This window comes from Salmo salar, chromosome 03 (assembly GCF_965601325.2).
Source record: "Salmo salar chromosome 03, fSalSal1, whole genome shotgun sequence".
NCBI lineage: Eukaryota > Metazoa > Chordata > Actinopteri > Salmoniformes > Salmonidae > Salmo > Salmo salar.
The window spans coordinates 17,972,501-18,041,133 of NC_138293.1; the positions used below are offsets into that span (position 1 = coordinate 17,972,501).

The window sequence follows — 68,633 nt, forward strand, 5'->3', positions numbered from 1 at the left end:
AATGTCCCTCCTGGACGCAATGAACGCTGGATACCTGGACATATCTGCAGAAGATTGCCAGGGACAGACCAGGCATGCCAAAAGATTCTTTCCTACGGGCCTCCTGGGTGGTGCAGTGGTCTAAGGCACTGCATCACAGTGCTAGCTGTGCCACCAGAGATTCTGGGTTCGAGCCCAGGCTCTGTCACAGCTGGCCCGTGACCGGGAAGACCATGGGGTGGCACACAATTGGCCCAGCGTCGTTCGGGTTAGGGAGGGTTTGGCCGGCAGGGATATCCTTGTCTCATCGTGCACTAGCGACTCCTGTGGCGGACCGGGTGCAGTGCACACTGACCAGGTCGCCAGGTGTACGGTGTTTCCTCCGACACATTGGTGCGGCTGGCTTCCGGGTTGGATGGGCATTCTATCAAGAAGCAGTGCGGCTTGGTTGGGTTGGGTTGGGTTGGGTTTCAGAGGACGCATGGCTCTCGACCTTCGCCTCTCCCGAGTCCGTATGGGAGTTGCAGTGATGAGACAAGACTGTAACTACCAATTGGATACCACGAAATTGGGGAGAAAAAAGGGGTAAAAAATAATAAATAAATATAGATTCTTTCCTAGGTGTATTGCCCAAGATCACATAAGATGTGATGTGGATGAGAACCTGTGGTCAAACGCAGAAAACAGGGTTGATTAGCATTGCTACTGTATCGGTAGATGGTGTATATACAAATTCTTGTATTTTGGAATCACTCAATGCCAAAAAATGACATAAAACATATTGAAGCATCATGTCTGATTCATTCCTGTAACATATACTGCAGTGAATTCTAAACAGTAGAGAGGTGTCATTCTTGTTTTGTAAAGACATTTTACAGAAGAAAACATTGTGTAATGCAGCCTGTTGTTAGTGTTTTTTAAGTCGTTGTTTTATGAGTGACAAAGTGTGCTTGGGTGACAACATTTGCTAGTGTTATGGAAGAATGAGTTGATTTGAGACATGTATGAAGTGTTTTGGTAGTTTTATTGGATGTGAAATTAACTGCTGAGCCAAGCTGAAAATTGGTTAGAATAACTGTGTGAAGAGTTTTGAAAAAGTGACCTAAGAATTGAGAAATGGGTCCTAGCGATTGTAAAAAAAAAGGTAATGAATGAAGCCTATCAGTGAGTAAGAGCTCAGATCCTGTACAGCACCAGGGTCCTGCCCTGTTCAATCAATCCCCTGTCATCTTCATCACCTCCAGCCTCGGTTACCTGCCCAGGGGGGCCTCTCCATGGGGATTCCACCGATGCACCTCCCCCTGCGGAACTCTTGCTATGGCGCTCATCCTTTGGAGATCACCTGATCACTGAACACAAATGCTGACCTGGCTGTTTATAGTCAGCCCATAAGCCATTTATTTAGTTTACTCACTTTTCCTATTTCCAACCTGGCCATGCAGTTTGACCTGGACGAAACCAGGGTTAGTAGCAACACCGACATACCTATTTATAGTGACAGTGTGGGAAACTGCTACTACTCTCTTACCCCTATCACTTACATTCTCTTTTTCCTCTTACAGTATTATTCTAGCACTCCTGCATTGGGACCGAACTTCACTTTCACTTCAAACCATCCCTATGCAGCTTCGCCCCACAGATCCCCAGAAGCAGCTCTCCACAGGGTAGTGTTTGAATCTCTGCCAGCCTTATATGTAATGAAGCTTGAGCATCGAACCTTCAGTTTGCCCTATGGGATGAAATTCAGCTGAGGTATTAGTTTGTGAGGGGCTGTTGAGAGAGTCACGTTGCATTACTGCGGGCAGAAGACATTCTATAGCCTTGGGAGCATTTGTGTTAATTTCATGTCTGCGGTAAAACTTGGCTGAGCGCTGAACCGTACATGAACCCGAGCGCATTATGTCGTCACTGGTGTCTTGTGACTGCTATCGCCAGAACATGTCACTTGATATATACAGTACATTTGACATTGATGTGTGGTCACATTTCACTTGTCACCTTTCCTAACCTGTATTGTCACCGGTGATATTTGATATTGCTGTCAGTGGTGGAAAAAGTACTCAATTGTCATACTTGAGTAAAAGTAAAGATACCTTAAGAGAAAACGACTCAAGTAAAAGTGAAAGTCACCCAGTAAAACATTACTTGAGTAAAAGTCTAGAAGTATTTGGTTTTAAATATACTTTTAAGTATCAAAAGTAAATGGAATTGATAAAATGTACTCCAGTATCAAAAGTAAAAGTATAAATCATTCAAAATTCCTTATATTAAGCAAACCACAGGGCACATTTTTTAAATACATTTTTTATTGATGGATAGCCAGGGGCACACTCGAACACTCAGACATAATTTACCAATGAAGCGCTGGTGTTTAGTGAGTCCGCCAGATCAGAGGCAGTAGGGATGACCAGGGATGTTCTCTTGATAAGGGTGTGAAATGGACCATTTTCCTGTCAAAATGTAACCAGTACTTTTGGGTGTCAGGGAAAATGTATGGAGGAAAAAGTACATTATTTTCTTTATGAATGTAGTGAAGTAAAAGTAAAAGTTGTCAAAAATATAAATAATAAAGTAAAGTACAGATACCCCAAAAAACTACTCAAGTAGTACTTGAAAGTATTTTTACTTAAGTATTTTACACCACTGATTGTTGTTATACTATGTAGTAACACTGTTGTTTCATAGTTGTTGAGTTGTTTTATTGTATTACATAAGGGCAATAAAGTAAGGTCTTCCTGCTTCTGGGCAGCATGTATCATTGTACTGTGCTCAAAATCAAAATGGTTCACATTCTCTCTGGTCTCTGAGTGGAATAACCAGTGGGAACAAGAACAGACAAACACTCAGTAATTTAACCCACAAAGGGACCAGGAACAATGATTGTAATGGCTATATTAGCGGTAATTGAAGATCAGTTAACGGATGTGCAGATTTTTCCTTCTTTCTCTACTCATTCACAGGATTTCTCTCTCATGGCCTGACCTACATTCTCTAGACCAACCCTCTTCTTCGTTTCAGAGAGAATAAGCCCCCGTGAATTTCTCTGCCAGAATAAGACATGATAGCGCTATAATGGAGATTTCAATAGGAATAGTTTTCCATTTATTTTATGGAGAACTGAAGTCTATGGGGGGTGCTTCAGGGCAATAGAAAATATGTTTGTCACAACAATTGCTTATAACGATTGCTGTTTATTCCACCAATACTGAGGATAGACACCAGTAATACAACATCTCGGTTATAGCACCCATAACACCCCTACCTTTGACAAAATTAGGCTATAGCTCACAATGTAGCGATGATCTATCGTGTCTGTCTCAGTCTTCAGTGGTAGAGAACAACCCTTCTCTTTCTTTCTTTCTTTCTTTCTTTCTTTCTTTCTTTCTTTCTTTCTTTCTTTCTTTCTTTCTTTCTTTCTTTCTTTCTTTCTTTCTTTCTTTCTTTCTTTCTTTCTTTCTTTCTTTCTTTCTTTTTTTGTGTCTAGATGGAATTTGTATTTGTGGTCTTGGCGACTGGACCTTTTTTGGAACACCATTATTTTGGTCTTACTGAGATTTACTGTCAGGGCCCAGGTCTGTCAGAATCTGTGCAGAAGATCTAGGTGTTGCTGTAGGCCCTCCTTGGTTGGTGACAGAAGCACCAGATCTTCAGCAAACAGTAGACATTTGGTGAGGCCGGGTGCTGCAGACTTTTCTAGTGCCCTCGCCAATTCATTGATATACACTGCTCAAAAAAATAAAGGGAACACTTAAACAACACATTGTAACTCCAAGTCAATCACACTTCTGTGAAATCAAACTGTCCATTTAGGAAGCAACACTGATTGACAATAAATTTCACATGCTGTTGTGCAAATGGAATAGACAACAGGTGGAAATTATAGGCAATTAGCAAGACACCCCCAATAAAGGAGTGGTTCTGCAGGTGGGGACCACAGACCACTTCTCAGTTCCTATGCTTCCTGGCTGATGTTTTGGTCACTTTTGAATGCTGGCGGTGCTTTCACTCTAGTGGTAGCATGAGACGGAGTCTACAACCCACACAAGTGGCTCAGGTAGTGCAGCTCATCCAGGATGGCACATCAATGCGAGCTGTGGCAAGAAGGTTTGCTGTGTCTGTCAGCGTAGTGTCCAGAGCATGGATGCGCTACCAGGAGACAGGCCAGTACATCAGGAGACGTGGAGGAGGCCGTAGGAGGGTAACAATCCAGCAGCAGGACCGCTACCTCCGCCTTTGTGCAAGGAGGAGCAGAAGAAGCACTGCCAGAGCCCTGCAAAATGACCTCCAGCAGGCCACAAATGTGCATGTGTCTGCTCAAACGGTCAGAAACAGACTCCATGAGGGTGGTATGAGGGCCCGACGTCCACAGGTGGGGGTTGTGCTTACAGCCCAACACCGTGCAGGACGTTTGGCATTTGCCAGAGAACACCAAGATTGGCAAATTCGCCACTGGCGCCCTGTGCTCTTCACAGATGAAAGCAGGTTCACACTGAGCACGTGACAGACGTGACAGAGTCTGGAGACGCCGTGGAGAACGTTCTGCTGCCTGCAACATCCTCCAGCATGACCGGTTTGGCGGTGGGTCAGTCATGGTGTGGGGTGGCATTTCTTTGGGGGGCCGCACAGCCCTCCATGTGCTCGCCAGAGGTAGCCTGACTGCCATTAGGTACCGAGATGAGATCCTCAGACCCCTTGTGACACCATATGCTGGTGGGGTTGGCCCTGGGTTCCTCCTAATGCAAGACAATGCTAGACCTCATGTGGCTGGAGTGTGTCAGCAGTTCCTGCAAGAGGAAGGCATTGATGCTATGGACTGGCCCGCCCGTTCCCCAGACCTGAATCCAATTGAGCACATCTGGGACATCATGTCTCGCTCCATCCACCAACGCCACGTTGCACCACAGACTGTCTAGGAGTTGGCGGATGCTTTAGTCCAGGTCTGGGAGGAGATCCCTCAGGAGACCATCTGCCACCTCATCAGGAGCATGCCCAGGCGTTGTAGGGAGGTCATATAGGCACGTGGAGGCCACACACACTACTGAGCCTTATTTTGACTTGTTTTAAGGACTTTACATCAAAGTTGGATCAGCCTATAGTGTGGTTTTCCACTTTAATTTTGAGTGTGACTCCAAATCCAGACCTCCATGGGTTGATAAATTGGATTTCCATTGATTATTTTTGTGTGATTTTGTTGTCAGCGCATTCAAGTATGTAAAGAAAAAAGTATTTAATAAGATTATTTCTTTCATTCAGATCTAGGATGTGTTGTTTAAGTGTTCCCTTTATTTTTTCGAGCAGTATATATGTTGAAGAGGGTGGGGCTTAAGCTGCATCCCTATATCACCCCACGGCCCTGTTGGAAGAAATGTGTGTGCCTATTTTGCCTATTTTAACCGCACAAATGTGTGTTTGTGTACATGGATTTTATAATGTTGTATGTTTTTCCCCCAACACCACTTTCTGTCAGTTTGTATAGCAGACCCTCATTTCAAATTGAGTCAAAGGCTTTTTTTAAATCAACAAAGCATGAGAAGACTTTGCCTTTGCTTTGGTTTGTTTGTTTGTCAATGAGGGTGTGCAGGGTGAATATGTGGTCTGTCGTACGATCATTTGGTTAAAAGCCAATTTGACCCTTGCTCAGTACATTGTTTTCACTGAGAAAATGTATGAGTCTGCTGTTAATGATAATGCAGAGGATTTTCCCAAGGTTGCTGTTGACACATATCTCACGGTTGTCGTCTGGAATGGAGGACCAAAACGCAGCGGGTTGTATACTCATCTTCTTTTAATAGGAGAAAGAAGGAAAACCAAACAAACACGTACACAAAAATCACAAAAATGATGACCGACGAAATACAGTCTTGTCAGGCATAGCTAAACAAGCACAACCTCCCACAAATCACAAACACACCCTAATATATAGGACTCTCAATCAAAGGCAACTAGACAACCCCTGCCTTCAATTGAGAGTCCACACCCCAATTAACTAAACATAGAAACAGACTAACTAGAAAGAACATAGAAATAGACTAACATAGAGCAGTGACCAAAAAACCCGGAAATAATAAATCAAACACCCTACTACATAAACCATCACCCCGAAACACATAAACAAAATACCCTCTGCCACGTCCTGACCAAACTACAATAGCAAATAATCTTGATACTGGTCAGGACGTGACACACTGTAGTTATTGGGGTCAAATTTGTCTCCACTTTTGTGGATTGGGGTGATCAGTCCTTGGTTCCAAATATTGGGGAAGATGCCAGAACTAAGGATGATGTTAAAGAGTTTTAGTATAGTCAATTGGAATTTGTTGTCTGTATATTTGATAATTTCATTGAGGATACCATCAACACCACAGTCCTTTTTGGGTTGGAGGGTTTATATTTTGTCCTGTAGTTCATTCAAGGTAATTGGAGAATCCAGTGGGTTCTGGTAGTCTTTAATAATTGATTCTAAGATTTGTATTTGATCATGTATATGTTTTTGCTTTTTGTTCTTTGTTATAGAATCAAAAAAATTGGAGAAGTGGTTTACCCATACATCTCCATTTTGGATAGATAATTCTTCGTGTTAATGTTTGTTTAGTGCTTTCCAATTTCCCCAGAAGTGGTTAGAGTCTATGGATTCTTCAATTACACTGAGCTGATTTCTGACGTGTTGTTCCTTCTTTTTACGTAGTGTATTTCTGTATTGTTTTGGTGATTCACCATAGTGAAGGCGTAGTCTCTATGTTTTTGGTTGGACAGGTTTCTCAATTTCTTTCTTAGGTTTTTGCATTCATCAATCATCCATTTGTCATTATTGTTCATTTTCTTCGGTTTTCTGTTTGAAATGTTTCGATTTGATAGGGAAGCTGAGAGGTCAAATATACTGTTAAGATTTTCTACTGCCAAGTTTACACCTTCACTATTACAGTGGAACGTTTTATCCAGGAAGTTGTCTGAAAGGGATTGAATTTGTTGTTGCCTAATTGTTTTTTTGGTAGGTTTCCACACTACATTCCTTCCATCTATAGCATTTCTTAATATTACTCAGTTCCTTTGGCTTTGATGACCCCTGATTGAGTATTGCTCTGTTCAAGTAGAATGTGATTTTGCTATGGTCTGATAGGGGTGTCATTGGGTTGACTGTGAACGCTCTGAGAGACTCTGGGTTGAGGTCAGTGATAAAGTAGTCTACAGTACTACTGCCAAGAGATGAGCTATAGGTGTACTTACCATAGGAGTCCCCTCGAAGCCTACCATTGACTACGTACATACACAGCGTGCGACAGAGCTGCAGGAGTTGTGACCCGTTTTTGTTGGTTATGTTGTCATAGTTGTGCCTAGGAGGGCATATGGGGGAGGGAATGCTGTCACCTCCAGGCAGGTGTTTGTCCCCCTGTGTGCTGAGGTTGTCAGGTTCTTGTCCGGTTTTGGCATTTAGGGGCCACAGACTAGTACATGTCCCTGGGTCTGGAAATGATTGATTTCCCCTCCAGGATGGAGAAGCTGTCTTCATTAAAGTATGGGGATTCTAGTGGGGGGATATAGGTAGCACACAGGAGGACATTTTTCTATGTTAAGATCATTTCCTTTTGAATTTCTAGACAAATGTAAAATGTTCCTGTTTTGAAAATTAGCATACCCCCTGTCTCTTCCCTGTTTCACACCTGTTCGTTTGGTGGATGGGACTACCAGCTCTCTGTAACCTAGAGGGCAACCAGTGGGTCCGTCTCCTTTATACCATGTTTCTTGTAGGATGACAATGTCTGTATTTCCAATTTCTTTGATGAAATCTGGGTTCCTGCTCTTTAGGCCAAAGGAAGATGTATATTCCAGGATGAGATAGTAAAAGCTTTGTGTTCCATAGTGTCTACTGTTGTTTTTGTGTGCTTTAGGCCCGGACCATCACAGTAGGTGTGAGCAGAGCATGTTGAGCATCTGATACATACCTCCTAGGTCGCAGGATGGGGCTTGGGCGGGTGTAATAGTGGGGGTTGGGCCTGTTGCTCTGCTCTGCTCTCTCTCTCTCTCTCTCTCTCTCTCTCTCTCTCTCTCTCTCTCTCTCTCTCACTCTCCAGCAAGTCAGAGATGAGCTTGATTGATGTCTGATAGACTGTGCCACTTCATTACTGACTCAGTCTGAGGCTAAACAACAGAGGACTGGACTCTGAGGCCCTTATCTCTTATAGACCTCACTAAACAACAGAGGACTGGACTCTGAGACTGAAGTGGCTCCACATAAAGTGTCAGACAAGTTCAGGCAATGACGTAGTGTGTGTGTGGTGTGTGTGTGTGTGTGTGTGTGTGTGTGTGTGTGTGTGTGTGTGTGTGTGTGTGTGTGTGTGTGTGTGTGTGTGTGTGTGTGTGTGTGTGTGTGTGCGCGCGCACATTTGTGTTGTGTATGTGTGTGTATGTATGTGTATGTATGTATGTGTGTCTGTTTCTGTGTCTGTGTACATGCATGCAGAGTGGAATGTATTTGGGGGTCAGCAGACACCTGCCTTCTGTAGATTTGTATTGTAGATTGGAGGTTGAGAGGTGGCAGACATGGTGCCACACGTCTGCCCAGAGGGGAGCCATCTTGAAAGTGGAAGGATCATATTCTCAGTCATGTCTGTGTTGATGACCTCACACTGAGAGGGGAATAACAAGCCTGGTCTTACAAGAAACTAGAATGACTATGTATGCGGAGGATTCCACACTCTACATGTCAGCACCCAAAGCCAGTGAGCCCACTGAAATTCTAAGTAAGGAGTTACAGTCAGTATCAGAATAGGTGATTAATAACAAACTGGTCTTAAATACATCTAAAATGAAAAGCATTGTATTTGGTTCTAAACATTCTCTAAGACCTAAACCTCAACTGGAGTTGTGCATAAAGTGCAAGTTGAGGAAGTTAAACTCCTAGCTGTAACATTGGATTGTAAATTATCATGGTCAAGTCATATTGACAAAGTTGTTGTGAAGATGGGGTGGGGTATTTCTATGATAAAAAAAGAATGTTCTGTGTTTTTGACACAAAAATAAACTGTACTAGTTGTTCAGGCTCTGGTCTTGTCTCATCTTGATTACTGTCCGCTAATATGGTCAAGTGCAGCAAAGAAAGTTCAAAACAGAGCAGCACACCTTGCCCTTAACTGCAGATACAGAACTAACATCAACCACATGCATGCCAGTCTTTCCTGGTTGAGGGTTGATGAGAGATTAACTGCTTCTCTTCTAGTTTTTATGATAAATATTACTGTGATAAAAAATTCCAGATTTTCTGCATTATCAAATAACATTCACCCATACATACCCCACCAGACATGCCACCAGGGGTCTCTTCACAGTCCCCAAATCCAAAACGAATTCATGTCATGTCTTGGAAATTCTAACCAAAAGGAAGAGATACTTTAGATTCTTCAAACAACAACTTTATTATAAGATTTGCAAATCTGGAGCCGTTACAATCACTCAATAGTGCGGAGTTAAAAGCCCAACGAATATAGTTGATACATGGGATTTAAAGAGCCTTTCAAGAAACTCAAGGACACTGTACAGCAAGAGAGTAAAAGCTAAAAAAGGATAAAACAGTATAATACAAATAAATAAAAGCTACATAGCTAAGCGATAGCTGAGTAAGGTCTGAGCTAAGCTAAGGGGAGAGACAGACTGAACGGATGATGCAGTGGTGCGTCAATGTTGAAGCATCATTTAAAATTAGCAGTAAAAATCTACCAAGGACATGCATTACTTAAATACGGCTGTAAAAACCTTTTCACAAAGATAACTTTCTTTATCCTAACATATTGAATGACATTTGGACCATTTTGGGGTTCCTGGACTCATAAACCTAATCCTGTACCAAAAAGTGATTTTATTGGAGATTCTCCATTGGTTTTTAGTCAAGGATAGGCTTAATCCAGTCCTTTAAGTTCAGAGCAACATGTGTGCTAACATAAAGCTGTTGAAAGTTACTGAGTAATTAAGGACCATAGAGTTGAACCTAAAGGCCTTCCAGTACAGTGTCTTCAACTCTCTGACAGGAAAGATGATTTGAATGGTTCCGTGTTGCACCCAGGTCACACCCATAGAATGACCCCTATTGCAGAGCTCTGAGGATTTCACTCAGCTGTTCAGCAGCTCATAAGTGCAATGGCAAGGTCATAACTGCGTCTCCTACACTGTAGTAAACAGATTCCACTACAGTGTGTCATGTATGAGAGAGAAATATCACACTTGTGCACCGGCTTTAATAGAAAGATGGTTCTCACCATTTCCCTGTACATTTCTATTCCTACTAATCACATAGCAATGAAAAAAATGATACATTATTCACAAGCGTTATGGAACAAGTAATATGTTACTGACAGTGAAGGCTGAGATATTTTGTCAGGCTATGTTTTTTATGTTTGTGGCCGACCTCCATCAAATTACCTTGAAGAGGACACTAGATATATTGGAAAATGATTTTGTCAGCGGAGCATAGTATTTCAATATTAGTGCCAACTCTCTACCTGGGAAGAGAGGTCTCATTGAGAAATGAGTGGCTAGATTTTCCTGACCACATGTGTTTGGCTCAGAGGCTGTGGGTGGCTAAATATAGGGATAAATAAATATGTAAATAAATAAATAAATATTAAGAGAAATAAATAAATAATTGGGTGCATTAGCAGTTCCAACATGTCGGCTAATTGGAAAATTTGCCTTAGTGCTCCATTTGGGAATACCCCAGAAAGGGAAGAGAGATGGATTTAAATAAAGAGAGAGAGAGAGAGAGAGAGTGAGCGAGAGAGAGAGACAAAGAGACAGAGAGAGTAGCCCTGAGAAGAGAGATTAATTGAAATAAATAAATAAAAAGCTAGAGAGAGAGAGGTAGATAGAAAGATAAAGTGAAGCCCTGCAGTGTCGTATCAACCATTCATTCAACATTCAAAGGAATGCCCCAGACACATAAAAGCAGTGAATGAAACAACCTAATTAGAGTAGGTTGTCATATCGACGCCCCAGGCCTTGATCTAGCCATCACTATTATGCTTTTATGACTTGTCTACGCACAATATCCTTCTGTTTATATACCTCCCTAGGCTCCAACATTATACAGTACTTTGCAGCGGCTTGTCAAAAATTCAGAAACAAAACAACATATCCCCTCAGGAGAGATATTGGACATGGGTTTTCATTTTGTTTTCCACCTCAGGGCCAGAGAGCACATTAGAGCTCTTGGGTTGTTTTCTCTTTTCCCTCCCTTCCCTCCCCGCCTCTGATTTTGAAAACCTCATAGAGTTGGGGAAAAATAAGCCACAGATGGATCAGGCTAATACAGGGATGACTGTCTGGTTCTATTTTTTGGTGACATCAGCTCAAACACAAATAGCAACACAGAGAGACTGACAGCTCCCCCATCTTGAACTACAAACAACACGATAGTCTTGGCTTTTTAATACTGTGTGTTGACGGGCATCCAGCTTTAATCACAAGGATGTAATGCAACATGATCTACTGTCAGATTGTTTTGCTTTTGGATGTGTGTGTGTGTGTGGGACTGTCTAGTCCACAATGCTGCACACTCATGCCCATCTTTTGACAAAAAGCATTGATTGGTAACGCTTGCTCTCTTCTATCTGGAGAACAGGGGCTAGAGCTCCCGCTCTCGCCTCTCCGGAATTACCATGGCAACGCGGGTGAGACAGCAAAGTTGCGGTACTTCTCTCTGCACAGATTCAGAGGCTGCTGGTGACAGTTAAATAGGACACCAGTGTGTGTGTGTGTGTGTGTGTGTGTGTGTGTGTGTGTGTGTGTGTGTGTGTGTGTGTGTGTGTGTGTGTGTGTGTGTGTGTGTGTGTGTGTGTGTGTGTGTGTGCTCTGCTAGGGAGAGAAAAAAGAAAGCACACAATGCGGTGAAGAAGAGTCCTGTCCAATGGAGCTCCATGTACTGTAGATTGGGATTTTATGTTGTACATTATTACATTCATGGTTTTTCTTGTTCCTCCAAGATGTCGACAGGACTCAATTGTTCCACATGGCTGATTCAGATACTGGAGCCAAAGAATCATGTACTGGTCTTGAAATCGATCTGAAATATGAATGCATGATTTATACACAATACCCTCCCACTGGGCACACACTGGTTGAATCAACATTGTTCCAGTGTCATTTCATTGAAATGATGTTGAACCAATGTGGAATAGACATTGAATTGACATCTGTGCCCAGTGGGTTGTGTCTATTGCAATGTTGCTGCAATCATGGAATCCCTACAACAGATTTGAAATAATAAAGGATTCATCTATGTTGTATGATGTTGATGTGTTGAGAGGACATACCGTTTGCTCTTTGCAATTGTCCTGTTGCTACGCCATTTAATGTGCCTGAGGAAAAACATGGCAGAAATACAGACAATTTGAAAAATGTTTTTATCAAACTGAAGGCCGTTCACATTCACAGTGGAAAATAATTTCTCATTTTCCAATCTCGGATGGCATAATGGTTTCAGGGTTCTAACACACAAGGGCAGTTATCACTGTCCTTTGTCCCATGAGAGGGCCTACTATTGCTCTGTCACAGAGTTCCATGAGAGGGCCTACTATTGCTCTGTCACAGAGTTCCATGAGAGGGCCTACTATTGCTCTGTCACAGAGTTCCATGAGAGGGCCTACTATTGCTCTGTCACAGAGTTCCATGAGAGGGCCTACTATTGCTCTGTCACAGAGTTCCATGAGAGGGCCTACTATTGCTCTGTCACAGAGTTCCATGAGAGGACCTACTATTGCTCGGTCACATAGTTCCATCACAAGGCATACTATCGTTCCACCACAGAACCCACTCTTTGTCCCCAAGTGCCGTTTCAGAGCCCACTACCTGTCTTGAGAGGTGGACATTGATTTCTGCTTCTCTTCTAAAGCTGTAGTGGCCAGTCTCTAGCTCTGTTGATTTCTGCATCTCTTATAAAGCTGTTGTGGCCAGTCTCTAACTCTGTTGATTTCTGCATCTCTTTTTAACATGCTGACCAGACCGGACACGTCGCGTGCGCGAGCGTCGCAAAATAAATTTAGAAATCCATGTTATTCAATTATTGCACCCACACTGCTCGCGCGCGTCAACGAGCGTCTGCGACGCCAAGGGCTGAAATAGAACTCCTTTCTATTTCTGACGCAGATCGTGCTGAAATTCCTGCCTCTCCCATCTCCTCATTGGTTTATAGAATCAGGTACTCACGTGGGTGATTGAAAGACGAAATGTTTTGCTGGTTGTCGTGGTAAAAGTGTAGATGCCAATCACCATATAAGTTCAAAGATGAAAAAGCCTGGAAGGAGGAGAGATGACTAGAAACAATTCGGTTGGCCGTTTTATGTGTGGATTAATTGTCGGAGTAGAGGACCTTGTGCATTTCAGGTAAAATAACAACTCAATGTTTATATCCCAGGACAAATTAGCTAGCAACAGCAAGCTAGCTAAATAGGACAAATTAGCTAGCAAGTGCAAGCTAACTAGCTAAATTGCCATACATGTTTAATGCTTTTTGACCTGTCCCCAAATTAATGTCATTGGTTCAGAGTTTGTTTTGATATTTTAACCTGCCTGTCGTGATCGCTTTTGGTGAAGGGGACAAAATAAATGTATGCACGATAGCGCACGATGGCGCACGCACGCAGCCGTTTTGGGTTCCTTGTAATAAAGCTGTAGTGGCCAGGTAACTCTGTTGATTTCTGCATCTCTTCTAAAGCTGTAGTGGCCAGTCTCTAACTCTGTTGACGTCTGCATCTCTTCTAAAGCTGTAGTGGCCAGTCTCTAACTCTGTTGACGTCTGCATCTCTTCTAAAGCTGTAGTGGCCAGTCTCTAACTCTGTTGACGTCTGCATCTCTTCTAAAGCTGTAGTGGCCAGTCTCTAACTCTGTTGACGTCTGCATCTCTTCTAAAGCTGTAGTGGCCAGTCTCTAACTCTGTTGACGTCTGCATCTCTTCTAAAGCTGTAGTGGCCAGTCTCTAACTCTGTTGATTTCTGTATCTCTTCTAAAGCTGTAGTGGCCAGTCTCTAACTCGGTTGACGTCTGCATCTCTTCTAAAGCTGTAGTGGCCAGTCTCTAACTCAGTGTCAACTCTTGGACTCCTTAGTTCCCACCCAAAGCTTCTCAAATGCATGCACCTCTGTTTCACACTGTCTCTCCTTTTCTCATAGTTGTCTATCACCAGGCTCTCTCACTCTCTCTCTCCCTCTCTCTCCATCTCCCTCCCTCCCTCTCTCTCTCTCTCTCTCTCTCTCCCTTCTTCTCTCTCTCTTTCTTCTCTCCCTCAGCACATTCCATTTGGTCTTCAGGGATGCTGTTTAAGCTGGAGAGGAGCAGGATATCTCTCTTTCAATTTAGGTCAACTCCTTGCCCTACTTAAGACCTCCTGATGATTATTACTCTCTCTTTCTCTCTCTCTGTGCCGTGATAACTAGGCCCATTTCCACCATCACATGCCCGCACACGCATTTGTTTCATATATACAGCAATGCTATTAATTAGTAATTATAAAGTGTGGAAAATAGGATGTTAAGGGGTGAACAGTCAATATTGACTGTGGGGTCATGGAAATGCAGAGGCTTGAACAAGTCATGGCAGTGAAGAGGATCACCATTGTTTATGGATGAAGCAGTGTGAAACGGGGTCAAGAACAACGCATATAATTTTCACTGTCCAATCACAAAAGCTGCACTTTCACTTAATTTGAATATGATTGTGATGCGTTCTGCAGCCATTTTGATAAGTAAATGTAGCTATACTATTTCATCTTTCCATCTGAGGACAAAAACCTGACAAAAAAATACAATACTTTCATCTGTGCAAATACACTGGTTGCTATAGCTAACAAAAATAGTTGCTATGCAGGATGGCTAATGTCTTCACACATAGCTAGCTAGTCAACTGAAGCCACAAACTCTACAGTTGGAAGGGCAGCAATAAAAGAGTCTATTTTCATTGCTTTTCTATTCACATTTAATTAGATATAGCTATCCATGATAATAATATTGTTGCATGATTTTGCCTGGATCAGAAAAGTTTGTCTCGTCCGTGCACAGCATTCTCCGTGCATGGGCAAGATCGCATTTCAAAAGTGAGAAATTGTTTCCGAGGTCAGAAAGGCAGACAGCAAGGTTTACCAACCCTCACTGTTGGAAATCAAATGCTAGGCTAGAAGCAAGAGGACATCATTTGTTAATAAATGTCTTACTTATAACATTGGTCGCATGGCAGAGATAGATTGTTGGTCGCATATTGCGTTTGTCCGTTAGCCTAGGGCTTTGGAATACAAGTGTGAATCCTTAGCCCAGGGCTAAAGCTTAGCGCCAAGTTAACAAATGCTTGTGTGAACACAGGATAAGCTAGCCCAGGACCAGTCTTAGCCTGGGGCTAAGATAGCCTGGGGCTAAGAACAATGCAGTGTGAAAAGGCCTTATATGTCAACATACTGTATGTGCTTCTGTGCCACAGTGACCTGAAAGTTTGAAATGCCTGTGTGACAGAGATAAATTACATTATGATGTGCCTCTGCAACACAGAGAAATCATATCACAATGTGCCTTTGTGACAGAAAAATGACATCACCTTGTAATTCTGTAACACAGAAAAATTACATCACACTGTGCCTTGCAATACAGAGAAATTACATCACTATGTACCATGACGCAGTGATGTCATAATTAGGTCCCGCTGTTACACAGAGAAATGACATCACAAAGAATTATATCTCCATATGATTCTGTGACACAGAAAAATTACATCACAAAATGTTACTGTGATGCAGATATACCATTACACCACAATGCATACCTGTGAGACAAAGTATATTATATCTCTATGCATCTCTGTGACACAGAGTGAGACAGAAAAATACATCACCATCAACAAACCTTTCTCTAGTTTGATATCAAACATTTATTTCAATATTTAGACATTGTCAACCTCATAGAATGGTGAAATACAGAGTGACTTCTGACTGAGACTTCGGTTTCGTTAGCAACAAAGCTATCCACCAATCACCACGTCTATTCTGAATGCACACAGGCCAATGTTACAGATGTATAATAAAGTCAACTGACCTAGCAACCATGGAAATATAATGACTAGATTATATTTCTATAAATTCTATTTCTATGCTCTCAACTCTATACAAATACATCCTCTGCCTAAACGTCAAACATCTTCTTCTGCCAAACCTGATTTCTTTCTGTAGATATGTTGTCCTACCTACTCTACACTGTAACAGCATTGTCTGCATGGCAAAGTTACAAAGATTGTATTTACAGTGATAGAAAGAATGAAGAGTTAATCAATTGGTTGATTGATTGATAAATTGAGTAGGTATAAATCAAGGTACCAGCCATAACTTTCAAAAGGTGTCATATACAGAAAATAAGCCTTTAGATACAGTACATATCAAATTACCATGCAGATATGACCACAGTTTAAAGCCATCATGGAAGGTACAAGTATACAGGAAAATATACTTTTCCCCTTCAGTTGTCGCTGCTAATAAAGCCTTTGAGACGTAAAAAATATGTGTAATATTTATATAATATCAATTCAGTTAAAATAAAAAAAAATGAAAACCTTGATTATTGATAGAAATGTTCAACAATATTTCAATTTTATACATCCAGTCTTACTTTTGTATTATTGTGTACAAACCAGGGGTTGGAACCAGTTCAGGGAACAGAACCGAAAACTGGAAATGAACAACATTTTTCAAGGAACAGAATCAGAACCGGGAATGAAAGTGATTTATACTGTTCCGGAACATAACTCTTATTTTAAAAGGATGGGAACCGTTTAATAACGTTATTTTATGCAACAGGCATTTTTTCTGTCCCACAAAAAAATGCTTCAAAGTGCCTATGCAAAGCCCTCACCCTTTCACTCAGAAACGTATTCCAGTGTCTGCCTGACTGCCAGCTGAAAGTCTTAATAAAAAAATAAAAAATGTACTTTGTGGTATCCAATTGGTAGTTACAGTCTTGTCTCATCGCTGCAACTCCGGTACGGACTCGAGAGAGAGGCGAAGGTCGAGAGCTGTGCGACCTCCGAAACACAACCCAACCAAGCCGCACTGCTTCTTGACACAATGCCCACTTAACCCGGAAGCCAGCCGCACCAATGTGTCGGAGGAAACACCATACACCTGGTGACTGTGTCAGCGTGCACTGCGCCTGGCCGGCCACAGGAGTCGCTAGTGCGCGATGAGACAAGGACTTCCCTGCCGGCCAAACCCTCCCCTAACCCGGATGATGCTGGGCCAATTGTGCACCGCCCCATTGGTCTCCCGGTCACGGCTGGCTGCGACAGAGCCTGGACTCAAACTCAGAATCTCTAGTGGCACAGCTAGCACTGCGATGCAGTGCCTTAGACCACCATGCCACTCGGGAGACCCAGCTGAAAATCTTTGCCTGTGTGGGTACGTGTGTAGGCTACCTGCCCTGCCCTCTGAAGCATAGGCTACTGCAGCCTACTGACATTACTAGCATGATTCATAAACTAGGGAGAGACATTTTTAATTGGAGAAGAATGGATGAACTTTTTCAATGGTAGTTAAGGATACTATAGTAATTGCATTTCACATTGGATTTATTAACTACAAAAAGGTAAGACGTGTTTGTTATTTATTATTCTGGTGCCGCTCTGCACACAAGCTTGCTAGCTAGCTCTGGTCCAACGTTAAGCCAACTCTCGGAAGTTCAAAGACATTCAATGTTCCTCCATAGAAGCCCCTCCTACGTAGGTACAATTCTGTAGGCCTAATTCAGATCATGCATGTCTTAACAAGATGCCCAGTGTTTCAAGCCAAGCCTCCTCTTCCACCCTCTCTTGTTCTCTCCCCTACAGTTGTCTGTCCAATGTAAACACCTATAGCTCCATAGCAAGCTGCTCTATCCACTGATTGAAGAAGTCATTTAAATATATGTATTTTTTTTACTTTGATTTCAGAGGTTTAAAAAGGAACAGAAATGAATGATATGAACAATTTTTGGGGTACGAACCGGTTCAGAACTTTATTTTGCTGGTCGGAACAGTGGAAAGGAACAAAAAAAAAAGAATGGTTGGGTCTGTTCAGAACAAAACGATTGGAAAATAATTTCAGTTCCAGCCTCTGGTACAAACACAAACAAGCTCAATACATTAATTCTCTTGGTAATCCAAATGCAACTGGCATATCATGACCACTGTAAAAGTGAGTGTAAACACTATTGTAGCTATCTCAGGTGTCATGAGTAAAGGTAGTGTTCTATGCACATAGCACTGTATATCAGGGATCTCAAGCAAGCCGATTTTATGTTGTCTAACCTCGATTTAACCTCATTAATGACAGAATGTGGACCCAGGTGAAATGACTTTGAGACCCCTGATGTATATGAACAGTAAGTTCTTGGCAGTTTTATAAAGGTATCAGCGTATCAGAGGCTGGTGGGAGGAGCTTTGAGAGGACGGGCTCATTGTAATGGCTGGAATGAAAAAAATGGTTTCCATATTTTTGATGTGGTTGATACCGTTCACTTACGTAGTTTGGATACTGAGTATGACTCACTTGTTTACTGTTCTCTTGTGGGAGGGAGAGGGATGCTATTGTCGTTATACAACCTCTCCTCAGTCCTGAATCGTGCATGGTGCATTATAGCCCAAGGAACACTAATGTATGATTGATTTTAATCTAACAGCATGACCAAAGTTCCCAGCACAGGCTCTGCTGCCACATTGTCCAATCAGGAAAATCAAACTGGACAATTAAATCAATTATTGTGCACATATCAATGAACCGGGAAGAGCAGCCTCTGCCGAGAGTGGTTTCCCTTTATGTCACTCATCAATAGATACATTTACTTACAAATTATTTGAGTGCACAGTAAGTAGCATTAACAACTTGTACAGCTGCAGAAAAAACAATAATTTTCTTAAACTACCATACATGTTGCTAATAGGAAAAAAGTCACTGTATCAAAAAACAGCAAAAACTTGTTAGTATACTTTTTCAAAGGCAATACAGGATGCAAAGTGTAAAGTCCCTCTTGAATTTCCAGTCTTTAAGCAAAACTAATTTGATTAAGGTACTGTATCCACTGCTCCTGGTAAGCAATTATCTTACATAGTTAATCCACTGCCCCTAGAAATATATTGTCTTACATACTGTATCCACTGCCCCTGGTAGTCTATTAACATACTTCATTTGCTGCCCTTGTAAGCATGTTATACTGTTCGAGGGATACAATGTGTGGATAAAGCACAGGGAAAAACTGGTGAGTTCACAGCGCTAATTAGGATTGCAAAATTCTGTTAATTTTCCACAAATTCCCAGGTTTTCCAGAAATCCCAGTTGGAAGAACCTCGGAGTCATGAGGGAAGTCAATCAGGATTTCTGGACAAACCAGGAATTTGGGGAAAGTTAACGGAATTTTGCAACCCATGGATAATATTTGGTGATTTCTTAAAACGTTGCTCTGTTATAAATCACCTGCCAAACCAATTCATATCCCGCAAAAGTTCTAAAAACAACAACATTGAATAAACACATATTTGTTAAAATAGACTATCAATAATTAGTAATAAGCCAATGAAGACATCTGAATATTGTTGGCAGATCAATCGGAGAACTATAAATATGTACATAGCAAAAAATATAAACATTTCTTTTCACAATTGTCATGGTACTGTATGTATGAAAGTTGTCTTATGAAAAGCCCCTCCAGCGTTGCTATGCAGTGCAACACCCAATCACGGTCACATTACCCAAGGACATTTATATGTTGCTGAGAAAGAGCACAGAACATCAATGGAAAAGGCCTACAAAACATCATGTCCATCAACTTAATTAATAACTTGCATGGTTCATTGCCGTCAAAGGCTCTTGCAGGTTGATAACAAATAGTATCAAATTCGAAGTTCAAACCACTATAGCCATTGTATTAAAAGAGTTAGTACTTGTGCTTGTCAAATGGATGAAAGTTTATGTAATGAAATAAGGGTTGAAAGGTTTGCGCAAAATGACTTTGTGGCGATTATTCCAGCATCTCCTGCATTCTTAAAGGACCATTTTGTGTGTGATAGTGTTTCATTTTCAAATCAAAAAAGAACCATGGCGCTTGGCTGGTGTGTAAAACCCGCGAATTCAGACAAACAAAGAGGTGTAATGGGTTTGCCCTCAAAAATGTGTCACATAAAGCTTACTTCATTATTTAATGTTTAAAATAGAAATATATTTACTGCATTTCTCAAAGAACACACACCAATACATTTAATCTGGTCCTATCAAACCAGGTCTAACAATAAACTGCTGAAAACAAAAAAAATCTGATTTTTGCAGAATGGAAAAACACTGTAGTGGCCTTACTGTACTAGACACAATGAGCTAGCTAATGAGTTATGACCTTTAGAATGGCACTGGAAAAGTTAAGCCAGCCCAGTTAACACCACTGAATCCATGATGGATTTGATAATATACAGTCGTAGCTGAATGTGTTCAATGGTCCTATTGTGGGTTCCAGACTAGATCCAGTGTAGAAGGCCACTCATGGGGGGACAAATAGGCCACCACATGGGCAGTAAGGGGGAATGGTAAGGGTAAGGGCTGACTGGGGCAGCTGTTCATTCTCTATAGGCCAGTCCCAGGGTGGGGGGCGGTGTGGGGGAGGTCCCTTTGAAATAGTTCCTGGAGTTGTCTGGACTCTGACCTCTATCCGGGAGCAGGATGATGTTGCCTTTTCTCCGCAGGGTGGATTCCCTGCTGGAGGCGATGGAGAGGGTGTCGGAGGCGGCCTCGCTTCCTCCTCCTAGTCCCTCCACAGGGGTCACACGGATGGTGGTGATGCCTTGGTGGGGGTGGTGGTGGTGGTGGTAGTGAGGGTGGTGCACGTGTGGGTGACCGCCTCCCCCACCGCCACCGCCGCGCTCGCTGCCGGTGTCGGTGCCCGTCTGGCTCCTCCTGCCATCAAAGGAGCCGTAGCCGTCCTTGAGCGAGTCGCAGCTCTCCGAGTCGCGGTTGAGGTCGTTGAGCTCGAAGGCCTGGCGGATGCTGCCACGCTGCTCCTGGGGCTTCCACCTCCAGGAGCCACTGCCGTCCGGAGGCTTGATCACAGGCTTGTTCTCTGGATGGGCCTCCACCCTCACGATCCCCTGGCCGGGCTCCTGGTCCATCAGGGCCTTGTACTGGATGGAGCCTGTGCAGCTGACCACGCTGCCGTCCTCTGAGCTCTTGGGGCTGCCGTGCTGGAGCAGACCCTGCTGCTTGGACATGGTGATGACCTGCATGATGCGTGGCTGGTTAGTTAGACTGTTAGTCCTGCAGGGGGCGCCCTCCTTCAGCCACTTGGAGCGAATTGAGCCTCCCCCACCAGGAATCCCACCGCCGCCATAGTTATCCTCCCTGTCGTCATCATCCTCGTCCTCCCTACTGGAGGTGCCGCTGTTGACATGCTCCTGCGTCTCCTCTGGGATGTGGACCAGCTGGGAGGAGCCTGGCCGGGACTGGATGGACACGCGGGCCCCCCCTGCCAGGCCGCTGCTGCCCCCGTTGTGGGGGAGGTGGTTGGACAGTGGCACGGTGCTGGCAGCCAGCTTCATGTACTGGGCAGGGATGTGTCCCTGAGCACGGAGCTCTGCCTCCAGGCCCATGGCAGATGGCTCAGAGCTGCACCTCAGCTCCATGGTCCTCTGAGGCGAGGAGGAGGAGGACGTTGAATGGTGGCGTCCCACAACCACCCCGCTGTCCATCACCTGAAGAGAGAGCTTGCGGTTCTCGTTCTTGCTCTTCCACTGAGACAGCAGCTGCTTGGAGCGTGTGGAGTCCATGGAGGAGTGGATGCTGGCGTGGCGGCGAGGGACGCGGTGCTCCTCGGGTAGTGAGCCACCATGTGACCTGGGTAACGTGCTACTGTTGAAGGTCACCAGACAGTCCTGTTTACCCATGGGACTCGGCGGGGTTATGCACTCCAAGTTGGCGCTGGCCCTCTTCAGATTATTCAGGGAGCTGGACTCGCGGCAGGAGGGCACCCGGGTCAGAATGGTCTCGGGGTGGGCCGCGGTGAGGCCGTCAGCGGTGCTCACGCTATTTAGGCTGTTCATGCTGTTGAGGCTGTTGGGCTGCAGGTGGCGACCTGCATTCTGGCTGACGTTTGGCACAGTGTTGCTCCTGGGGGGCTCGCGGAGCGGGGGAGGCTGGGGTTGCTGTCTGGATGTGTCCTCACTGGGCTGGAAGTTACCCACTGCATACAGACCCTGAGAAGAGGAGAGACCATGACAGCATTCATTATTGGTTCAACTTATCTATAACCTATATCTACCTCTACCTACTGTATCTATCTACCTACAACTGTCTAAAATAAGTCTCTTTTGGGAAGACACCATTCATTATAGGTTGAATGACCTATCCTGAACTACCTCTACCTACCTTTCTATTCCTACTATGTCTATATCTACCTATAACAAAATGGTCTTAGGCGTCTCTAGACAGACATTAGTATAAACTTCCAGGATTCCATTATGTTTTTTCAAGCACTATTGAAGCACAGTGAATATACAGTATCTGACACAATAAGACATAAATAGCCTAACCAAGAGCCAAGAGCCATTTGTTCAACAGGAGGACTGCAAGATTGTGACAGTGGATTTGTCATGGTCATTGAGTCAGATAGAATGCAGCAGTCCAAACAAAACTGTTGGGGTAAATTACCAGTAGCACGATCATAGCCACAATCACAGCCTCAAGCACCTCTGATTGAAGAATATTAAATGTGAGGATATTGCATGGGTGTGTGTAGGCGGTGTGTCGTGTGTGTGTGGGATGTGCATATGTGGTATTTATAACTTGCTATGATTCAGTACAGTCAAAGATGGAACTGGATTTTACAGCACATTGCTGAAATGGACAGTATCTTTCCCAATCGTAATCATGTTATGTATCTGCACATTAAGCTAATTCAATGCACATTTCATTTTGTCACATATCCTTTACCGTATAGCCTACTTACCATATAGCCTACAGTATTTAAATAATGTTCAAACATTGATACACTCATAAACTCACCAAAAAAAGAAACTGACCTTTTTCAGGACCCTGTCTTTCAAAGATAATTCGTAAAAATGCAAATAACTTCACAGATCTTCATTATAAAGGGTTTAAACACTGTTTCCCATGCTTGTTCAATGAACCATAAACAATTAATGAACATGCACCTGTGGAACGGTCGTTAAGACACTAACAGCTTACAGACGGTAGGCAATTAAGGTCACAGTTATGAAAACTTAGGACACTAAAGAGGCCTTTCTACTGACTCCAAAAAACACCAAAAGAAAGATGCCCAGGGTCCCTGCTCATCTCCGTGAACGTGCCTTAGGCATGCTGCAAGGAGGCATGAGGACTGCAGATGTGGCCAGGGCAATAAATAGCAATGTCCATACTGTGAGACGCCTAAGACAGCGCTACAGGAAGACAGGACGGACAACTGATCATCCTCGCAGTGGCAGACCACATGTAACAACACCTGCACAGGATCGGTACATCTGAACATCACACCTGCGGGACAGGTACAGGATGGCAACAACAACTGACTAAGTTACACCAGGAATGTACAATCCCTGCATCAGTGCTCAGACTGTCCGCAATAGGCTGAGAGAGGCTGGATTGAGGGCTTGTAGGCCTGTTGTAAGGCAGGTCCTCACGAGACATCGCAGGCAACAACATCTCCTATGGGCACAAACCCACCGTCGCTGGACCAGACAGGACTGGCAAAAAGTGTTCTTCACTGAAGAGTCGCGGTTTTGTCTCACCAGGGGTGATGGTCGGATTCGCGTTTATCGTCAAAGGAATGAGCGTTACACCGAGGCCTGTACTCTGGAGCGGGATCGATTTGGAGGTGGAGGGTCCGTCATGGTCTGGGGCGGTGTGTTACAGCATCATCGGATGGAGCTTGTTGTCATTGCAGGCAATCTCAACGCTGTACGTTATAGGGAAGACATCCTCCTCCCTCATGTGGTACACTTCCTGCAGGCTCATCCTGACATGACCCTCCAGCATGACAATGCCACCAGCCATACTGCTCGTTCTGTGCGTGATTTCCTGCTAGACAGGAATGTCAGTGTTCTGCCATGGCCAGCGAAGAGCCCGGATCTCAATCCCATTGAGCACGTCTGGGACCTGTTGGATTGAAGGGTGAGGGCTAGGGCCATTCCCCCCAGAAATGTCCAGGAACTTGCAGGTGCCTTGGTGGAAGAGTGGGGTAACATCTCACAGCAAGAACTGGCAAATCTGGTGCAGCCCATGAAGAGGAGATGCACTGCAGTACTTAATGCAGCTGGTGGCCACACCAGATACTGACTGTTACTTTTTTGATTTTGACCCTCCCTTTGTTCAGGGACACATTATTCAATTTCTGTTAGTCACATGTCTGTGGAACTTGTTCAGTTTATGTCTCAGTTGCTGAATATTGTTATGTTCATTCAAATATTTACACATGTTAAGTTTTCTGAAAATAAACGCAGTTGACAGTGAGAGGACATTTCTTTTTTTGCTGAGTTTATAATAGCATGAATCATATTGCTCAAACTAGTGCATCCTGTTCTCATTCGTAAAGATAATTGAATATCTCTAACACCCTATACAAAAGCGCAACAGGACTCAACAAACAAGATAGCGAAACATGTCACTATTCATTACATCCATCAATATACAGACAGACAATATTATACCACCTTATATCAGCGAATAATCAAATCAAATGTAATTTAGCAGATGCTATTGCAGGTGTAGCAAAATGCTTGTGTTCCTAGCTCTGACATTGCAGTAATATCTAACAATTCACAACAATACACACAAATGGAATTAAGAAATATATAATATTAGGACGTAGTCCGGAGTATAAATACAGTATATACAGTTGAAGTCGGAAGTTTACATACACTTAGGTTGGAGTCATTAAAACTCGTTTTTCAACCACTCCACAAATTTCTTGTTAACAAACTATAGTTTTGTCAAGTTGATTAGGACATCAACTTTGTGCACGACACAAGTAATTTTTCAACAATTGTTTACAGACAGATTATTTCACTTATAATCCACTGTATCACAATTCCAGTGGGTCAGAAGTTTACATACTCTAAGTTGGCTGTGCCTTTAAACAGCTTGGACAATTCCAGAAAATGATGTCATGGCTTTAGAAGCTTCTGACAGGCTAATTTACATAATTTGAGTCAATTGGAGGTGTACCTGTGGATACATTTCAAGGCCTACCTTCAAACTCAGTGCCTCTTTGATTGACATCATGGGAAAATCAAAAGAAATCAGCCAAGACCTCAGAAAAAATATTGTAGACCTCATCAAGTCTGGTTCATCCTTGGGAGCAATTTCCAAACGCCTGAAGGTACTACTTTCATCTGTACAAACAATAGTACGCAAGAATAAACACCATGAGACCACACAGCCGTCATACCGCTCAGGAAGGAGACGCGTTCTGTTTCCTAGAGATGAACGTACTTTGGTGCGAAAAGTGCAAATCAATCACAGAACAACAGCAAAGGACCTTGTGAAGATGCTGGAGGAAACAGGTACAAAAGTATCTATATCCACAGAAAACGAGTCCTATATCGACATAACCTGAAAGGCCGCTCAGCAAGGAAGAAGCCACTGCTCCAAAACAACAATAAAAAAGCCAGACTTCAGTTTGCAACTGCACATGGGGACAAAGATCGTACTTTTTGGAGAAATGTCCTCTGGTCTGATGAAACAAAAATAGAACTGTTTGGCCATAATGACCATCGTTATGTTTGGAGGAAAAAGGGGGAGGCTTGCAAGCCGAAGAACACCATTTCAACCGTGAAGCACGGTGGTGGCAGCATCATGTTGTGGGGGTGCTTTACCGCAGTAGGGACTACACTTTACAAAATAGATGGTATCATGAGGAGGGGAAATTATGTGGATATATTGAAGCAACATCTCAAGACATCAGTCAGGAAGTTAAAGCTTGGTCGCAAATGGGTCTTCCTGTCACGCTCTGACCTAGGAGAGCTGTGTTTTCTCTGTTTAGCTAGGTCAGGGTGTGATAGGTGGGTGGGCATTCTTTGTTTTGTTTTCTATGTTTTGGCCGGGTATGGTTTCCAATCAGAGGCAGCTGTCTATCGTTGTCTCTGATTGGAAGCCATACTTAAGCAGCCTGTTTTTCCCTGTGTTTTCGTGGGATCTTGTTTTTGTGCAGCTGTGTGTGAGCAGCCCCAGAACGTCACGTTTGTTTCAGTTTTCACCTGTTTTCTTGTTTTGTTCGAGTTCACAATTAAAAGATGTGGAACTACTGGCATGCTGCGCCTTGGCTAATTTATGACAGGGAATATGAAGATAGCACTCGTGACACTTCAAAATGGACAATGACCCTGAAACGTTTGACCCAAGTTAAACAATTGAAAGGCAATGCTACCAAATACTAATTGAGTGTATGTAAACTTCTGACCCACTGGGAATGTAAAAGCTGAAATAAATCATTCTCTCTACTATTATTCTGACATTACACATTCTTAAAATAAAGTGGTGATCCTAACTGACCTAAGACAGGGAATTCTTACTAGGATTAAATAACAGGAATTGTGAAAAACTGAGTTTAAATGTATTTGGTTAAGGTGTATGTAAACTTCCGACTTGAACTGTATACAGCAATAGTTGAATAGGATTGCCTTGACTAGAATACAGTATATACATATGAAATGAGTAAAACAGTATGTAAACATTATTAAAGTGACCAGTGTTCCATGTCTATGTACATAGGTCAGCAGGCTCTAAGATGCATGGTAGAGTGACCGGGTGGTAGTCGGCTAGTGACAGTGACTAAGTTCAGGTCGGTACTGGGTGGAAGCCGGCTAGTGATGACTATTTAACAATCTGATGGCCTTGAGATATAAGCTGTTTTTCAGTCTCTCGGTCCCAACATTGATGCACCTGTACTGACCTCGCATTCTGGATGATAGCGGGGTGAACAGGCTGGGCATTGGGTGGTTGATGTCCTTGATTATCTTTTTTTGCCTTCCTGTGACATCGGGTGCTGTAGATGTCCTGGAGGGCGGGTAGTGTGCCCCCGGTGATGCGTTGGGAAGACCATATCACCCTCTGGAGAGCCCAGCGGTTGCAGGCTGTGCAGCTGCCATACCAGGTGGTGATTCAGCCCGAGAGGATGTTCTCAATGGTGCATCTGTAGAGGTTTGTGAGGGTCTTAGGGGCGAAGCCGAATTTCTTCAGCCTCCTGAGGTTGAAGAGCCGCTGTTGTGCCTTCTTCACTACACTGTCTTTGTGGGTGGAGCATTTCCGATTGTCAGTGAAGTGTACACAGAAGAACTTGAAGCTTTTCACCTACTGCACTGTGGCCCCGTGGATGTAGATAGGGGCGTGCTCCCTCTGCTGTGTCCTGAAGTCCACAATCAGCTCATTCGTTTGAATGGTTTCAATAAGATTCATTTTTAGATTAGTTCTCTCCAATCCTGGTCCTAGTGACATATCGGGTTTGCAGGCTTTGTTCTATCCCAGTACTAACACACCTAATTCAATTAATCAATTTGACCTGTTATTTCATTAACTAGATGTATCAGCTAGGTATGTTACAACATGGACTAAAACAAAAACCTGCACCTCCTGTCGGTCTCCAGGGCCAGGACTGAAGAGCCTAGGGATGTGTCCGAAATGGCACCATATCCCCTATATAGTGCACTTCTTTTGACCAGAAAACATGGTGCCTTTATAGGGGATACGGTGTAACTGGCAGAGCAGCCTACATCTACAATAGTAGAGTGTATCACCAGATAGTGTCCATGGATCAAGACCTAGAAGATCAGTGATCTAATAGAGATATACTAGATTTACTTGAGATGTACTGCAGATGCTGTACCTTAATTTGACCCAGTTTCTCACAAAAGGAAAATAATCCTGTAGATTATAGATGGATTATAATTAATGGACATTTTCTGGGGGGGTTCATAAAATATTTGTTAGGGCTAATCATGTCTGAGATTTTTAAGGGAAAATTAGCCTTTTTAAACCTCAAATGGACTACAAATTTGGATTTCCTGCTGTTCAGGTAAATTCCTGCAACAACAGCATGATCAAATTAAGATACGGCATCTGTAGCTCTACTAGAGATCTACTAGAGCATCTCACCAGGTAGACGGCGATCCCTCCTCCGATGAGGAAGCCACAGTAGACGTCAATGGCGTGGTTCTTGAACTGGATGATGCGGGTCAGCCCACAGATGATGCCACCCATGATGAAGGAGAAGACCAACAGGGGCTTCAGCAGCTTGGCGGATTCTGTCAACGTCGCGTTGAAGTACATCTGGAGAAGAGAGGAGCGATACACTCCGGCATCCATATCAGGAAGTCACCAACTAACTAACTAAAGACTTCCTAGTATGGATTCCGTACAGTTAATAATTCAGCTGTCTTCTATACAGTTGTCTATAGACACTGTATATACAGTTTAATTAAGGATTCTACTCTGAACAAATTGTTCTGGTCTGTAGAGAGGCCTGGAATCAATATACTATAAACAAAGGACTTTTAACTTCAAACGGAGGTAGCCCCTTGTTCAAAACTTGATTTGCATTACGATTGCAGTCCAATTCAATCATTACAAGGATGACTCATGTTTTGGAGAACATTACAACCTTTTACTGCAGTGGCCTGAATCAGCGTCACATGGAGTGTTTCTTGGTAGTCTTAAACCAATCTACTTTGAAAAAAAAGTATAGACCTCACACACATGGTTATGGGCTTGTACCATGTCAGATATAGAGTTGAAATGTATTCCATTTTGAGTTTGCATCCCAATGTTACACTTTATATACACCATATATATATAAAATGTATGTATAAAATGAGTGGATTCGGCTATTTCAGCCACACCCATTGCTGACAAGCGAGCACACAGCCATGCAATCTCCATAGACAAACATTGGCAGTAGAATGGTCTTACTGAAGAGCTCAGTGACTTTCAACGTGGCACCGTCATAGGATGCCACCTTTCCAGCAAGTCAGTTTCTCAAATTTCTGCCCCGCTAGAGCTGCCCCTGTCAACTCTAAATGCTGTTATTGTGAAGTGGAAACGTCTAGGAGCAACATCGGCTCAGCTGGAGAGCACTACCTGCCTCAATGCATAGTGCCAACTGTAAAGTTTGGTGGAGGAGGAACAATGGTCTTGGGCTGTTTTCCATTGATCGGGCTAGGCCCCTTAATTCAAGCGAAGAGAAATCTTAACGCTACAGCATACAATTACATTCTAGACAATTCTGTGCTCCCAACTTTGTGGCAACAGTTTGGGGAAGGTGCTTTGCTGTTTCAGCATGACAATGCGCAAAGAGAGGTCCATATAGAAATGGTTTGTTGAGATTGGTGTGGAAGAACTTGACTGGCCTCTACAGAGTCCTGACCTCAACCCAATTGAACACCTTCGAGATGAATTGGAACGCCGACTGCGAGCCAGGTCTAATCGACTAACATCAGTGCCCGACCTCACTAATGCTCTTGTGGCTGAATAGGAGCAAGTCCCCGCAGCAATGTTCCAACATCTAGAGGAAAGCTTTCATAGAAGTGTGGAGGCTGTTATAGCAGCAAAGGGGGGACCAACTCCATATTAATGCCCATGATTTTGGAATGAGACGAGCAGGTGTCCACATACTTTTGGTCATGTAGTGTACATCACAGAATAATTAAATATAACAAAACCATTTCACATAAACACCAGATTTCCTGCGTTTTCTTATTTTTAAAATGTTGATTCATTATGAAATGAGGATTTTTTTTTAATGACATTCCACCCATGAGGCCTCTAGAGGGTGATTTTGTCATTTGACTGCAGGAAATGTAGTAATAATCATCGTAGAGCAGCATCCAGTGCACTTGGATGAGAATCAGTTATACCAGATTGCTGTGAGGCAGTAGGCAGAGGAGATGTGTGTGTGTGTGTGTGTGTGTGTGTGTTTGTGTGCGTGTGTGTGTGTGTGTTTGTGTGCGTGTGTGTTTGTAGCTGGATTACTTACAGAGATATAGACAGCAGCGAAGGCGGCCAGAGTAGCATGCTGCGAGGGAAAGGACTTCCTAGAACGACAGGGGAGGGAGACAGACATTTTAATCTTCTGCTTGAGAGATAGTGAGACAGACTCTAAAAGGAAATCCACCGTAAAGGGTACAACCCATGATCGCATTGCCACAGCAGTGAGTTGGTTTTATTTGCCCCTCAAATCACTGACCATATTATAAGTCGTTTGAGCACATAAGCATAGCAGGCCTTTGTTATAAACCAAGCCTGAGCTAGCTTGCCAACAAGGAATAAAGTCAACAAATAGCCCTTTATTTACTTTAATAATAAAATTACGGCCAATCTGATTTCAGGGCTGTGCTGTAGCCACCATTTGTCTATGGTCCAGACCCACTTGTCTTCTAGAGTTTTCCAAACCCTACATCATTTGTACAATACAAAAACAGCACCCTTAAAGGACTTAAAAGTGAGTTTTGTCTGACAACTGATGGACTTTCTAATATCGATGCCATAGTTAGGGCAAATGTTAACAGGCCAACTTCCCATCATGAGAGGCTGGACAGAACAGAAGACACGGTATACATTCTGCATATTGATGAGCAACAGGAAGTGACAGCCGTGGTAAGATCTGAAAATGATAGCTGTGAAACGCTCGGCTGCCTGGGCTGTGTGTGGGTGCAAGCAGGTCTGCCACAACATTCCCTGTTTCGTAAGTGCACGGGGGATGAACTGAGTGGGTTGTAGAAACGCCATCTTCAGTTTTCCTCGCTCTCTTCTCATTGCGGTACCAGCAGACCGTAGCTAGGACTGCTACATTGTTCAGTGAGTCAGACTCAGTATTCATTAGGTTAATCCAGTGACTTGGTAGAGAGTGGAGACATTAAGTGCCTTTAACAAACTAATGTCTCTGAGACTGGTAGTGAGTCACTCCTGAGGTAGAGGCTTCTATGGGTGTTTTTCCGCAAGCTAGCGCTGTTATTAACATTACACTGTTATTAACATTACGCTGTTATTAAACATTACGCTGTTATTAACATTACACTGTTATTAACATTACGCTGTTATTAACATTACACTGTTATTAACATTACGCTGTTATTAACATTACGCTGTTATTAAACATTACGCTGTTATTAAACATTACGCTGTTATTAACATTACGCTGTTATTAACATTACACTGTTATTAACATTACACTGTTATTAACATTACGCTGTTATTAACATTACGCTGTTATTAACATTACGCTGTTATAACATTACGCTGTTATAACATTACACTTATAACATTACGCTGTTCTTAAACATTACACTGTTAGTAACATAACGCTGTTATTAACATTACACTGTTATTAACATTAGACTGTTATTAACATTACACTGTTATTAACATTGCTAATGAGCATTTTGTAACATCCCACTGGGCAAAAACTGGTTGAATCAACGTTGTTTCCACGTCATCCCACATACTTTAGTATTCACTTTAGTTTTTTTTACAGACTGAAGTCTACAATATTTACTGTAGTATACTGTAGTATTACAGTTTACTATAGTATAAATACTGTAGTTAAAGAAATTGTAGTGTATACTACAAAATAAATTACTGTAGTGTTTTTGCACACTATAGTATACTGTAATATTTACTCTAGTATTTTGCGGACTGTAGTATACTGTAGTATTTATTGTTGTGTTTTTGCGGACTGTAGTTCAGTATACTGTGCTATTTACTTTAGTGTTTTTGGGGACATTACTGTAGTATTTACTAAAGTGTTTTTGTTTTATTATCTTTGGCATAGAAGTGGGGGGGCTTTCTCCTTGAGGAAACCTACTGAAGAAATACTAAAAGAGCAAATCTTCCATAAGCAGTAGGTCTGAATAGATAGTTCATAGCTTCTGCTCCTTTCTATAACCTACAGGGAACACAATATATTGTCTATACTTGGCATGCAGGTTTCTCATCGACGGATGGCACAAATTGGGATATCGGGGAGTGGAATGAGCAGGGTATATGCAAATTAAATACTGCAGTATTTACTATAGTCTTTTAGTGTTTTTGCGGACTGTAGTGTTTTTGCAGATATTTTATTTTGAGGATAATACTGTAGTGTTTAGTATAGTATAATACAACATTCTATAATAAGTACTACACATAATCGAGGGATACTACAGTGTGTAGTAAAGTATCCTACAGTAAGTATACTACAGTTTCTGTATACTACTACAATATTTTTTACTTTCTGAAGGCACTGTATACTGTTTCAAACTTTACTACATTACAGAGGTATGCTAATGACCATCTGTGGTAACCCACTAGAGATGACCTCGCAGGCCACTTAGAAAGCACAGTTTCAGAGCCTGTGTTCACAAGCTCCAAGGTTAAGTATGCCCTAGGTTCAAATCTAGGATCAGATCTAGGATCAGCTTCCCCTCCACTAGTCCTAATCGTAACCATTAGTGGGGAAAATGCAAAACTGTCTAGGGCAGGGGTGGGCAAATGTTTTGGCTGAAGAGGCCACATCAGGATTTCAAAATTTAGCGGAGGGCCGCACAGATTTTTATTTGGGCTGATTTGTTCATCAAAAGCAATTTGCGTGCCAGAAAAAGGGCAGTTATTTTAAAATATACAGGTCCATTATAATTTCAACATACTTTCTGTCAAGTTTTAGACATTCAAGAGTGGCCTGGAGTGTTTTTTTAATAATACCTCCTCCCTTCAAATAAAAATAGTCATACTTCCCGCGGGCCGTATTTTCCCACCCCTGGTCTAGGTGCAACTTCACCCTACACCTGTTTCCACAGACACAGTGGAGATTATTCATAAATGCTTACTGCCATGGTCAACCACATGTTCTACCAACCATCTAGTTTCTCCTGAGGGTGATGGTGCATGCGTCATTCAAATCTCTATGCATATTTTAAATACATTTTCAGAACATTCTGCTTTACTGGGCCCGAATCCATAAACTGTCTCAGGGTAGGAATTCTGATCAAGGATCAGATTTTCCCTGTCCATGTAATCTTATTTATTATTACTTATTTATTAACGCAAAAATGATCCTAGATCAGCACTCTGACCTGCCAGAGTTGATGACGGCTGGGTCTGCTCCATCAGAACAGATGTCCTCTATGATGAAGGAGCTGTCGTCACAGGTCATGTTGAGCGTGGTGTAGTTGGGTTTACACACTGTCAGGAAGTAGGGGGCGTGGTAACCTGTCGACAGCTGGATGATGTCAGTGATGAGAGCCGTGATGCATAAGCCAAATACATGAACCCCTGGTAGAGAGAGATGGGAGGAAGAGGGGAGAGGGAGAGACAACCCGCAAAGGTGGGGACAGAAAGCGGGAGAGCAAGGGAGATATTACTCAGCTAATCACCAAAAGACAAGACAAAACACTATACAAAACATGTGGCTGTTCACTACACAGCTAGGTCCCACAGAGTGTATGTTTTGTGAAGTGAGATAGACCATATGTTTTTCAAAATGTAATGATTGAGAAAATACCAAAACTTACCAACAAACCGAACAGCTCGCCGTATATACGAGTTGAAATTGCAGCCGGCTGCGTTGATATTGGCCTCTGTTTTGACCCCACTCTTTTTCCTGGACAGACAGCAATACAGGATACCTTCGCCTATCATTATCTACGGAGAGATTTGACAGAAAGGACAGACAGAGTGAGGGTTTAATTCCTGCATGTTGAATAATTGGACCTAATAATTTATTAATAGGAGTGCAATTCCATTCCTGAATTGGCTGGAATTTAAATGGCAATGACACTAACTGACAGATAAGTTATTCATAATCTCAGTTATGAGTTGCCTGTGGATAGCAGCAGCTGTTAGGGAAGGACAGACAGCTAAAGTCAATGCAGGGCTGCTCCACCACCTAAACCTTCTGCTTGTGAATCAGCTAAACTACAGTACGCGCCTATGAGGTAACTACACTGACAGCCTGACAATGAGGCAGCTACACTGACAGCCTGACAATGAGGTAACTACACTGACAGCCTGACAATGAGGCAGCTACACTGACAGCCTGACAATGAGGCAGCTACACTGACAGCCTGACAATGAGGTAACTACACTGACAGCCTGACAATGAGGCAGCTACACTGACAGCCTGACAATGAGGTAACTACACTGACAGCCTGACAATGAGGTAACTACACTGACAGCCTGACAATGAGGCAGCTACACTGACAGCCTGACAATGAGGTAACTACACTGACAGCTTGACAATGAGGTAACTACACTGACAGCCTGACAATGAGGTAACTACACTGACAGCCTGACAATGAGGCAGCTACACTGACAGCCTGACAATGAGGTAACTACACTGACAGCCTGACAATGAGGCAGCTACACTGACAGCCTGACAATGAGGCAGCTACACTGACAGCCTGACAATGAGGCAGCTACACTGACAGCCTGACAATGAGGCAGCTACACTGACAGCCTGACAATGAGGTAACTACACTGACAGCCTGACAATGAGGCAGCTACACTGACAGCCTGACAATGAGGCAGCTACACTGACAGCCTGACAAAGAGGTAACTACACTGACAGCCTGACAATGAGGCAGCTACACTGACAGCCTGACAATGAGGTAACTACACTGACAGCCTGACAATGAGGTAACTACACTGACAGCCTGACAATGAGGCAGCTACACTGACAGCCTGACAATGAGGTAACTACACTGACAGCTTGACAATGAGGTAACTACACTGACAGCCTGACAATGAGGTAACTACACTGACAGCCTGACAATGAGGCAGCTACACTGACAGCCTGACATTGAGGCAGCTACACTAACTGTCTGCCTGTGGGGCAGCTACACTAACTGTCTGCCTGTGGGGCAGCTACGCTAACTGTCTGCCTGTGGGGCTGCTACGCTAACTGTCTGCCTGTGGGGCAGCTACACTAACTGTCTGCCTGTGGGGCAGCTACGCTCACTGTCTGCCTGTGGGGCAGCTACGCTAACTGTCTGCCTGTGGGGCAGCTACACTAACTGTCTGCCTGTGGGGCAGCTACGCTAACTGTCTGCCTGTGGGGCAGCTACGCTAACTGTCTGCCTGTGGGGCAGCTACACTAACTGTCTGCCTGTGGGGCAGCTACACTAACTGTCTGCCTGTGACACCTGACGCTATGCTGAGGTAGAGATCTGTTACAACTGGACGACAGCTGGGACAAACCTTAAACAGCTAGCACGTACCATCTCACCTGCTGGGGAGAAACAACTGACCTGTGTGGAAACACTAAACATCTGGGTCGAACCATCTAACCAGCGTGTGAGATTTCCCTTGGCACATACCGTGAGGGAAAAAAGTATTTGATCCCCTGCTGATTTTGTACGTTTGCCCACTGACAAAGAAATGATCAGTCTATAATTTTAATGGTAGGTTTATTTGAACAGTGGGAGACAGAATAACAACAACAAAAAATCCAGAAAAACGCATGTCAAAAATGTTTTAAATTGATTTACATTTTAATGAGGGAAATAAGTATTTGACCCTCTGCAAAACATGACTTAGTACTTGGTGGCAAAACCCTTGTTGGCAATCACAGAGGTCAGACGTTTCTTGTAGTTGGCCACCAGGTTTGCACACATCTCAGGAGGGATTTTGTCCCACTCCTCTTTGCAGATCTTCTCCAAGTCATTAAGGTTTCGAGGCTGACGTTTGGCAACTCGAACCTTCAGCTCCCTCCACAGATTTTCTATGGGATTAAGGTCTGGAGACTGGCTAGGCCACTCCAGGACCTTAATGTGCTTCTTCTTGAGCCACTCCTTTGTTGCCTTGGCCGTGTGTTTTGGGTCATTGTCATGCTGGAATACCCATCCACGACCCATTTTCAATGCCCTGGCTGAGGGAAGGAGGTTCTCACCCAAGATTTGACGGTACATGGCCCCGTCCATCGTCCCTTTGATGCGGTGAAGTTGTCCTGTCCCCTTAGCAGGAAAACACCCCCAAAGCATAATGTTTCCACCTCCATGTTTGATGGTGGGAATTGTGTTCTTGGGGTCATAGGCAGCATTCCTCCTCCTCCAAACACAGCGAGTTGAGTTGATGCCAAAGAGCTCCATTTTGGTCTCATCTGACCACAACACTTTCACCCAGTTGTCCTCTGAATCATTCAGATGTTCATTGGAAAACTTCAGACGGGCATGTATATGTGCTTTCTTGAGCAGGAGGACCTTGCGGGCGCTGCAGGATTTCAGTCCTTCACGGCATAGTGTGTTACCAATTGTTTTCTTGGTGACTATGGTCCCAGCTGCCTTGAGATCATTGACAAGATCCTCCCGTGTAGTTATGGGCTGATTCCTCACCGTTCTCATGATCATTGCAACTCCACGAGGTGAGATCTTGCATGGAGCCCCAGGCCGAGGGAGATTGACAGTTCTTTTGTGTTTCTTCCATTTGCGAATAATCGCACCAAATGTTGTCACCTTCTCACCAAGCTGCTTGGCAATGGTCTTGTAGCCCATTCCAGCCTTGTGTAGGTCTACAATCTTGTCCCTGACATCCTTGGAGAGCTCTTTGGTCTTGGCCATGCTGGAGAGTTTGGAATCTGATTGATTGATTCCTTCTGTGGACAGGTGTCTTTTATACAGGTAACAAGCCTAGATTAGGAGCACTCCCTTTAAGAGTGTGCTCCTAATCTCAGCTCGTTACCTGTATAAAAAACACCTGGGAGCCAGAAATCTTTCTGATTGAGAGGGGGTCAAATACTTATTTCCCTCATTAAAATGCAAATCAATTTATAACATTTTTGACATGCGTTTTTCTGGATTTTTTTGTGTGGTTATTTTGTCTCTCACTGTTCAAATAAACCTACCATTAAAATTATAGACTGATCATTTCTTTGTCAGTGGGCAAACGTACAAAATCAGCAGGGGATCAAATACTCTTTTACCTCACTGTAGGCACGCCCTCTCTGAACAACTTAGTATTTATTGTCAAATTTTGTTACTGTTCTTTAACAGCCTATGTTTTAAAAAAAAAATTCTAGGATCAATTACTACTATATAGCCTATACTGTACAGATTAACGTGTGCGTTCGGCACAGTAGGAGGTGCATGACATTTAATAGGGCAATGCCTGCATTTACTTTAATGATGAGAGGATCAGTGAGTGGGAACAAATTAAGCAGGCAGTATATATAGTCAAGGCAATCATATCTCCTGCTGCAGTGTAGTGATGTTATATAGATGATACTGCATTTCTTAAAGAAGAGACCCAATATGAAGTTAATGACTCAAGGAGAGCGATAGGAGTTGCATTAACCATCATTGAACATGTTGCTAGAGGCAAAGCCATTATACTGAAAGGTTTTCAGTATGGCTTTGTATTTTTGGCTGTCTGTAGTTTTTGTGTGTAATACTAAAGATGACCTAGTGACCTATTTCTTCTCAACAAAAGGAATTAGATTACAAGTCGCAGCTAAATATCTGAACCGTATCCAAGTTGCCTGCGAAGCCAGTGTCATAGTGTGATAACGTCGTCATAGCTAAAGTCAAAGAAAGCAACATAGAGAAACCAAGTGTAATCTGTGTTTCGACCAAACATCAAAACCAAATCATTCAAGCATAAACAAAAACAAGAAAACCCTTCACTAGGAAGCTGTTTTACAAGTCATAAAATCTGTCTGTCTGTCTTTCTGTCTGTCCCTCTGTCTGTCGGTGTTGATGTTCTGACAGTGGCCCTAGGTGGGCGGCAGTCCAATCGAAGCTGACAGCGCCAGCCAAACTGTACGGGCCTGAAAGACAAGGCATGACACTGCAAGAAGCACCACCCCGCAGGTTGCCTAGGTGATAACAGTCGAAGGAGAGAAAGAGAATGTGTCGCCGAGCGAGACGCTGTCAGAGGAATTTTTGCTGAGGAGCATTGAGAGAGAGCAGCAGCAGAGTAACGCTAAGAACTGTACAAATATAACATGTCCAATTAATGGATAATTGTATGAATATAACACGTCAAATTAATGGAGAATTGTTTAAATATAACACATCAAATTAATGGAGAATTGTATGAATATAATATGTCAAATTAATGGAGATTTGGGGTGATCATCAACCAGCAAAATCAGGACATTATATTTTAGGCCAACACTTTTCATAAAAGTCCATGGGAACCTGTCTCGCAGACACCTGTTTTCTCACATTACTAGTGTAATGAATACAGAAGACACCATAGACAGAACAACATAGAGATGTTATCTTTATAGAAGATACTATTACAAAACCATGACCTTTAGCAAAATGATGACACTTGACCCCTACACCCAAGAGCGGAACACTTCTGGAAGAGTGAGATATTAAAACAATGAAAACCTATTCTTAACTAGACCCTAAAAGCGGAACCACTCTACAGGAAAAAACTCTAGGGAGCTTACACTTCCCTCAGAAGTGATCCCATAGCCTATGAGTGAATTCATCTGCATGAGTAAACACATCTGAGCATACCATTGGGAGAAAACCCTTCTGATAAATCCAGGAAAATGAGAATGCAAAGTTATTAAATGTGATACTTTTTTGGAATGAACCCCAGACATTGTAAGCAAACCCTTTGGATTCTCCCTGGACCCTTAGGAGTGAACTCTCATTCAGCATGAATAAACCATAAGATGTGAGCACTGATATGTGGATGAACCCTTTGGAAGGAACACACATGAGTATAAGGGTATGCTGGCCGTGAGTAACCCTTAGAAGTGAAATATGAAGAGTGAATTTTGCTGGTACACTAAATATAGAACCCTTAGAGGGGGACTATTCACACTCACAGAGAGTAAACCAGGACTGAGTGAGTTTGCCAGCAAACAGGCCCTAAAGCCTTAGACGTGATCCCTTGGTAGTGCAATTAGGGTCCCTTGAGAGTAAGAGCACACTGCTGTTATGAATTAAAGACATTGACACTATTCTCAGCATGCTCTGGTGAACGGAGAGGGTGAACTCTGATCTGGAGAGTAAAACTGATCCTAATCTATTTGATCTATAGGCATTCCCTTACAAATAGTGGAATCATGATGCTTGTCTTGGGTCATGTTCTTTAGGCATCAACGGAATACATTTTACTTAAACCAGGAGTCACTACCTGGATTTGTCCAACAAGATCTGCTAATTTTTGTTTCTGGGATGGAAATAGCTATTTCCACCATGCTGATCCATTGGAGTGTGCTAGATAACTAAAGCTTATTTTATTAAACTCCATTGTTGCATGCGCTGCATTATGCATTAAATATGTGCTTTTCACTGTCTATGAAGATATAGCTTTGAACCTCATAATCTGTATGCATCTTTTGTTTTTCTTCATGGGTTCGTGCAGGTGACCTCCCCAGACAAATTGGTAGAATGGTTAGAATATGTGTTGGAGGATGAAATGGGAGACAGTGCTAAACTTCTTGGGAGGAGGCTGAGCCAGTGCTATAGCAGCTGGTCACATGCAGGAACACATGCAATGAGTTATTGCTTTTATGCTTCTTGTTTTATGAAGAATGTATGCATTTTCTACATGTGAGTTAATGTTCTTAAATCTTGTAATTTTCTTTTAAATTGAGAGAATTCTCAAAATAGGGGATTATGGTAGAAATTACAAGATTATGTTATAATGCTGTTATTGCATCAAATGGTTGTTTTATGCAAACGAATAAGGGGTTGTAAGATTGCTCATCTGTGTGTGTTTTACTGAGGATGAGCCTCTAGAAGATTTACGATGTCTTTGGGTGATACTGCATTCCAGCATGAGCATGAGTTAATGTTTCTATTCTATAAGGTACCAGGGAGAGATGACTCCAGGGCCAAACCCTGGTCTCTACACAATGAGATACTGTCCTCTGTGAATTATAAGTATCTTTTATACAAATCTTAACCTTGTGACCCATTCCATACATCTGTTGTTTGTCATGAACATCCAGGAGGATGGATTTTGCTCTAAAATGCTGTGGCTCAAATCCGCTCGTTGAGTTCTCAGTGATCACCTCCAGGGGTGTTTACCGACCAGCTCCATTACTGCACTAATTAAATAATAAAGTTTGATTGTTTTGAAGAAATCTAAGGAGAGACTCTCCTTTTGATTACAATAATTCCACCACAGGAATGAGGTTTGTGGTTACACTGACCGTGGCTGCAGGTCCAGCGAAGGCCAGACTGAAGAGAATGAGGAAAGGGATGGCCTCCTGCGCGGGCTCGATGTAGGGCATGCTCAGACTTCGGTCATTGCAGCTGTAACCCGACCGCACCGGTTTGAACACATCGGTCAGCTCCAGAAAATACAGACTGACCACAGAGGAGGCCAGGATGGGAAGCTAGAGGAAGAGAGAGAGAGAGAGAGAGAGAGAGAGAGAAGAGGGGGAAAGAGAACAAGAGAGACAGGTGGAGCGGAAAGAGAGAGAGGGGGGATTTTAGAGGGGTAGTGGTAGGGAAGACAGAGAGATGAGGATGAGGGGATAGATAGAGGAAGACAGAAAAATAAAGATAGGGAGAGAGATATATATAAAGCAGAGGGTGATAGAGAGATATTTGAGACAGAAAGAGAGTGAGAGATGAGAGACAAAGAGGGGGAAAGGTTAGAAGCTGTCTTAAGAACATATAGCAAGCAGCAGACCGAAAACAGACTAACATTAGAGCGCTGTCAGACAAGCCATCCAGAAGACAACCCACTATTCTTCAAAATGACATCCTTCCTGAGTAATCCTCATAGTTCCTGAGTAATCATAATCCTTCCTGAGTGATCCTCATCCTTCCTGAGTAATCCTCATCCTTCCTGAGTAATCTTCATCCTTCCTGAGTAATCTTCATCCTTCCTGAGTAATCTTCATCCTCCCTGAGTGATCCTTATCTTGACCTGAGTAATCCTAATCCTTCCAGAATGATACTCATCCTTCCTGAGTAATCCTCATCCTTCCTGAGTAGTCCTCATCCTTCCTGAGTAATTCTCATCCTTCCTGAGTGATCCTCATCCTTCCTGAGTAATCCTCATCCTTCCTGAGTAATCCTCATACTTCCTGAGTGCTGAGGACTTTTAAACTATAATTCTCTTTCCAGACAGGGCCACAAAGGATCAGAATATGCTTCCATTCAGTGACTTAATAACTTGAACTACAATTTAATTTGGCAAACTAAAAAACATAAAGGATACAATAGGAATAAGTGGTTCTATATTATACACAATTGTAGTAAGAGTGATTGGACCCCAATTATATTTGTAATGGCTAACATAACAGAATGGAAGTCTATATAAAAGCTTTACCCCTGCACCTGTTGACGACCAACTGAGTTACTTTATGTTTGTACTCTTATCTTTTCTTATTTTCTTATTGTTGTTGTATTGTCGAGAAGGAACCTGCAAGTAAGCATTTCATTGGAAGGTGTATACCATGTGTATCCCGTACCTACGACTAATGAAACTTGAAACTATTACCCAACTACAAAAACACTGTGTATCGCAGAACATGACCTGAACATAGAGAACATACATGAGTGGCTTATGAAAGCACAGTAGTTACACAGGGTGGATTTTCCATTCATTCTCCATTTATAGTTCTCTCTACCTCAGCAAAGCAAAGCAATTATCTGAGTGCTCTGCGAGAACTGAATTTCTACAGCAATCACACAGGCAGTTTCCATATGCCTCTTACCAATGGAGATTACAAATGATTACAACAGCAACAGAACGGGATAGCATACGATCTGTTGGGGATCAGTATGGGCAAGCGATCAAAAAGGATGGAAATGTAACGTTTGAAGGGAAATGTTATCTTATACAGCTGACCAAAGGCGTCTTCAGGAGCTACATTTACAGATCTTACATGAGTGAGATCAATATTCTCTGTTGGGGACGGGGGTTACAGTAGGGGGAACACTTTAAAGTAAATGTACACAAATGGGACTTTCTCGCACCAGGAGTTTCTCGCACCAGGTCACAAGGTAAGGAAAATCTCCTGGCCCTACACAACTCCTCCCTCTTCCCTCCTGAGGCTTTCTCCATCATGCACTGAATGATGGAGACTAAGGGCTCAATTCAATCAGACCCGCTTTAGCCGATATCCACATGTTGGAGGTGGAACTGCGTTAGAGCTGTCAAATCCACAAGGGGCTCCTGGCATTATGCCTAAAGCAGACATTGCCATTAGCTGCATGGAGTCATATTAAGAGAAATCCCATGCAGCCTTGTTTACAATTTCGAAACACCAGAATTTGAGATGTATTCTACACTTCCATTAGGCTGTTAGAAATCCTAATTATTTAGTTGGATGATTTGAGCTTCGTTATTAGGGCTCCCGAGTGGCGTACTGGTCTAAGGCACTGCATCTCAGTGCAAGAGGCGTCACTACAGTCCCTGGTTTGAATCCAGGCTGTATCACATCCCACCGTGATTGGGAGTCCCATAGGGCAGCGCACAATTGGCCCAGCGTCGTCCGAGTTTGGCCGGGGTAGGTCGTCATTGTAAATAAGAATTTGTTCTTAACTGACTTGCCTAGTTAAATAAAGGTTATATATATATATATATATTTCTATATAGCCTAAACTTTCTCATTCTGAACTTGTAACGCGAATGGGATGGGTGTAGGTTCGTGACAAGCAGCTGCTCCCTGATTTAACAGCTCCAACGCAGTTATACCTCTGACACCGCCAAAACATCAGTTATGCAGGTGTCGGCTATCGCCAGTTAACGTTTCATCTGATTGAATCACTATTTCTAAATTAGACTAATTCAGGTAATTTAAGACTCCAACCAGAAGGAATTTAGAGCCAACCCAGTATGGGTCAATGGATTATTTCTTCATGCAATTTCAACCTGCTAATATACCAGCGCTATAAACGATAAGGTCTTGCTTAAAACTATAATGGCATTAACAAAATAATGAAGAGGATCATCATGATTGATATGATACTACAATAACTGGTTCAACTAACCACCACAACAGCTGACAATGCTACTATGTACTGCTACTATACTACTACTGATACTAATAATGCTACTACTATACAACTGCTGCTACTACTACTACTACTATTACTGCCACCACTATACTACTACTACTACTACTACTACTACTACTACTACTACTACTACTACTACTACTACTAAAACAACCAAAACCAGAATTTTTACCTACTATTTATGAGCAAAAAAATAAACGGACATAAACAATGGCATCAAAATAATGCCTAGCAAACTATTGGTATAAACCTAATCACAAACAAACACCTTAGGAGCTATGCTACATGGATGCTGCCTGGTTGCCCACCATACTGACAGCATTTTGCAACCTTGTGCTCGTTTAATAAGAGCTTATCATGCAAGTCTGTTCCTGCATCTGTTTGATTACTGACATCCAGGTTATGTGTAGGCTTTCTGCTTGTTGTGATGACACCAGTTAATTAACTATATAATTGAGCTCCATGAAGCAAATAACTGAATGATGATCTGCATGACCATCTTGCCTGTCACTAAGCAGTTGTAAAGGAACATCCATCTAAATAGGCTGAAGGTAAGGAGGAACAGTAGGTTGTCCCCCACCAAAGGGTACATTTCAAAAATGCAATTCCAGTAAATCTGGAAGGCTCTGTTTGAGCAACCATTGTTTTTAGCCACTTCTGCTGTAGTTATGTAGCAAAAGTCGAATACCAACCATAACCATAGAAGCATAGCAAACACAGTCGACATATTCAGCTAAAGAGGGTAGAGGAAGAAGTAGAGGATGGAGCAGAGAACGCTGCTTGGTGCTCAAATTAGACATCGTGCAATACTGTGTGGTTTCTCCATTTTCCTTACTCGTATCTTGTTTTCCTCTCACTCACAAGTTAGCAGGACATTTGTGTTGTTATCGAGCAGCACTGACCTTGCTGATAGCTGCTTTATTGATGAACAGTTCGACGTACGATGACTGATATCTTGTTGTCTTACCTAGCTACAGTTGAAGTGGGAAGTTTACATACACTTAGGTTGGAGTCATTTATACTCGTTTTTCAACCACTCCACAACTTCCTTGTTAACAAACTATAGTTTTGGCAAGTCGGTTAGGACATCTACTTTGTGCATGACACAAGTCATTTTTCCAACAATTGTTTACAGACAGATTATTTCACTTATAATTCACTGTATCACAATGCCAGTGGGTCAGAAGTTTACATACACTAAGTTGACTGTGCCATTAAACAGCTTGAAAAATTCCAGAAAATGATGTCATGGCTTTAGAAGCTTCTGATAGGCTAATTGACATCATTTGAGTTAATTGGAGGTGTACCTGTGGATGTATTTCAAGGCCTACCTTCAAACTCAGTGCCTCTTTCCTTGACATCATAGGGCAATCAAAAGAAATCAGCCAAGACCTCAGAAAAATTATTGTAGACCTCCACAAGTCTGGTTCATCCTTGGAAGCAATTTCCAAATGCCTGAAGGTACCACGTTCATCTGTACAAACAATAGTACGCAAGTATAAACACCGTGGGACCACGCAGCCGTCATGAATGTACTTTGGTGCGAAAAGTGCAAATCAATCCCAGAACAACAGCAATGGACCTTGTGAAGATTCTGGAGGAAACAAGTACAAAAGTATCTATATCCACAGTAAAACGAGTCCTATATCAACATAACCTGAAAGGCCGCTCAGCAAGGAAGAAGCCATTGCTCCAAAACCGCCATAAAAAAGCCAGACTACGGTTTGCAACTGCACATGGGGACAAAGATCGTACTATTTGGATAAATGTCCTCTGGTCTGATGAAACAAAAATAGAACTGTTTGTCCATAATGACCATCGTTATGTTTGGAGGAAAAGGGGGAGGCTTGTGTAACCAATGTGAAATGGCTAGCTAGTTAGCGGGGTGCGTACTAATAGCATTTCAATCTGTGACGACACTCGCTCTAAGACCTTGAAGTAGTTGTTCCCCTTACTCTGCAAGGGCCACGGCTATTGTGGAGCGATGGGTAACGATGCTTCGTGGGTGTCAGTTGTTGATGTGTGCAGAGGGTCCCTGATTCGAGCTCAGGTAGGGGCGAGGAAAGAGACAGAAGCTAAAACTGTTACATTGATGCTGTTGACCCGGATCACTAGTTGCTGTGGAAAAGGAGGAGGTCAAAAGGGGGGTGAGTGTAACCAATGTGAAATGGCTAGCTAGTTAGCGGGGTGTGCGCTAATAGCATTTCAATCGGTGACGTCACTTGCTCTGAGGCCTTGAAGTAGTTGTTCCCCTTGCTCTGCAAGGGCCACGGCTTTTGTGGAGCGATTGGTAACGATGCTTCGTGGGTGTCAGCTGTTGATGTGTGCGGAGGGTCCCTGGTTCGAGCCCAGGTAGGGGCGAGGAGAGGGACAGAAGCTATACTGTTACACTTGCAAGCCGAAGAACACCTTCCCAACCGCGAAGCACGGGGGTGGCAGCATCATTTTGTGAGGGTGCTTTGCTGCAAGAGGGACTGGTGCACTTCACAAAATAGATGGCATCATGAGGGAGGAAAATTATGTGGATATATTGAAGCAACATCTCAAGACATCAGTCAGGAAATTAAAGCTTGATCACAAATGGGTCTTCCAAATGGACAATGTACCCAAGCATACTTCCAAAGTTGTGGCAAATGGCTTAAGGACAACAAAGTCAAGGTATTGGAGTGGCCATCACAAAGCCCTGACCTCAATCCTATAGAAAATTTGTGAGCAGAACTGAAAAAGCATGTGTGAGCAAGGAGGCCTACAAACCTGACTCCATTACACCAGCTCTGTCAGGAGGAATGAGCCAAAATTCACCCAACTTATTGTGGGAAGCTTGTGGAAGGCTACCTGAAACATTTGACCCAAGTTAAACAATTTAAAGGCAATGCTACCAAATACTAATTTAGTGTACGTAAACCTCTTGACACACTGGGAATGTGATGAAAGAAATAAAAGCTGAAATATATCATTCTCTCTACTATTATTCAGACATTTCACATTCTTAAAATAAAGTGGTGATCCTAACTGACCTAAGACAGGGAATTTTTACTAGGATCAAATGTCAGGAATTGTGAAAAACTGTGTTTAAATGTATTTGGCTAAGGTGAATGTAAACTTCTGACTTCAACTGTACCTTAAGATGAATGCACAAACTGTAAGTCTCTCTGGATAAGAGCGTCTGGTAAATGACAAAAAATGTAAATGTAAAACCAAAACAGTCAGCGTTAACAGACAAAGAAGAGAGAACCTCTGCTTGTCAATGACATATGTTTGCATTGCAACCCTCCTTACCTGCACTATAGAAGCCCCCTGATAATGCTTGTCCTACTTAATATGGGCATCGTGCCCCTCTCCCATGTGTACATCCAAGAACCAGGCCATATAGCCTTCAATGGATGCATTTACACAGGCAGCCCAATTCAGATCTTTTTCAGAGCTGATTGGTCAAAAGATCAATTTGTGTAAAAAAATGATCAGAATTGGGCTGCCTGTGTAAATGCAGCCTATGTAGGGGAAAACATATGAGACCCACCCGATGTTCTTTCAGGTAATCATCTATGGTTAATCTTCAATTGATCTATAATGAATGGTAAAACCTACATATTTGTTGAAGCATCATCAAACTCATAATAATCCAGTACTATGGAGAGCTCCCAGATTCAGCAGATGACATTATGGTCTTTGTCAGTTAGGCCTCTAATCACAGAAAATGCTAATGCATTAATCAATCCATTGGCTGTATAGGCTTATGTCATTTTACATAGGCGTCACATGCTGCATAAACTAGCATGGCATATCAATATTCATGATTTGCAGTTTCATTATAATCACTGTGTGGGAGAAAACTAACAGGGCTAAATATTTTCCTTCCTGTTTTTTCTTGAACGCACCCTTGGGAGTCATTTTTGCATAATCCAACTAGTTTTCGAACATTCTCTAAATTATGTGGGTGTTGAGTTATATGATCAATAAAATAGAGATTAAACAAGAGAGATGTGACTATTCGGGTCACAAGATTAAAATGATTTATTCTCTATCATGTTCGCCACTTTACATCATCGCTACTGTATGAATCTGTGATATAACACAAATGACAGAACGACATGAAGAGAGCTCGTTAACCTTGAATAAGTAGATTTATGGCAACCTCATCATTAATCCTAGCTTTGATCGTGACTGCCATACCAATGCACAGTGCCGTGACTGAAAATTACACACATTTTGCGCGGCTACCTGTAGGCAATGTGGTGCATACAATAAGATACAGCTGCATTTTGTTGCATTTCCGCTGTCAGTGACCGCATATTCATTCAAAACCATAGATATCCTATTACATTATATTATTATTATAGTATTCTAATTCCTAATTGCATTAACTCACCTACCTCAACGAAATAGAAACATGGCAGCAAGGTAACGCTGTCTTTGGTCACCTTCACTTTTAATCTCTCTTTTGCAGACATGATGAACCTCCTGTCTCTCCTTTGAGAGGCCGGAGACAGAGAGTTGTATTTAATTCCGCCCGTAATTTTGGCAATATAAGAGATTACGCTTCTGTAGCTGGTGGTTTCAGCTCCATCGCCAAGTGTCGTGCTTGTGTTGAAGGGACCGCTCCACTGCAGCCAGTCACTCGCGCAAAAAAATCACTGTATCGAAACCAGCCACAAAACCAAATGATAAAATTCAAAACATTGTGCGTAATTAGGTATATAGAGGGGAGAAACATGTTCCAAATATTGCATTACATTCCTTGTGAGTATTTAGTATTTGCAGATGACAACAACGATGTGGAACGTATCGAGAAGGAAAATGCTAAAAAGATCGATACAAGTGACGTCAGAACAAGTGTACTAAAAACCTATTTTTCGCACGGGTGGCGCGCATTAGAGTACGCGCATACCCGAATGAATACTGGGTGCATGACAAGTGTTTGTATGTGCTACACATATAACTATCGTAGAGTCGACCCTCTAGTGTTGCACCACTAATTGTTCATTTTCATGTCAACACAAAATCCATTTTGCCTTGGTAGTCTAGGGGTCTAGATCAGAGAGCTGCAGGCAGAGGAACAGACAGACGCACACACACACACACACACACACACACACACAAATACCCACCTCCAACTTCATTGCTGTACAACACAAACACATCCTCAACTTCCCTCTGGTTTTCCCCTTTTTACAGAATGCTTTCCAATCCAGTTTTGCCCATTTTCTCTTGCTTTCTGTGTTATTCCACACATGTCTTTAAGTGTGAGAATCCTGCCATCTTCCACTTTTTCTTATGACAACCTAGTGAATACTGAGACAGTTTGTTGAAATGTGCCACCCCATCTGGGATTGAAACGCTCAGCTCAACCACAGTGTCTGTTAACTCCTTCATGTGGTCAGTGAGTTCACTTCATGTTCTTATGTGGTGGTGGCAGTTGCATCATCATGGTATTGTGACTGTCATTTCAGCTTTATTCATTATCTGGAAGGCATTTGGGAATTTCAGAGCACACCATCAGTTGCCCTGTCCTTCCAATAAACACTGGGCAGTCAGTTTATTTATAACCCACAATAGCTTCGTGCAGACAGAAATGGAAACCCCACATGCGTTCATCTCCAGTTTACTCTCTCTTGAATTACTTCAGATATGAGATAAAAAGCGCTTGGGGATTAAGCATAGCTGTAGTGTAGGCTGCAGAAAAGTTTGATGAGATGTGTTTCACCTCAGGTGTCCAGAAGTCAAAGCAGATAACTGCTGCCATCTAATGGTAGAGCTTTAATATTACAATAGAAGGGAAGACAGCATCCCAATTGTTATGAAAAGCTTCCTTTCCTCTCTACCTTAGTACTGTACCTACCCTTGACGACCAATTATCTTCAAGGACCTGATAAACAATGACCTGAGTTCTTCTGAGACATGTGAGCTGACCAGAAAAACTGTCCTTGTGATAGAGTACCGTGTGGCTCAGTTGGTAGAGCATGGTGTTTGCAATGCCAGGGTTGTGGGTTTGATTCCCACGGGGGACCAATACGGAGAAGAAAAAAATAAATGGATGAAATGTATGCATTCACTACTGTAAGTCGCTCTGGATAAGAGTGTCTGCTAAATGACTAAAATGTAATTGTAGTACATCTACTGCATAACACAGAGTTTTTCCTGGTCAAGTAACATGTTCAGGAAGCATCCAGGGGCTCTAACTGAAAGTATTATTGAAAAGATTCAGTCCAGACATTTCAACTGTCAGTGATTAGCTAGGAAATAGTGCTATTACTGGAATATTGCCAATGGTGTGCTATAAAACATGTAAGGTCCTTAAAACCCACAAACGCAGGCGGGCAGGCAGGCGGGCGGGCGGGCGGGCGGGCGCACGTCTCTTCAACTCCCTCTGTTAAATGGGGTCCAAATGGGTGCTAATGGTAGGTTTCTCCATGAACGAAAATGACCAAGCACTGCATTAGGGTCATTCTATAAATAGAGGGGCCAATGTGTGACATTAGAGTCAAATTTTCAAAATGGTTTGATATACATTTAAATATGATTTTCTTGCAGTTTCACATGTGTAGTTACAGTCTAGATAAGCACAATGAGACCATAGCAACAACAAAACATCTACATGTCATTCGACATGTCATATGGAACCTAGTAGCCAGGTCTGTTTGTGCTTTAGTCAACTTCACTATCATTTATAGCCATGCTTAGCGTTCCAAAAGAATGAAAAAGAGAATTTCTATATTTTTTTATAGTTGATATAATAATTGAATACAATAATATAATACAATGGGTTCTGTCAACAAAATCATGGACAATAATAATAACCAATAACGACATCATGATAATCAGGAAACTCTTCAAGCAGGTGTGTGTGTGTGTGTGTGTAAAAACTAGACATCACATTCTTTCTTCTTCTGTCCTTGTTTCCTCCACTCCTTGACTCTCCTTGAAAGTGCATTGGGGCCTGAGGGGAGGAACCTTCACTCTTGTCCCCCAATGTGCTTTGAGAGGGAGGTGAGGAATGGAGGAAACAAGGGGAGAATCTCAATTGCATTTCCTTGATTATTTGCATCAAGGGGAGGGACCACTGACCTTCTCATCCAATGGGTTATGAGAAGAAGACAAGGAGATGAGGATGCAACGAATCAAGGAAATGTAATTGAGATAATCTTCCAAGGACAGAATAAGCAAGTATTTGACAGCTATTACATTTTTTGGGGCTGTGCCCAGACTGCCTGACTGACTGATTGACTGGCTGAGCAATCACAATACACATGGCCTGTCCAGAAACAACCCCTAGTCCTTACTGCCAAGAGTGTAGACATTTGTGGAGATATGAGAGGAATTGATGGGTGGTGACATGGTGAGAGCTCCACCTTACCCTCTAATTCTCCGTGTACACTAGCACGTGGTGCCGCACTGTGAAACACCGCTTCCCATTCATTTTCAATGGAAGGATAGCGGTGAGAAGCGGAGAGGGCGTGGGACCGTTGGGCGGTGCGAACGTGGGACGGCTCATTTTTTATTTTTATTTCACCTTTATTTAACCAGTTAGGCCAGTTGAGAGCAAGTTCTCGTTTACAACTGCGATCTGGCCAAGATAAAGCAAAGCAGTGCGACACAAACAACAAAGAGTTACACATGAGATAAATAAACGTACAGTCAATAACACAATAGAGAAATCGACCCGTAGCACTCACGTCTGTAGCCATGAAGTGCTTTGAAAGGCTGGTCATGGCTCACATCAACACCATTATCCCAGAAACCCTAGACCCACTCCAATTCGCATACCGCCCTAACAGATCCACAGATGATGCAATCTCTATTGCACTCCACACTGCCCTTTCCCACCTGGACAAAAGGAACACCTATGTGAGAATGCTATTCAGTGACTACAGCTCAGCATTCAACACCATAGTGCCCTCAAAGCTCATCAATAAGCTAAGGACCCTGGGACTAAACATATCCCTCTGCAACTGGATCCTGGACTTCTTGACGGGCCGCCCCCAGGTGGTAAGGATAGGTAACAACACATCCGCCACACTGACCCTCAACACAGGGGCCCCTCAGGGGCGCGTGCTCAGTCCCCTTCTGTACTCCCTGTTCACTCTTGACTGCATGGCCAGGCACGACTCCAACACCATTATTAAGTTTGCCGATGACACAACAGTGGTAGGCCTGATCACCGACAACGACGCGACAGCCTATAGGGAGGAGGTGAGAGACCTGGCCGTGTGGTGCCAAAATCCAGGGGGTCGCTGGGGGGGGGGGGGGGGTTGCCCAGGAGCCATACAAGCTACAACCACCACTGTTCCTACAGATACTGTACCTTGTAACTGGAGATTCCTTCAAAACGATTGTCTACAGTTACCATGTAGGGCACAAAGTTGGGTGACCAGGGCCATCTGGGACAGCCTCCTGGGGGAATTCAGGCATGTGAAGGTTACCTATGAAAGACTTCAGCCACCCTAGTCACATACTGTTCTCTCTGCTACCGCACGGCAAGCGGTAGCAGAGAAGTCTAGGACCAAGAGGCTTCTAAACAGCTTCTACCCCAAGCCATAATACTCCTGAAGACCTAATTAAATGGCTACCCAGACTATTTGCATTGCCCCCCCCCTTTTACACCGCTGCTACTCTCTGTTGTTATCATTTATGCATAGTCACTTTAATAACTCTACCTACATGTACATATTACCTCAACTAACCGGTGCCCCCACACATTGACTCTGTACCGGTACCCCCCTGTATATACTCTCGCTATTGTTATTTTACTGCTGCTCTTTAATTACTTGTTACTTTTATTTCTTATTCTTATCCGTATTTTTTTGTGCATTGTTGGTTAGGGGCTCGTAAGTAATCATTTCACTGTAAGGTCTACACCTGTTGTATTCGGCGCATGTCACTAATACAATTTGATTTGATACCTGTGTCCTGCATACAGTAACTTCATGAGGATGGAAACGAGGACCAGGAGGGGATCTGCAGCTCGCCGCCGTGTGCCAGAGGAGAAGTCTGCTGCTCTGCAGGATGTTTCAAGGATGGGGTCCAACAACGCAGCAAGAGAGGCAATCCGTGTGCGGGAGATCTTCACCTCCTACTTCTTCGAAGATAATGCTGTTCCCTGGCAACACCATAGACTATACTATGCACAACCAAAGGCTCTTTTAACCTTTCTGGGAAGGTTAAACTTCTTGTTAATCCAACCGCAGTGTCCAATTTCAAAAAGGCTTTACGGCTAAAGCATACCATGCAATTATGTTAGGACAGCGTCTAGCCACAAAAAACCATACAGCCATTTTCCAAAGAAGGAGAGGTGTCACAAAAGTCAGAAATAGCATTAAAATGAATCACTAACCTTTGATGATCTTCATCTGGTGGCACTCCCAGGACTCCATGTCAGAAAATAAATGTTTGTTTTGTTCGATAAAGTTAATCTTTATATCCAAATACCTCCTTTTTGTTTGCGCGTTTAGTCCAGTAATCCAAATGCACAAAGCGCATGCACAAAGTCTAGACGAAAAGTCAAAAAAGTTCCATTTGCATTCGTAGAAACATGTCAAACGATGTTTCTAATCAATCCTTAGGGTGTTTTTCTCATAAATATTCAATAATGTTTCAACCGGACAATATTGTTTTCATTAGAAAGGAAAGGGAACGGAGATCGCGCTCACGGCCACGCGCGTGACTAAACTAAAGGCTTTCAGCCAAGCCGTCTGCTCTGAGTGCTCTTATTCGCTCCCCTTTCAGAATAGAAGCCTGAAACAACGTCTAAAGACTGTTGACATCTAGTGGAAGCCTTAGGAAGTGCAATCTGACACCACAGACACTGGATATTCGATAGGCATTCACTTGAAAACTACAAACATCAGAATTCCCACTTCCTGGTTGGATTTTTCTCAGGTTTTCACCATGAGTTCTGTTATACTCACATACATTATTTTAACGGGTTTGGAAACTGTAGAGTGTTTTATATCCAAATCTACCAATTATATGCATATTCTAGCTTCTGGGCCTGAGTAACAGGCAGTTTACTCTGGGCACGCTTTTCATCCAAACTTCCCAATGCTGCCCCCTATCCCTAAAAGGTTTAAGAGCCATCCACATTGCAATAAGAGTATTCTTCCATTTACTTAGCTATGTCAACTGCAGTTATTCAATTCCCAGTTTCTCTCCCTTTGATTTCTAATTCTCAGGTGAGGGTGTTGTGTAGGTAAGGGTGTGATGTCTGTACAAAAACAAAACAGGCTATTTTAAGTCACCCATATCGAAACAATGTAGAACAATTAGACACCCTATAACCCACACCTACACAATCATGTATCAATCTGATTGATGGATTGTGTTGTGCAGTAAGCAGGCTCAGGTGTATAACTGTGGCTCCTTCCACCTTCAAAGAACAGGCAAGAGTGCTAACCATGGAGAATAGTAAGACACTTCATTATTTCTATAACTACGCTATATTGCTTGTCCTTGTGTGTCTGTGCATGTTTTTCAGCATAACGTACTCTGCAACCACTTAGTGTGCACACCAGGTGAGGCCACACACACAGATTCCTGTTGAACATTGTCTCTTTAACTACATTATTTTCTCAATAACAGTCTCTATCCTTCACCTCATCCCTCTCTCCCCTTCTCCCTAAATCCTCTAGGTTATATCAGCTGTGTCAGTGAACCCCTCCCGCATTTGAACTGGCTACATAGAGGGCACAACATGATCAGTGAGAGGTCACTTGGTCGGGTCAACAGGAAGTATTATTAAAGAGATGCTTTACATTGAAATACAGATAGAGATGTAGTAGTCTCAGAGTTAATGATCCAAGGTCAGTGTTGCATTTCACCTCCTGATGATTATGATGACAGACAGTGTTAGAATAAAAAACACAAGGCTAAATCATGCTCTTTCTCCATCTGTCTCTCAACTGCAGGTATATTTTAATGTGAGAGAGGATCCCAACCACTGACCAGCTATAGGTAGGGATATCTCTAGTCTTTGTTAGATTTTTTTTTACGGGGGGGGGGGGGGGGGGGGGGGTGTATATGTTTTTGTAACTTTTTCGTTATATCCAATTGGTAGTTACTGTAGTTGAGGACTTGGTGGACTGTATATTCTGTAGGGTTGCTCTCTTCCAGGTGCTTGTAAGGGCACAGATGACAGACCGGTAGGAATCTAGTCGGGGTTGTTTAATGACGCTGATTCACATAGAGTAGTAATGGCACAGCACAGCAGAGTGTATGGCATGACAATTGTGTTAACCAAGAGTGTGTGCAGTTCTGAAAAGGGAGAAATGAAATACAATAGTAAATGGAAGGTATAGGCTTAATACAACCTCCAATTACATAAGCTATAAATAATATGGCTACAATAGGTAATCTGCTGCACAGGGCAATACAACCTAACATGGCTGTGACTTCACTAATGAATGATCAGAGGAGTGAAACTACACAGCAGTTCTTGAGGAGCACCATCATCCTCACACAACTGCATGAATTTCAATGTATAATGCATCCACAAGTTCATTGCTAACAAAATACCCACACAATCTATACAGTATACATCCATACAACCACAGGGCATATACGACTAGACACTGAAATGCTAAATGTCTGAAATGGGATGACAGAACCAACAGGGTTAGGTAAAAATGCTAAGTAGCATAACCAAGGAGTGTGTCCACCACACATGAATTGTAAGAAATTTGAACTCATATTTATGAAGGACGCACACTGGCCTTGGCTAGGTAATCACACAAGATGGATTGAACTTATCAAGGCTTGTGTACATTCTCTAGTTTCTTCCTTCTTATTAGTTAGAGATTGGGGAGAAAAAGGGAGAAAAAAATTATTACAAATATGTGTCCTCCGAAACATGACCCTGCCAAGCCGCACTGCTTCTTGACACACTGCTCGCTTAAGTCAGCCGATCAATGTGTCGGAGGAAACACTGCACAACCGTCAGCATGCATGCACCCGGCTCGCCACAAGGAGCCGCTAAAGCACGATGGGACAAGGACATCCTGGCCAGCCAAACCCTCCCCTAACCCTGACGACCCCGGGACAATTGTACGCCGCCTCATGGGTTTCCAGGTCGCGGCCGGGATCGAACCCGGATCTGTAGTGACGCCTCAAGCACTGCGATGCAGTGCCTTCGACTGCTGTGTCACTCGGGAGGCCCCTGATTTCTCTAGTCTAGCAATAGATGCTGTTGTTTTGTCTGTATAGCCTCATTTAATAAGATTATCAATAGTTAGCTAGGATATATCAGTCAGCTAACCATTTACAGTAACTGCAGTTCATTACTAAGTCAATTAGCACTAAATCTTATGCAGCAATTGAGAAATCTTACCTCATCTTGGAGCTTTGACAATTAATTAAATGGCATGTTTCACAAAATATATATATATGAGTAGTGCAAATATGTATGAATCTGATAAGTCACTTGTTTTTTTGTTTTATACTGTATATGCAAAAAATATTTTTAGTTGTTGCAATTTTTGGTATTTCTCGATTTCTATTCAAAAACGAATAACCGGAACGTTTTTATGTTCTCGATTGCTCCGTTTTAAGTCTAGACAGACCGTAATCTTACCTCAGGAATGTTGATTTTATCACTTGACTGTCATTCAGAAAATCCTTTCCTGAATCAGTTGATGTTGCTAGATAATGTCCCTACATCGGCTCATCCAAGATGGCGTAGCAGTCAGACGTCTTTTGTCCTTGTCTTGTCGCGTCCCGTGTATATATCTTTTCTATCTTTTTTCTTCGCATATATTTTTTAAATATTTTTCTTAACCTCAACTTCAACATACTCTCCTGCAATCCGCCTCACCCAATGTGGTATGGATGTGCTATTTTCTTTACTTTTGAACCGGAACCCTGTGGTGGTTAATTTCTTTACTATCAAATAAGGAGAGACAAACTTTACACACAAGTCAGAGTTATACTTAAACCACATCTTTAATAATAAGAGCTTTGCAATAGCAATGACTTTCAACGATTCACCATTTTCTAATGATCCGTTGAGAGTGACAACACAATGGCTACTGAGATCTTTTATAGCAAAGATCCACCCCCTAGTCGACATAACAAACCACAGATATTAGGAACAGTTCACAAAGTGAGACAGATAAAGCAAAGCAGTGCGACACAAACATCAACACAGAGTTACACATGGAATAAACAAGCGTACAGTCAATAACACAATAGAACATTTTTTTGTCTATATACAGTGTGTGCAAATGGCGTGAGGAGGTAGGCAATAAATAGGCCATAGTAGTGAAGTAATTACAATTTAGCAGATTAACACTGGAGAGATGAATGAGCAGATGATGATGTGCAAGTAGCGATACTAGTGTGCAAAAGAGCAGAAAAGTAAATAAAAACAATATGGGGATGAGGTAGGTAGATTGGGTGGGCTATTTACAGATGGACTATGTACAGCTGCAGCGATCGATTAGCTGCTCAGATAGCTGATGTTTAAAGTTAGTGAGGGAAATATAAGTGTCCAGCTTCAGCAAATGTTGCAATTTGTTCCAGCCACTGGCAGCAGAGAACTGGAAGGGAAGGCGGCCAAGAAGGTGTTGGCTTTGGGGATGACCAGTGAGACATACCTGCTGGAGCACATGCTACGGGTGGGTGTTGTTATCGTGACCAGTGAGCTGAGATAAGGTGGAGCATTACCTAGCATAGACTTGTAGATGACCTGGAGCCAGTGTGTCTGGCGACAAATATGTAGCGAGGGCCAGCCGACTAGAGCATACAGGTCGCAGTGGTGGGTGGTATAAGGGGCTTTGGTAACAAAACGGATGGCACTGTGATAGACTGCATCCAGTTTCCTGAGTAGAGTATTGGAACCTATTTTGTAGATGACATCGCCGAAGTCGAGGATCGGTAGGATAGTCAGTTTTACTAGGGTAAGTTTGGCGGTGTGAGTGAAGGAGGCTTTTATGCTAAATAGAAAGACGATTCTAGATTTGATTTTGGATTGGAGATGTTTAATATGAGTCTGGAAGGAGATTTTACAGTCTAGCCAGACACCTAGGTATTTGTAGTTGTCCACATATTCTAGGTCAGAACCATCCAGGGTAGTGATGCTAGTCGGGTGGGCGGGTGCGGGCAGTGAATGGTTGAAAAGCATGCATTTGGTTTTACTAGCGTTTAAGAGCAGTTGTAGACCACGGAAGGAGTGTTGTATGGCATTGAAGCTCGTTTGAAGTTTAGTTAACACATTGTCCAAAGGGCCAGATGTATACAGAATGGTGGTGTCTGCGTAGAGGTGGATCAGGGAATCACCCACAGAAAGAGCGACATCATTGATGTATACAGAGAAAAGAGTCGGCCCGAGAATTGAACCCTGTGGCACCCCCATAGAGACTGCCAGAGGTCCGGAGAAAACAGGCTCTCCAATTTGACACACTGAATTCTGTCTGCGAAGTAGTTGGTGAACCAGGCGAGGCAGTCATTTGAGAAACCAAGGCTGTTGAGTCTGCCGATAAGAATACGGTGATTGACAGAGTCAAAAGCCTTGGCCAGGTCGATGAAGACGGCTGCACAGTACTGTCTTTTATCGATGGCAGTTATGATATCGTGTAGTACCTTGAGCGTGGCTGAGGTGCACCCGTGACCAGCTTGGAAACCGGATTGCACAGCGGAGAAGGTACGGTGGGATTCGAAATGGTCAGTGATCTGTTTATTAACTTGGCTTTCAAAGACTTTAGAGAGGCAGGGCAGGATGGATATAGGTCTATAACAGTGTCATGACGTTGGCCTGCGGGTGAGGTTTATGACCCCCCCATAAATACCTTTCTCCCTTTCCTCTCTCTTGAGCCAGACTCTTGAAAAGCCTTTGTTAAACATAGAGAGTCTGGAAATATCAAAAGGTGGGGGGAAAGGAACCATATTTCAGTAATCCCACCAGTTGAAAATATGCGTTGGTACTTAATGAATATGATGCCAGATCATTTGGCGTCTGAGACATTATTACTGATGATAGGATGACATAAACTGTATCTTGGAAAGTCTACACATTCTAGTTATCAGATTCACATGGAATTGTTGTGCAATTTAAATGTTTAAATATGAAACTATTTGTGAAAAGATTAAATGTAATTTTAGCTTCCAAATTGGGTTTTCATAAGGTTAAAGCTCTGCTCACTCAGTGGCCCCGCCCATGTGAAGAGACATTGGTTGTAAACTATGAAACATGCCCTCTCTCATACCACTATATAAAGCCCTTGACGAAAATGTAACTTTCTGTTCCGAGGACATTAGGGCGACAGTCCTACGTTAAAAGGGCTCAGATAATAAGCTGTTCCAAGGACGTGTGGACTTGAGGTCCCCACATTGAAAGGACAAAGACCACCTACAGAACTAAGCCAACCTCAGCAAGAATCTAACGAAATTAGCATCGAATTTCAATGTGAAGGTGACGACCTACACGACAGAAGGATGAATTTCGACTATACCAGCCAGAATATAGCATGAGCATATAGCATGGCAACTTGGTATGACCTTTTAACTCTTATTCACTAAAGAAGTGATACCTCCTAGCCATCGCATTAGCGCAGCAACTGTAGACGTGGGCTAGGAGAGGAAGGACAGAGTATCTGTTCTACCACACGACAACGGTACTACCAAGTATCCATTCTACCACCAGAGATCCATGCTGGACAAACCGATGTTCCATCGACGACCAATCTACCGAAGCGCAGCTCAGAGTAAATATTTATTGCATTCTCCTTTTTCAAATGGTTGGTAATTTAGAATGCATAAGATACCGTATTTACGATAGCATAGCTTCTCCCTTTGTTACTCAGTCTTCCCACTCTTTCACTCAAACCCCCCCTTTTCTTTGTGTAACCAGCCGCTATATCGGCTCCGTTCACCAGGTCCATCAAAGTATGATTCATTCTGTGTATATGTAATTCTGTGTGATTGGTTAGGTATTTAGTAAATATAGAATTAAACCAAATTTTGCATTGCTGATTCAACTTGTTAGCCAGGGTTCCTGAAGATAACCAAGAATTTACCACTTTCAGATGAGACTAAACAAGGTGACGATTAAATATTGACTGCTATTGATGTAAAAGTTTACCAGGTCTTTAAGAGTTTATTCGGAAGATAACAGCTCTATAAACATTCTTTCGTGGTGCCCCGACTTCCTAGTTATTTATTTACCTGATTAGCTTAATCAGGTAATATTAATTACAGAGAAATTATTTTATAGAATAGCATGTCATATCACTTAATACGGCATAGCCAAAGACACGACAACAGTTTGGGTCTAGAGTGTCACCCCCTTTGAAGAGGGGGATGACCACGGCAGCTTTCCAATCTTAAGGGATCTATCACTCCAGTGTTTAATTGCTATATTGTAATTATTTCGCCACTATGGCCTATTGCTTTACCTCCCTTATCCTACCTCATTTGCACACACTGTATATAGACTTTTTATATTGTATTATTGACTGTATGTTTGTTTACTCCATGTGTAACTCTGTGTTGTTGTATGTGTCGCACTGCTTTGCTTTATCTTGGCCAGGTCGCAGTTGTAAATGAGAACTTGTTCTCAACTAGCCTACCTGGTTAAATAAAAGGTGAAAAAAAAAATACATAACTAAACACCTACAGTAGATATCAAACCCCCATCAAATAACTATTATGCATAATTATTGAAGAACCCCGTTAATGACAGTATCGGCTTTTGTTTTACTAAAGTCACAATGTTCTGTTTAAGCATTGGATTTTGCAATCACATACATTATTTTGGATATGTGTGACCATGAAAACAGTTTTCATCAGTGGCGACGTGTCAGGGCAGTGTTCAAGTGGGTTTCTTTTGACAATGAAGCACTGGAATACAGCCATATAGTTTTAACCTAGAAGAAGACCTATAAACAGGAGTAGGCAAGAAGGAGTCAGCCGAGGATGGCTAAAGTAATGTCTAGTTGGTCAGAAAAGTATAAGTTACTAAGTGAGTGTCTTTGATAACTGCGTTTTACACTTAGCAAGTTAGATAAGTGTAGTTAGATAATGAACTATCATAAACCATTATTATCTAGCTAGCTACAGCAGCTAAATATATATCAGATGTTAAGTAAGCAGGATTGTGGCATGTCAGAAACAATTCATGTTGGCTAGCTAGCTCACGTTAGCTAGATCATGCTAGCGAGCTAATGCCTACCGATGTAACTCAGGAGGTGAAGCCTACTTTCTGAATTAAGAAATTGAGTCGATACTTCTAGAATTAATAGAGTTGTCATTTAGCTAGATACCTACCTAGGCTAATCACCCTATTTGAAGCAGTTTGGCTGCAAAATTAGCCCGGCCTCAATCACAGGCTGGATCTGGCTAAGCTAGCAGCTAACTACAGTCAAATAAGGAGCATGTTGTTGTTGATGTCATGATGGAATAAGTTGAGGTAGCAATTGTTAGTGAAATGATACGTGATGCCATAATGTAAATTATAGCTATAAATTCACATGGATGCCATGTAATTTGTCTTAACCATTATCACAAAATGGCATGCATACTTTTTAGCAGGTATGTTCATTTTCAACTAGTTACCACAGCCACAAAGTAAAATTGGCCAAATCCCAAAATTTTATGAGAACAAATGTTTTGCTTTTTGGTCTGAATTTAAGGTTATGTATAAAGTTATCATTGTGGTTAGCTTAGGTTTCAAATCTGTTTTTAAGGGCCTCCTGAGTGGTGCAGTGGTCTAAGGCACTGCATTGCAGTACTTGGTGTCACTACAGACCCTGGTTTGATCCCAGGCTGTCACAACCGGCTGTGACCAGGGGTCCCATTGGGAGGCGCACAATTGGCTCAGTGTCATCCGGGTTAACTGCGGGTTTGGTTGGGGGGGGCTTATCACACTCCAGTGACTCCTTGTGGTGGGCCAGGTGCCTGCAGGCTGATGTCAGTTGAATGGTGTTTCCTCCAACACATTGGTGCTTCCAGGTTAAGTGGGTGGGTGTTAAGGAGCGAGGTTTGGCGGGTCATGTTTCAGAGGTTGCATGACTTGACCTTAACCTCTCCTGAGCCTGTTGGGGAATTGCAAGATTGGAATTGGGAAATTGGTGGGATTTGTGGCTGTGGTAACTATGACTACACCTCATCCAGGTACTAATTTAATTTGTTAATCTCTGCATTTTTGTAATCTGATTTATTGGAGCCTGGAGGAAATACACTACATGACCAAATGTATGTGGATACCTGCTCGTCGAACATCTCATGCCAAAATCATGGGCATTAGTTTGGAGTTGGTCCCCCCTTTGCTGCTATAACAACCTCCACTCTTCTGGGAAGGCTTTCCACTAGATGTTGGAACATTGCTGCGGGGACTTTCCATTCAGCCACAAGAGCATTAGTGCTGTTGGGCGAATAGGCCTGGCTCACAGTCGGCTTACCAATTCATCCCAGAGGTGTTCGATGGGGTTGAGGTCAGGGCTCTGTGCAAGAGAGTCAATTTCTTCCACACTGATCTCGACAAATAATTTCTATATAGACCGCGCTTTGTGCACGGGGGCATTGTCATGCTGAAACAGGAGTAGGCCTTCCCCAAACTGTTGCCACAAAGTTGGAAGCACAGAATCGTCTATAGTGGTATGCGGGTATGCTGTAGGGTTGATTTCCTTTCACTGGAACTAAGGGGCCTAGCTCGAATCACGAAAAGCAGCCCCATAACATTATTCCTCATCCCCCAAACTTCACAGTTTGCACTATGCAATGGGGCAGATAGGGTTCTCCTGACATCCACCAAACCCAGATTCGTCCGTCGGACTGCCAGATGGTGAAGCGTGAGACCAATGGAGGCGAGCTTTACACCACTCCAGGTTAATGCTTGGCATTGCACATTGTGATCTTAGGCTTGTGTGCGAACAGTTCTTGAGCTGACTTTGCTTCCAGAGGCAGTTTGGAACTAGGTAGCTACGCGCTTCAGCACTCGACAGTCCCGTTCTGTGAGCTTGTGTGGCCTACCACTTTGCGGCTGAGCCGTTGCTGCTCCTAGACGTTTCCACTTCACAATAACAGCACTTACAGTTGACTGGGGCAGCTCAAGCAGGGCAGAAATTTGCCGAACTGACTTGTTGGAAAGGTGGTATCCTATGACGGTGCCATGTTGAAAGTCACTGAGTAAGGTCATTCTACTGCCAGTGTTTGTCTATGGAGATTGTATGGCTGTGTGCTCGATTTTATACACCTGTCAGCAACGGATGTGGCTGATAAAGCTGAATCCACTCATTTGAAGGGGTGTCCACATACCTTTGTATGCAGTGCATTCGGAAACTATTCAAACCCCTTGACTTTTTCCACATTTTGTTACGTTACAGCCTTATTCTAAAATGTATTCAATCGTTTTTTCCCCCTCATCAATCTACACACAATACCCCATAATGACAAAGCAAAAACAGGTCTGTCAAAGTGACCATCGGTTTCTTGGTCACCTCGCTGACCAAGGCCTATCTCCCCTGATTGCTCAGTTTGCCGGCCGGACGGCCAGCTCTTGGTGGTTCTAAACTTCTTCAATTTAAGAATGATGGTGGTCACTGTGTTCTTGGGGACCTTCGATGCTGCAGAACATTTTTGGTACCCTTCCCCAGATCTGTGTCTCGACACAATCCTGTCTCGGAGCTCTACGAACAATTCCTTCGACCTGTGGTGGCTAATTTCCGCATTACCAAATGAGGAGTTACAAACACACCAGTCCGAGTTAAACTACATCTTTAATACTTAAGATACTTTTGCAAAAGTTCTTGACCCCCAATAATGCACTCTCTCGAATGAATCATTTAATGAGGTGATTACAGAATGGCTACAGGGATCTTTTATAGCAACGATACCCCCTTCAACGTACATTGACAAACCACAGATACTTAGTAACAGTTCACAAAGGTTAAGTTTTGTATGACAGATATCAATAAAACACATCAGACAGTAACTGCTATGTCAACAGGATTAATGGTATAGCCCAGTATCTGGTCTCCTTAGAACTGTCCCTCCCTGGTACGGTATTGAACAGAACTATTTCATCCAATGGCATATATCAATTGTCAACTCTAGATACTCCCATCTCAAGCAAACCCCCTCTTGACCCCACTCCTGGACAGGCTCACTGGGGGGAGTGAGCCTCTAGGCCATATATTATCACAGGATAAGTGTGAGATCTAAGAGAGGACATACAAGGGTCCATTTAATGCCATAATCCTCCCCACAATAAAGAAAAGGAGGGAGTGACTTACTCACAGACATTGTGGAGACAAGTCATTGGTTCCCCATTAATCACGCCATCACTTCACATGGTTTAAGAAATAGGTAAAGACACATTCTCATGATGACAAATCTGACCTCTCCCCTCTCTGGGCCCCAAGTGTCTGAGCCCCAGCTAAGGTAGACGTGCAACTGAAAAGACACCAGAGTCCAATGGACACTTTCTAATGACAAGTACCTCAAATAAGCATATTATACTAATAAAACATCTTAATTATCTATGTTACCCAACTAATTCTGATTCGTCCACGACAGACCTCATGGGTTGGTTTTTGCTCTGACATGCATTGTCAACTGTGTGACCTTTTATATAGACAGGTGTGTGCCTTTCCAAATCATGTCCAATCAATTACATGAACCATAGGTGAACTCCAAGCAACCTCTCAAGGATGATCAATGGAAACAGGATGCACCTGAGCTCAATTTCAAGTCTAATAGCAAAGGGTATGAATAATTAAGAAAATAAGATATTTCTCTTTTCTTATTTATAATACATTCACAAAAAATTCTAAACCTGTTATCGCTTTGTCATTATGGAGTATTGTGTGTAGATTGAGGAAAAACATTTATTTAATCAATTTTAGAATAACGCTGTAGCATAACAAAATGTGGAAAAAGTCAAGCGGTCTGAACACTTTCCAAATGTACTGTATATAGTGTAGATGCAACCGTACTCTGAGGCAGGAAATGTCTGCATCCAGGTTGAGGCTTGTTAGCAGTAGGAACATGGAGCACTCCTTGTCAGTAAGTCCTATTATTTTGTCCATTCCAAGAGCTAATACTACACTTGTATAATAAGTGGAGAAGACCTATGGACATACTGCTGGAGTAACTCCCTGTCAGAGAGACAGCGATTAGAGGGTTAGGCAGGAGGCCCTGTCCCAGTGGTAGGTCAGGGTGAGGGCTCTCTCTTTCAAGCACATTTACCACCTTAATTCCACCTCTCTCCAGACAGACTGGTCCAAGGACCTCCAGAGCCTTCTGACCAACTACCTGTGATCTCTCCAGCGCACAGAGAAGTAAGCTCCACTCATAATACACTGCTCAAAAAAATAAAGGGAACACTTAAACAACACATCCTAGATCTGAATGAAAGAAATAATCTTATTAAATACTTTATTCTTTACATAGTTGAATGTGCTGACAACAAAATCACACAAAAATAATCAATGGAAATCCAATTTATCAACCCATGGAGGTCTGGATTTGGAGTCACACTCAAAATTATAATGGAAAACCACACTACAGGCTGATCCAACTTTGATGTAATGTCCTTAAAACAAGTCAAAATGAGGCTCAGTAGTGTGTGTGGCCTCCACGTACCTGTATGACCTCCCTACAACGCCTGGGCATGCTCCTGATGAGGTGGCGGATGGTCTCCTGAGGGATCTCCTCCCAGACCTGGACTAAAGCATCCGCCAACTCCTGGACAGTCTGTGGTGCAACGTGGCGTTGGTGGATGGAGCGAGACATGATGTCCCAGATGTGCTCAATTGGATTCAGGTCTGGGGAACGGGCGGGCCAGTCCATAGCATCAATGCCTTCCTCTTGCAGGAACTGCTGGCACACTCCAGCCACATGAGGTCTAGCAATGTCTTGCATTAGGAGGAACCCAGGGCCAACCGCACCAGCATATGGTCTCACAAGGGGTCGGAGGATCTCATCTCGGTACCTAATGGCAGTCAGGCTACCTCTGGCGAGCACATGGAGGGCTGTGCGGCCCCCCAAAGAAATGCCACCCCACACCATGACTGACCCACCGCCAAACCGGTCATGCTGGAGGATGTTGCAGGCAGCAGAAAGTTCTCCACGGCGTCTCCAGACTCTGTCACGTCTGTCACGTGCTCAGTGTGAACCTGCTTTCATCTGTGAAGAGCACAGGGCGCCAGTGGCGAATTTGCCAATCTTGGTGTTCTCTGGCAAATTCCAAACGTCCTGCATGGTGTTGGGCTGTAAGCACAACCCCCACCTGTGGACGTCGGGCCCTCATACCACCCTCATGGAGTCTGTTTCTGACCGTTTGAGCAGACACATGCACATTTGTGGCCTGCTGGAGGTCATTTTGCAGGGCTCTGGCAGTGCTCCTGCTGCTCCTCCTTGCACAAAGGCGGAGGTAGCGGTCCTGCTGCTGGGTTGTTGCCCTCCACAGGCCTCCTCCACGTCTCCTGATGTACTGGCCTGTCTCCTGGTAGCGCCTCCATGCTCTGGACACTACGCTGACAGACACAGCAAACCTTCTTGCCACAGCCCGCATTGATGTGCCATCCTGGATGAGCTGCACTACCTGAGCCACTTGTGTGGGTTGTAGACTCAGTCTCATGCTACCACTAGAGTGAAAGCACCGCCAGCATTCAAAAGTGACCAAAACATCAGCCAGGAAGCATAGGAACTGAGAAGTGGTCTGTGGTCTCCACCTGCAGAACCACTCCTTTATTGGGGGTGTCTTGCTTATTGCCTATAATTTCCACCTGTTGTCTATTCCATTTGCACAACCGCATGTGAAATTTATTGTCAATCAGTGTTGCTTCCTAAGTGGACAGTTTGATTTCACAGAAGTGTGATTGACTTGGAGTTACATTGTGTTGTTTAAGTGTTCCCTTTATTTTTTTGAGCAGTGTAGTATACTTGATGCATTATGTAAACCTCCACTATGGCAGTCTGCTCGTGTGATTCTAGCATATTATCCAGGGCCAATGGTTGGATTGGATATACTGTACTCACTCTAAAACTCATGCTCTTTCCTCCCTGTAAAAGTCTCCCAGACTTCTATCCAAACTAACATGTGACCATCCCCCTTTCTTACAGGTGAGTCTGCTGAGCTATGGAACTCTAGAGCAGCACACCAAAAGAACTGCCACCCTGTTGCCAGCTATCTGCAGACTTTCAATGGCCACATTTTGTGGATGACCAAACGCAATAAAGTGTTGTAACTTCTGTGATAACTTAACCATCAAGACAAATACACTTAAAGCTTATTTTTTAAAAGTTATGAAAAAAATGCAAGACTAATGTCCAGAGTGAATGCATTTGTATTATTGTACATCTTACAGGTGTCTCAACTAAAATATATATCCCAGACAAGAATAAAGAATGGGACAAAGTTGGTGCTTGTGTACATAGCAGTTTGTACATGTTCACAAAATGGATCCAAGACAAAAAGATTGTTACTGTACACCCAGGTAAGGCCCTTGCTTCTTGAACCACTGAAGACCCCAGTATTCACTCAGGAAGCTTGAAGAAGATGTGTGTCACCATCCAAGCCCAAGTCATAGCATCCAGTGGCCTGATAGGGAGATGACAATAAATGCATTATGTACAGCTGAAGTTAACATACACCTTAGCCAAATACATTTAAACTGAATTCCTGACATTTAATCCTAGTAAAAATTCCCTGTTCTAGGTCAGTTAGGATCACCACTTTATTTTAAGAATGTGAAATGTCAGAATAAGAGTAGAGAGAATGATTTATTTCAGCTTTTATTTATTTCATCACATTCCAAATGGGTCAGAAGTTCACATACACTCACTTAGTATTTGGTAGCATTGCCTTTCAATTGTTTAACTTGGGTCAAACATTTCGGGGAGACTTGCACAAGCTTCTCACAATAAGTCAGGTGAATTTTGGCCCATTCCTCCTGACAGAGCTGTGTAACTGAGTCAGGTTTGTAGGCCTCCTTGCTCGCACATGCTTTTTCAGTTCTGCCCTCAAATGTTCTATAGGATTGAGGTCAGGGCTTTGTGATGGCCACTCCAATACCTTGACTTTGTTGTCCTTAAGACATTTTTCCAAAACTTTGGAAGTATGCTTGGGGTTGTTGTCCATTTGGAAGGCCCATTAGCGACCAAGCTTTAACTTCCTGACTGATGTCTTGAGATGTTGCTTCAATATATCCACATCATTTTCAATTCCTCGTGATGCCATCTATTTTGTGAAGTGCACAAGTCCCTCCTGCAGCAAAGCACCTCCACAACATGATGCTGCCACCCCCGTGCTTCACGGTTGGGATGGTGTTCTTCGGCTTGCAAGCCTCCCCCTTTTTCCTCCAAACGTAACGATGGTCATTATGGCCAAACAGTTCTATTTTTTTTTTTCATCAGATCAGAGGACATTTCTCCAAAAAGTACGATCTTTGTCCCCATGTGCAGTTGAAAACCGTAGTCTGGCTTTTTTATTGTTGTTTTGGAGCAGTGGCTTCTTCCTTGCTGAGCGGTCTTTCAGGTTATGCCGATATAGGACTCGTTTTACTGTGGATATAGTTACTTTTGTACCTGCTTCCTCCAGCATCTTCACAAGGTCCTTTGCTGTTGTTCTGGGATTGATTTGCACTTTTCGCACCAAAGTATGTTCATCTCTAGGAGACAGAACGCGTCTCCTTCCTGAGCGGTATGACGGCTGCGTGGTCCCATGGTGTTTATACTGGCATACTATTGTTTGTACAGATGAACGTAGTACCTTCAGGCGTTTGGAAATTGCTCCCAAGGATGAACCAGACTTGTGGAGGTCTACAATTGTTTCTGAGGTCTTGGCTGATTTCTTTTGATTTTCCCATGATGTCAAGCAAAGAGTCACTGAGTTTGAGGGTAGGCCTTGAAATACATCCTCATGTCCACCTCCAATTGACTCAAATGATGTCAATTAGCCTATCATAAGCTTCTAAACCCATGACATAATTTTCTGGAATTTTCCAAGCAGTTTAAAGGCAGTCAAATTAGTGTACGTAAACTTCTGACCCACTGGAATTGTGATACAGTGAATAATAAGTGAAATAATCTGTCTGTAAACAGTTGTTGGAAAAGGGACTTGTGTCATGCACACAGTAGATGTCCTAACCGACATGCCAAAACAGTAGTTTGTCAACAAGAAATGTGTGGAGTGGTTGAAAAACGAGTTTTAATGACTCCAACCTATGTGTATGTAAACTTCCGACTTCAACTGTACCTTTCATCACTAAAGTCATGTTCACTGCACATGTTGCTGAACAATTCAACCATTTTGTTAGTGTCATTGATATATGGAAATTCACATACAAATATTCAGTTCATAAGCATTGACTGTAATACCGCTAGGGTCCTGTGGTGAAAGACTGCAGTGCAAGGTATAGGTCAATATCTTTTTTCCCCGGCCCGCATTCACAAAGCATCTTGTGGACCCCCCTTTGTCAATGTAATCATTCATTGTGATATAAAAGGCTAAACTGATCCTAAATCAGTACTCCTACTCTGAGATCTAACTCCCTCTTCCATCCGAAATGCAACACCATAAATATGAATAACAATTAGTCTAGTCAGTCAGTAACTTAGTTAACTAATGAAACACTAATGTAAATGTGCGAAAGCCTATTCAGCCAAATTATACCAAAACAACACAGCTTATTTGCAGTGAAATCAAGAGCGGCATTTTACTTTTTCAGTCACCAGTGCTTCAATGAACAGGCAGGGGAATGAAGTAGTTTGACAAAAAGTGTTCA

General features: G+C 42.8%; 1 protein-coding gene and 1 non-coding gene across 2 annotated transcripts; both read right to left on the reverse strand.

Moving 5' to 3' along the window:
* Nucleotides 1–15,854: 15,854 nt before the first annotated feature.
* On the reverse strand, nucleotides 15,855–47,739 carry plppr4a (phospholipid phosphatase related 4a). The gene is made up of 7 exons (XM_014190215.3): nucleotides 47,295–47,739; nucleotides 40,098–40,283; nucleotides 33,496–33,625; nucleotides 33,058–33,256; nucleotides 29,985–30,042; nucleotides 28,109–28,282; nucleotides 15,855–22,197 (listed from the first exon to the last, which is right to left on the reverse strand). Exons 1-7 carry the CDS (start codon nucleotides 47,370–47,372, stop codon nucleotides 20,569–20,571), a joined length of 2,454 nt encoding a protein of 817 aa, XP_014045690.1. The 5' UTR covers nucleotides 47,373–47,739; the 3' UTR covers nucleotides 15,855–20,568.
* On the reverse strand, nucleotides 31,785–31,838 carry LOC123741936 (U7 small nuclear RNA). Its single transcript, XR_006769460.1, has one exon. It is a non-coding gene; the product is annotated as a U7 small nuclear RNA (small nuclear RNA).
* Nucleotides 47,740–68,633: the final 20,894 nt, after the last annotated feature.

What these genes read in the sequence shown, in the direction of transcription:
- plppr4a (XM_014190215.3), bottom strand. Translation starts at nt 47,372, where the DNA reads ATGTCTGCAAAAGAGAGATTAAAAGTGAAGGTGACCAAAGACAGCGTT. An exon ending in GCGAGCTGTTCGGTTTGTTG is followed by an intron (nt 33,257 to 33,495) that starts GTAAGTTTTGGT and finishes TCTCTCTACCAG; the next exon opens with GGGTTCATGTATTTGGCTTA. An exon ending in TCGCTGCTGTCTATATCTCT is followed by an intron (nt 28,283 to 29,984) that starts GTAAGTAATCCA and finishes TCTCTTCTCCAG; the next exon opens with ATGTACTTCAACGCGACGTT.